Raw genomic sequence first — 72,089 nt, forward strand, 5'->3', positions numbered from 1 at the left:
TGTTTATAACTACATACATTCACTTACAAACCCTAGAGCATACCTATCATCCCATTTACGTTGTCCCATCTACACTGCCAAAATTTGTGCAACTAAATAGCTAGTTCAATGGATAGAGGAAGTGATTTTGATTATGATGAGGAGACAGCAAGTGATAGTTTAGTGGAGAGACATAGGCAGCAGAGAAAGCCTCATAAGGGAAGACCCCAATAATTTAAGAGAATTGCAAGCCTGTCCACTAGTAGTTTCATGTTTTAGGCACCTTGGATGTTATGAATTTTGTGAACTAGTGGAGAGGGTCCAGTTTCATCATGAGCTTGCTAGACTTTTTCTGGCTCACTTGCATAACTATGAAGTGACACTGACTGGAGTAACTTTCATAATATCACCATCTATTATTTCAGAGGGCCAACAGAGATAATCAAATGATGAGGCACATGGCCTATCACTACAGGACACAGAACAAAATTTGCAACATGAGAATGAAGAGGATGAAAACTAGGTTGAGGAGAGCCTTAGAGGGAAAGAAAGAGCAAGATAGACTCAAAATGTTAGCTGAAGCCTCTTTGGCCAACCAAAGAACTTGATGGTGGTGCTCCATGCCAAATCTGGGCAAATTCTGAGAAGTTTTTGTACTTTTGAAATTTTGAAATTCACAACACAAAAAATTTGTCTAGGTGCTGCACTTTTTCCTGGGGCATCCATTGGAGAAAAAGTTGACATTTTTGGATTCAGAATGATGAGGACATGCGCCCTAGAAATTTTCAAAAGTTTTGCAGCAGATCTGGTTCACCAAAAGGTCCAAAAACTACCAAAAATGACCTTTCTGCCTCTTTTACAACACACAGAAGTAGTCTTGGGAGGTTCAAGTTTTGAGGGGGCACATGACCTCCAAATTCAAAAATTCTAGGTGTTCCAGAAACTAGGCTTGAAGACTTTTACAATGAACTATCATGAACTCAATTTTTCGAAGGGGAAGGCCTCCAAAGTCAGGTGGAAAGTGGCGTTGCACTTAGGACCAGTGGCGCTGTGCTTAGGGCCATTTTGCTCAGGGAACTAAAATTCGCCTATTTTGACTGTGAATTTGATTTCTCTCTCCTCATGGATGATTTCATTGATGTAATTTATGAACATGGCATGTAAATGCAATGGTAAAATAGTGTTAAGGGGTAGATTCATTAGTTAGAGGTGGTTTTGAGGCAAATGAATCAGTTTCCCTCCTTTTAGAGGCAAGTTGTTTGACTGCCTATATTCCAGTTCTTTGTTGAGAAATGGTTGAAACAACCCCTCTTCTCATGGATTCGACCCCTAAAGGTCAATATGAGTAGTTTAGATGTCTATATTATGTGTTTTCTTGGTCATTTTGTGGGGTTGGATTCAACTGGATGCCCATGTACTGAACACTTATCATTTTGTAGCAATTATGGCAGGAAACTAATAAAGTTGTAGCCATTTTTTTGGGATACCTATGGTATGGCCTTTAACATGCATTTCTTATTCTGTTAATATGTTCTCATGTTATTTATGTACTCGTATTTCATATAATTACTTCTGATTGGTTGTTTTCAACTCAAATAGGTGGAATACATTAGGTTTTAATGCTCTGCCTTGGGAAAACACCAGTATTTCATGTTTTCTTCTGTTTAGGAAGGATTCTTAACTTTCTCAGGCCCTTATTAGCTCCTCACCAGTCTATGATTTCACCCAATCAAGCTTTAAGGTGCTGAATATCATACCTACCTTGCCCCATAGAATCCCCTACAATTTTGACTTAGTTTCCCAGACCCAAATTTCCCAGCTCCTCATGATCTGGAAAAGACACCAACAAATTCAATCAAAACCCTTAAGCTACTATACCTAGCATAAAATATTGTTCCGAATCTAGTCATCTTGACTGAAATCCATAAGGAGAGAGCCCTCTCCTGACCTAGTAGGGCTAGCTACTAGGTTAAGCGTGGTTTGTGGTTACCTTAGAATTGCCTCCTTTCAGCCTGAGGTCAATCTAGGCAATAACATGGATGTCACTGTATAACCTGCCCAACTCCTTCTTACCCAATTCATCCAGAATCCTTTGTAACCAAATCATTTCTTTACTAGCCTCTGTAGCAGGAACATACTCTACTTCGTTGTTGAGAGTGCAACAACACTTTGCAATTTTGAAACCCAATTGACAGCTATTCCACCTACAGTAAACACATATCCTATGGTGCTCCTCCTGTTATCTCTATCACCCACCATATCTACATCAACATATCCCTGTAGAGGAATGTTTGAGCCACCAAAGAATAATGCTTGATTTTTGGTACCTCTCAAATACTTGAGAATCCACTTGTTCATCATACTTGCTTACAACTCCCATTGCATGTGAAATATTATGCCTTGTGTAGACCATTGCATACATTAAGCTTCCAATTGCTGATGCATATGGAACTTTAGATATATAAGCCATTTCTTCATGAGTCTTGGGACACACCTCCTTACATAGTTTGAAATGGCTAGCCAAAGGTATACTAACTGGTTTTACATTTTTCATATTAAATCTGTTCAACACCTTTTCTATGTACTCACTTTGAGACAAATGTTAATTTTCGTTTCTTCCTGTCTCTAGTTATTCTCATACCAAGGATTTGTTTTGTAGCACCCAAATCCTTCATTGCAATTGAGTTTGACAATTTTCTTTTGAGCACCTTTATTTCCTGCATGTTAGAACCTGCAACAAGTATGTCATCTACATACAATAAAAATATAAGATTGCTACCCCTTTTGAGATAAACATAATGATCAGAGTGACATCTAGTATAACCTTGTTCAGACATAAACCTACCAAATTTTAGATACCATTGTCTTGGAGCTTGTTTTACGCCATACAAGCTCTTCTTCAACATGCAGACTAGTTTCTCCTTCCCTTTTACCTCATATCCTTGTGGTTGCTTCATATATATCTCTTCCTCCAAATCCCCATGGAGAAAGGATGTCTTTACATCTAACTACTCTAGATGCAAATCTTTAGCTTCTACTAGACTTAAAATAGTTCTAATTGAAGTCATTTTAACAACAGGAGAAAATATCTCATTAAAGTCTATACCCTTTTTCTGTTCAAAACCCTTCACCACAAGTCTAGCTTTATACCTTTTTCTACCTCCATCTTCTTCCTTCAACCTGTAAACCCATTTATTCTGCAAAGTTGTTTTACCTGTAGGCAACTTGACTAAGTCCCAAGTCTGGTTATGTGCTAAGGAGTCCATCTCTTCTTTCATGGCTTGCTCCCACTTCTTCCTGGTTTCTACCTGCACTGCTTCTTCATAACATTTTGGTTTACCAGAATCAGTCAAAAATACATAATATAATGAAGGAGAGTATTGTTCAGGGGGTCCACTTATCCTGATAGATATTTTAACACCACTTTCAGGTGTTTGAGGTGCTTGTTGCTATTGTGGTTGTTGTATTTGTTCTGGTTGTTGATCATTATGATTTTCAGGCACCTTCAATTTTTCTGTGATCTCATCAAGCACTGTTTTCTTTTTCCTATTTCTTTTCCTACATCTGATCCTTATACAAAACCTTTTCATTGAATATGAAATCCATGCTCCTAATGATTTTTTTTTCATAATCATAAAAGCAATAACAAAAATCATTAACACCATATCCAATAAATGTACATTTCTTTGATTTTGCTTCAAGCTTTGTTCTGTTTTCTTTATTAATGCGAACAAAGGCTTCACAACCAAAAGTTTTTAAAAATGAGTAGTTTACCTTTTACCTGTCCATGCCTCGTCTGGAATACCACCATCCAAGGAACTTGAAGGCCCTCTTTTTATTAGATAAACAATAGTATATACAACATCTTCCCAAAATTTTAAAGGCAATCTTGCATGCAATCTCATGCACCTTGCACGCTCCATTATTGTCCTATTCATCCTTTCTGACACACCATTTTCTTGTGGTGTTACTGGAACTATCTTCTCTCCGTGAATTCCATTCTCCGAACAATACCTATCAAACTCTTTGTTGCAATATTCACCTCCTTTGTTTGATCTGAGACACTTCAACCTTTTTCCTCTCTCATTTTCAACCAAAGATTTACATTTCTTGAAAGTATCAAATACATCAGATTTATTTTGAATACAATAAATCTACATTTTTATGGTTGGATCATAAATAAAAGTAACATAAAATGAGAGTCACCGAGAGATGATACCTGAGCAGGTCCCCATACATCTCTATGCACAAGCTCTAATTTTTCTCTCTTCTTTTGTTTTCCATAAACACAATTCTCACAGAATTTTAAATCAACATGCTTCAAACCTGGCAACAAATTTCTTGAGTGAAGAATATACATCCCCTTCTGACTAATGTGCTTAAGCCTATGATGCCACAATGTTGTATCTTCTCCTATAGAGGTTAAAGCATTAACGGAATTAGAAATACCATTACATAATTAAAATGTACCAACCTTTTCTCCTTTTGCTATTACCATGGATCCTTTAGTGACCTTCCAGGTTTTATCTATAAAAGTAGTTACACAACCTTCACCTCCGAACTGCCCTATTGAAATCATATTTTTCTTTATATTTGGAACATGCCTTACCTCCTTTAACAACCATTGATTTCCATTCTACTGTTTTATGAAAACTATATCCATTCGAATGATTTTACAGGGTTTATCACCACCCTATCAAACCTGTCCAAAATCTCCTTGAACATAATCATGAAAATTTTTCTTATCGGATGTGGCATTGAATGAGGCCCATCAATCTATTGCACAGGCATCAATAATATTTTCTAATGAAACAATCAAAGAATCTTGCAACACATAACCTGTCACATTCGCTTCATGATTGTTTTCTTGTTGCGCATCTTCTTCTTTTCCCTTCTAAGACTTATAGTCTTTCTTCAGGTGTCATTTCTTCCCGCATTTCCAACACACTATCCCCGATCTGGACTTGGATCTACCTTTCCTTGACTTACTGCGATATCCTGGGATCTTTCCTCTTTCCATTTTTCTTTCCCTAGTCTCTGCAGTCAAAGCATTACCTGATGTCTCACCGGAGCTTTTCCTTCACATTTCCTTGCTAAGGATTGCACCGACAACATCATCAAACTTTAAAGTACTAGATGCAGAGACAAAGTTACTAATGGAGATAACTAAACCAATCCAACTTTCTCGCAATGAGCATTGAAATAATAGAGCCCTAACTTCATCATCAAAGGTTACCCCTACAGAACTTAACTGACTGGTAACTATATTAAATTCATTTAAATGATCAGCAACAGATCCACCTTATGACATATTCATATTAAATAAACGCTTCATATGAAATACCTTATTTGAGTCTGAGGGTTTTTCATATAGTTTGGCCAATGTTAGCAGTAAACCCTCTGTTGTCATTTCCTTTGAAATATTAAAGGCTACCGACGCTGCTAGGAACAACCGTATTGTTCCAAGTGCCTTTTTGTCGAGAATATCCCATTCTGTGTTTGTCATACTCACTAAATTTTGTCTTTCCGCTCAATGGTAGGTACAGATCTCTCTGATACAGATAATATTCAATCTTCATCTTCCATAGTTGGTAGTTTTGGTTGTTAATTTTTTCAACCCTAAACCTACCATCTTCCCCCATTTCTCCCACTCAAACTAGGAACCCTTCTCTCCTATGAGTTTATCAGCAAAATAGACCTTCAGGTCTTCTACCAGTTGTTAGAAAATTATATATTACAGAGAAATGGAACACATAAAATATATTGCAGAAATATAAACACAGAAAACACATAAAACAATAGAGATGCAAATATACGTGGTTCACCCAATTTGGACTACGTCCACCGAGAAACAGCTAGACCTTCCTTTTATATTATCCAACAAACTGAAGAGATACAACATACATCAGATCCACTGTAATTCCCTCTTCGCTCTCACACAATCTCCTCTCTCTTTCTCACTCAGAATGTAGATCTACATAGACACAATACAATTCCCTCATATATAGCGATGGATTGCCTTCTAGCGCAGAAAACCCTAAATTAAACATAAATTCTACCATCAGATCTTCGCCTAATGAATGGCCCAAATTGACTACGAAATTACAACATTTTACAAGGAACTTTTACATCTATTTTTAGCTTCGGGGGCACTGCCCCTGATCCCCCGCTAGGGGGGGCTCCCAAAGATTGCAGCCTCCCCCTCTGGATCTCCTTTGCAGTGTACATTTTACAGGTAGTGTTGCTGCCACATTATGAACTAGGGTTCAATGTGGCGATACCTCTAAATAAAGAAGATAATGAAGCTCCACAACCAACAATCTCGCACTTGGGGATTGATTATAGCAACTCCATCGCTGCTTGATTTGCTAGACAATGGCTCCACTTTGGACTTGGCTATTTCTCATCTTCTTCATCATACTTGAAGACCAATTGAAACTAAGAAGAATATCAGTTTCTCCCTGGTTACAACTTTTGTTAACATATCTGTAGGATTCTCACTAGTGTGTATCTTTTCGAACTTTAGCTATCCATCTTCCAATGCTGACCGTATGAAATGGTACTTGAGGTGTATATGTTTACTTTTGGAATTAAAAGCATAGTTGTTTGCAAGATGTATGGCACTCTGGCTGTCACTGTATAACTTGCCCAAATCCTACTTCTTACCCAATTCATCCAGAAACCTTTGTAACCTAATCATTTATTTACTAGCCTATGTAGTAGCAACATACTCTGCTTTAGTTGTTGAGAGTGCAACAACACTATGCAATTTTGAAACCCAACTAACAGATATTCCACCTATAGTAAACACATATCCTATGGTGCTCCTCCTATTATCTCTATCACCTGCCATATCTGCATCAACCTATCCCTATAGAGGAATGTTTTAACCACCAAAGAATAATGCTTGATTTGTGGAACCTCTCAAATACTTGAGAATCCACTTCACCGCCATCCAATGTTCTTTCCATGGATTGTTAATGTACATGCTTACAACTCCCACTACATGTGCAATATTATGCCTTGTGTAGACCATTTCATACATTAATCTTCCAACTACTAATGCATATGGAACTTTAGACATATAAGCCATTTCTTCATGAGTCTTGGGACAAACCTCCTAACTTAGTTTGAAATGGCTAGCCAAAGGTATACTAACTGGTTTTACATTTTTCATATTAAATATTTTCAGTACCTTTTCTATCTACTCACTCTGAGACAATGTTAATTTTCGCTTCTTTCTGTCTATAGTTATTCTCATACCAAGGATTTGTTTTGTAGCACCCATATCCTTCATTTCAAATGAGTTCACCAATTTTCTTTTGAGCACATTTATTACTTGCATGTTAGAACCTACAACAAGCATGTCATCTACATACAATAACAATATAAGATAGCTGTTATCATTTTTCCTTTTGAGATAAACACAATGATCAGAGTGACATCTGGTATAACCTTGTTCAGGCATAAACCTGTCAAATTTTAGATACCACTACCTTGGAGCCTATTTTAAGCCATACAAGCTCTTCTTCAACATGCACACTAGTTTCTCCTTCCTTTTTACCTTATATCCTTGTGGTTGCTTCATATATATCTCTTCCTCCAAATCCCCATGGAGAAAGGATGTATTTACATCTAACTGCTCAAGATGAAAATATTTAGCTGCTACTAGACTTAAAATAGTTCTGATTGAAGTCATTTTAACAACAAGAGAAAATATCTCATCAAAGTCTATACCATTTTTCTGTGCAAAAACCTTCACCACAAGTCTAGCTTTATACCTTTTTCTACCTCCATCTTCCTCCTTCAATCTGTAAACCCATTTATTCTATAATGTTGTTTTACTTGTAGGCAACTTGAGTAAGTCCCAATTCTAGTTATGTGCTAAGGAGTCCATCTCTTATTTCATGGCTTTCTCCCACTTCTTCCTGGTTTCTACCTGCACTGCCTCTTCATAAAATTTTGGTTCACCAGAATTAGTCAACAATACATAATATAATGAAGGAGAGTATCGTTCAGGGGGTCTACTTATCCTGGTAGATATTATAAGACCATCTTCAGGTGTTTGAGGTGCTCGTTGCTACTGTGGTTGTTGATCATTATGATTTTCAAGCACCTTCAATTTTTTTGTGATCTCATCAAGCACTGTGTATTCTCTGTTTTCTTTTTCTTGTTTCTTTTCCTGCATCTTATCCTTATGAAAAACCTTTTCATTGAATATGAAATCCCTGCTCCTAATTATTTTGTGTTTTTCAAGATCATAAAAGCGATTACCAAAATCATTAACACCATAGCCAATAAATGTACATTTCTTTGATTTTGCTTCAATTTTTGTTTTGTTTCTTTATTAATGTGGACAAAGGCTTCACAACCAAAAGTCCTTAAAAATGATTAGTTTACCTTTTTACCTATCCATGCCTCCTCTAGAATACCACCATCCAAGGAACTTGAAGGCCCTTTGTTTATTAGATAAACAACAGTATCTAGAACATCTACCCAAAATTGTAAAGTCAATCTGGCATGCAATCTCATGCACCTTGCATGCTCCATTATTGTCCTATTCATCCTTTCTGACACACCATTTTCTTGTGGTGTTCCTGGAACTATCTTCTCTCTGCGAATTCCATTCTTTGAATAGTACTTATCAAACTCTTTGATGCAATATTCACCTCCATTGTCCGATTTGAGACACTTCAACCTTTTTCCTGTCCCATTTTCAACCAAATACTTCCATTTCTTGAAAGTATCAAATACATCAAATTTATTTTGAATACAATAATTCCACGTTTTTCTAGTTTCATCATCAATAAAAGTAACATAATAACGAGAGCCACCAAAAGATGATACCTGAGTAGGCCCCCATACATCTGTATGCGCAAGTTCTATTTTTTCTCTCTTCTTTTCTTTCCCAACTCTGAGGAATCTGACTCTTTTGTTTTCTATAAACATAATTCTCACAGAATTTTAAATAAACATGATTCAAACCTGGCAACAAATTTCTTGAGTGAAGAATCAGCATCCCCTTCTCACTCATGTGCTCAAGCCTATGATGCCACAATGCCATATCTTCTCCTGTAGAGGTTAAAGCATTAACAGAATTAGAAATACCATTGCATAAATACAATGTACCAACCTTTTCTCCTTTTGCTATTATGAGGGCTCCTTTAGTGACCTTCCAAGTTTTATCTGTAAAAGTAGTTACACAATCTTCACCTCCCAACTACCCTATTAAAATCGGATTTTTCTTCAGATCTAGAACATGCCTTACCTCCTTCAACAATGATTGATTTCCATTCTATTGTTTTATGAAAACTATACACATTCCAATGATTTTACATGGTTTATCATCACCCAATTGAACTTGTACAAAATCTTCTTGAACATAATCATGAAAATTTTTCCTATCGGGTGTGGCATGGAATGAGGCCCTTGAATCTACCACCCAGCCATCAATAATATTTTCTAATGAAAGAGTCAAAGCATCTTGCAACACATCACCTTTCACATTCGCTTCATGATTTTTTTCTTGTTGCGCGTCTCCTTCTTTTCCCTTCGGAGACTTGCAGTCTTTCTTCAGGTGTCATTTCTTCCCACATTTCTAGCACACTATCCCCGATTTGGACTTCGATTTGCCTTTCCTTGACTTACTGCGATATCCTGGGCTCTTTCCTCTTTCCATTTTTCTTCCCCTAGTCTCTGCAGTCAAAGCATCACCTGATGTCTCACTGAAGCTTTTCCTTTCATTTCCTCGCTAAGGATTGCACCGACAACATCATCAAATTTTAAAGTACTAGATCCAAAGATAGAGTTACTAATGGCCATAACTAAACCATTCCAACTTTTTAGCAATGAGCATAGAAATAACAGAGTCCTAACTTCATCATAAAAATTTACGCCTATAGAACTTAACTGACTGGTAACTGTATTAAATTCATTTAAATGATTAGCAATAGATCCACCTTCTGACATCTTCATATTAAATAAACTCTTCCTAAGAAATACCTTATTTGAGTCTAAGGGTTTTTCATATAGTTTGACCAATGCCAACATTAAACCCTCTTTTGTCATTTCCTTTGAAATATTAAAGGCTACCGATGCCACTAGGCACAACCGTATTGTTCCAAGTGCATTTTTGTCAAGAATATTTCATTCTGTGTCTGTCATACTCCTCGGCTTCTTTGTCTTTCTGCTGAATGGGAGGTACAGATCTCTGTGATACAGATAATCTTCCATCTGCATCTTCCATAGCTGGTAGTTTTGGTCGTTAAATTTTTCGACCCTAAACCTACCATCTTACCCCATTTCTCCCACTAGAACCAGGAACCCTTCTCTCTTGCAAGTTTATCAACCAAATAGACCTTCGACACCAATACCTGTTGTTAGAAATTATATATTAGAGAGAAATGGAACACATAAAAATATATTGCAGCAATATAAACACAGAAAACACATAAAATAAGAGAGACATAGATATATGTGGTTCACCCAATTTGGGCTATGTCCATGGAGAAATAGCCAATCCTTCCTTTTATATTATCCAACAAACTGAAGAGATACAACATACAACAGATTCGTTGTAATTCCATCTTATTTCTCACACAATGTCCTCTCTCTTTCTCACTCAGAATATAGATCTACATAGACACAATACAATTCCCTCATATATAGCGAGGGTTCGCTTTCTAGGGCAGAAAACCATAAATTAAACATAACTTATAGCGTTAGATCTCCGCCTAATGAACGACCCAGATTGACTATGAAATTACAAAATTTTACAAGGAAATTTTACATATATTGTTAGCTTCAGGGGCACTCCAAAAAATCTCAGCCTCCCATCCCTCAACCCCCCTTGCAGCGTACATTTTATGGGTGGCATTGCTGCCACATTGCAAACTAGGGTCCAATGTGGCGATATGTTACACAGAATTTTGTCACTGTCCCTTTACTCCCTATTCCATGATCTTGGAGGACCTCTTTAGTGAACCCTACATGCTTCCCCTTCATGAAGAAACTCCCATTGTGTCCCTCTTCATGAGCAGAACAATTCCCTTTTGCATCATTTCCAAAAAATCTTCTGTTTTTCCCAGTTTACAAGACTAGCGCTAATGACCTTTGTCCTCCTTTCACCGATATGCAGGGATTAACACTGTCCCTAGCACTGCCCAGAGCGACTGAGATTTGTTCCAGTCGCATTGATCCTCATTTGGAAAGTTTTTTAAATAAGGAGATGAAGCTTCCAGCTCTAGAAGCTTCGTAACGGATGTCTGGTAAATGGTTGAGCCGGATGGAGTTGAGGATGTCAGTTTGGGCTCCTTTTCCCTATAAGGATGGAACTACCTCAAGGGATAAGACCTTCTCCCATGGGAAGAGGATCCATCTCCCATCCATTCATGCTATATAAACCTCCCTTTTTCCAAAGCACAAGCTAGTGATAATGTTGGTGTGCTAGTGCTAATTAAGTTTGGAGTAAACAACAAACTATTCATAGTTGTGTGCGAGGGAGAAGTGTGAATTTGGTTTTGTGTGAAGCCTAAAGGGAAGAGCCTTAAAACTATCATGGTTAAGGCCATCATGGAATGCTAACAGAAGTGTGTGGGAACCTGGTTATGTTGGATGATAATAGAAACATCAAGACAATGGTTGTAATCTCTTCTTGATTTAATATATATTCAACTATTGATTGATTTCCTACATAATGTGTCATCTCACAGGTTTATGGCTTAATGTTTCTTGACTTGTTAAGAAGGTTGAATTACAATTTGTTTATTAGCATGGTTGTTGTTTGTTGTTGTTTACTTGTTTCAGGTGTTCGAAGAAGGAAACAGGAGATAGCTGAAGCGAGCAAGCAAGGTCATCACCAAACGAGATAAGCATACTAAGAGGTAGGCCCTCTTAATTGGTTCTAACCTAAGGAAATCTTCCATAGAATGTATCAGTTGTGGCTAGACCCATTATTGAGCTAGAGGAATTGTTTGCGTCTGCACTTATAATTTTACTTCACCACAAATTGGCGACTCCACCGAGGATCCAATCCTTCTATTTGTTTGATTGAGAATTTCATGGATTTGTGTGAACTTTTATAGTTTCACCATTTCCCTTTAGTTCTGTTTGATTTTCCTTGTTTACTACTTTGGGTCTAAAATTTACGGTAGCAAGTCTGGTCCCAACTTTTGAAATTTTTTATTCTTTTCTTTTCATCCTCGCTCAGCGCACTTATTTCGCTAACAGTTGCACTGACCCCCTTCTGGCACTTTTTTTTCAGTTAGGTAGTCACGCTGATGCCTGTAGGTGAAGATTAGGGTCCACCATAGATCTTGACTAGTGTGTCTTGCTCTCTTGATTTTTGCCTCTTAGTTTGCTCTAACTATGTTCCCCCTGACTAGAAAGCTTCATTTAGCTTGCTTTGTGTGCTTGCTTAGTTTAGCCCACCCTTTGATGTGTTAAGTATGGCCTTGTGTGAAGTTCTTTTTTATTTTTTCTTTGAATCCCTCGATTGGTGCTAGTTTTCAGTTAGGCAGTCACGCCGATCAGGCCATCATCGCTAGTTGTAGTACTGCTCAGTCGTACCGATGCTGCCTATTGGTGCTAGTAGTCAGTTAGGCAGTCGATCCAGTCTTTGAGTTAAGAAAAAAATAGAATTTCTTCCATTCCAGTGCTAGTGTGTCTTGACCCCCAGACTCTCTTCTTCCACCAGAAGTGACTACGATTCTTTGTTTGCTTCATTTCCAATTGAATGAGTGAAAGAGTCTCATTTGTTCTCTTATTTCGAGTGGCTCTTTTCTCATTCCGAGCATAGATTACATTGCTTGGTTTGTCGATTGAAGCATTTATGGGTTTGGTTTGTTTCATTCAGGGAAGAAGTTTCTTTTAGTTCCATTCGTCATGCTTTCGATTTGATGGATGCTTGTTTGTTTGGAATTGTGAATCTTGGTCTTGTTCAGATGGGAATCTTGGTCCTTTTCCTTCTTTTGGAAATGCTGGTGCTCCTTACATGGTGACGTTGGCCCTCCCTGGGTTAACCATTAGTCTACCTGTCTGGTTGTTTTCTACCTCGGCAGTCCCGAGCATCCCAACTCCTGTCCAAACGTCTCCTTCATTTGAATCACGTCATGATGATTTTAAAATTGACCCCTCACCTTCCTCCCCCATTTCTTCACCCTCCTCTTATACTTCACCTCATGAAAGTTTCAAATCTAGTAACCAGGAGGCTAAGAAGAAGAAGAAGAAGATGACGAAGAAGAAGTCAGATAAGCAAGAGGCTAACCATGCAACTATTACTCCAAATGCACTCCCTGTCGACAAACCTTTTGATCCTTCACGGAAGGTAAAATTCCCTTGCAGTTTGTGTAAGGGTGACCATCTCCTTTGAGACTATCTTGGCATTCCCAGAGTCTTAGAGGTATGGTCTCAAAACCTAAACTGACCATCCCCGTCGATCTCTAGAGATCATGTCGATGTTACGCATTCAACTAATGATGGTAAGAAGAAGGGAAAGATTAGATTCCCCTGTAGGTTATGTGAAGGAGAGAATCTTCTTCACCTTTGTCCTCTTATGGATAAATCTTCCAAAGTTTTGGAAAACATTGCAGGTCCTCAACCCCAACTTCCTATTGGTTATCAGAGGCTTTCTTCTAACCCTCTACTAGTTGGTAAAGAGATTGACTTGGATTCATCTCTTGTCCATCCTGCTCTTCCTGAGCATGACTCTCTTGTGTCTATTCTCAACTAACCATTGGTTGAAAAGAGTGTCAAATTAGTCCCATCACCAGTTGCTCACTCTATTCCGGGAGAGAGTGGTGATCATACTGCTCATGTTCTTCTTGTCTCCTCATATTCTCATGAATCGAAGAGTGACCCTCCCATCCCAGTTTTTCAAGAGAGTCCTTCTCCTATTCCTTTATAGCATGGGGGAAATCATATGATACCCCCACCAAGTAATTATGTTGTCTCTTTCGATTGGGGTCCATTGACTGCTTTCCGCCTCCCATCTTATGTGCCTTTCCAGATCACAGTACAAGCTTATAATATGGTAGTTCATGGAACTATATTAGATGAAGGCACATCTTTTAGCATCATGCCTTCTATTACTTGGCAAGCTTTGGGTTCCCCACAACTTGTACTTGTCACCCAGAATCTATTGGATTTCAACAGAGGAACTAGTCAACCCTTGGGGGTCCTCCCAAAGTTCCCTATTACTTTGGGAGGAAAGACCATCTATATAGATGTGATGGTAGTCCAAGGTCCCTTAGATTTCAATCTTCTCCTTGGACGTGACTATGTTTATGTCATGGGTGCTCTTGTTTCTTCGCTTTTCCGTGTGGTTTGTTTTCGACACAAAGGGAGAATAGTGACCATTGATCAATTGTCATTCATTGTTCCCCAGGTGCCTGCTTTGCAACCATCATCCCCTATCAGCTCTTTCTTTCAAGTAGTACCTTCCCCGCCACAGGTCAATTATGTGGCTACCTGTTCCATCTCCACATTTGCTGATGATCATGAAGATGGTATAGTACATTATCTACTGGGGGCATTGGAACTCGATCTGTCTATGGTACCAAATGACATGTATTCCTCCAGGAGCATGGTTCTTCCATCTCATGAAGACCTATTGGGAGACATGTTCTCGTATGGTTCATGAATAGATGTATGTGAGGATAGTTCCTGGTCTTGTGTCAACCTCATTAAAAAATGAAACAAGGAGTCATGAGGATGGTTCCTTGTCATGTGACAACCTCATTAAGAAATGAAACAAGGGATGAGAATAATTTTTTGTCTTGTGTCAAGCTCTTTAAAAAATGAAACAATGGTGTGAGCATAGTTCTTTGTCTTGTGTCAAGCTTGTTAAAAAATGAAACAAGGATATCGAGGATAGTTCTTTTACTGTGTCAACCTCATTAAAAAATGAAGCACCTCTGTTTTCAAAATCGAGTCTTTGATTAAGATCTCGTAAAATCATAGTCGAGTATTTCCAAGATCTTGAATGTGAACCTTCATTCCATCCACCTAGTTGACTGAAATGAAGCTTGGGGTGGCATGTATCTTGATTGAGTCATTATTCTGGGGGTATGCAAACTTATCTCAAGCATAGTTTTCGTTTCAAGCTTATGTAAACATGAAACATGAAACTAAATCCATGGTTCAAGCTTGTGTAAAAATGAACCCATGCTTGATTTACATCTCGTGATTTCCATTTTAATCATCTGATTTCTGCTAGATGAGCCTTGGTTGTTTTATTCCATCGCCACCATCTCTTTGGCCGATCATATGCTTTCACTTGGTTGTTTTCTCCTTTCTTGAGGAACCACAACAATGCGTGGTTTTATTAGCCAGCCTCTTGACCATTACATGTTTTGAGTAGTTCCTCCATTTTTGGAACCCGTTTCTACCCTTTATACCACTCATTCCTCTAGGAAAAGTCACCTTTAAGCTCTTTTTTGACTCGTAAAAGATGAAAAGATTGCTGAGTATTTTTCCCTTTTGACTTGTAGAAGAGAATAAAATGGGGGGTTCACTTTCAAGCTCTTTTTCGACTCTTTAAACACGAAAAGATAGTCGATCCCTTGTCATTTTGAACTCATGAACGGATGCCAAACATCGTGCACCTAATATACATTTACCCCTTTTTCAGGCTGGGGTGCACTAGTTACGAAAAAGGTACTCTTTGACTGAAATGGTCAAGAGGTTTTCTCAAGTATCATTTTCTACCTTTCCGGGCCCGAGAAACACAAATGTACAAAAAGGGACCATGTGGAGTTTTATTTTCCGTGTCTTTTTCAAACTCTCTAAACATGAAAAAGATACCGAGTTACACCTTTTTCGGACTCGTTAAAATACTAAATGACATTGGATTCGTCACCATGACGAACATGAGCTTATCCTTCCAAGGGCTCATTAAACTTACTAGGTCAGACTCATCTGAAGGATGAACTTACAGTGCAAGCATATACTATCCCCTTCAAGCTTGTGATTAAAAAATAATTGGGGTATTTGCCAGAAATGGTGGGGGAAAATTTGGAAATCTAATCAGTTGTGTCGGTAACTCACTCTTGGACATGACACTTTCTTCTTCATGTCGGGATGGGATATCCTCCTTTTATCATTGACCTTCCTGGGTTGGGCCGTTCATTTTTGCCTTGCATTTGATCTTTGCCATGTCATCATGACCACCGATCCTATGGATACAAAATCTACCAAACTTCCAGTCGTGTCACCGATATGTTCAAGAGTTGTACTTCTACAGTTACACTTACCCTTGATTCTATGTATCATCTAAAATCATTTTGCATCTGTTTGTCTTGTGTCGATGATGTGGGATACATTATGGCCCTCCTTTGACACATTCACTTCCTGTCGACTTCAGCTCATTATCCGGGAAGTTGACCGAGAGACTCCCTTCTAGGACCTTAGATCTTGCATGCCCTAATGGCAAGTTCTTCGCACTCGATAACAAATTCACATCATTGGCTTTCGATCGGATGATTTCACGGGTGTTCGACCTCGGTTCCTCTTTTCACATTCCATGAAGTGTGATGATAGTTCCTTGAGGACCATTTTCATTATTGGTGGTTTCTCTCTATTATGAATATAATTCATAACAAGTAAATAAATAAAATAAATATAAATATTAAATAATCAAAAATTGATTATGTTAAATAGTCATTAAGTTAAGTGAAAAGGCAGGTCTAAAAGACATTCCTAATCATGAAAGGTCACCTACTGAGGTATAAAAGCAGGGCCTCATTATAACATTCATATCACTTATACATTTTTATATATATTAATAAATTATTATTACAAATACCTCTTGTGTATTTTTATATTAAGTCTACAAGCTACCAGTTTTTATGCTTCAGTGGTATCAGAGCCATGGCACACAATATAGTCATGAGGGTTTCTGAACGTTGTTCACTGCACAATGTGCCATTACGTTCACATCCTGAATGCGTTAAACAATTTAGTAAAATTCAAGAAGAATTTCAGCATTTGGAAAAATCAATTGTAGAAGTTAAAGCATGTTGAGAGGAAAATGTGGAAGAAGAAACAAAAGAAGAATTTGATCAAAATGTTGATCTTAATGGCAATGCAATGGAGGATGAACATGATGATGGTGACATTATCGCTGCTTTGTAGGAAGTTGAGGAAGAAAATGAATTGATAAAAAATGATGATATCCTAGGTGATGCAATTCCTTCAGTTCAACAAACATATATGCAGAAGATGTGTTGTATGGTGCTTGGAGTAGAGTCCCATAGAAATTCTCATTTTTCAGGATCTCAGCCAATTTCATTGGACAAAGCACACCTACAACTCTTGAGGCAACAATATTATTATGCCACATGGAAAGCTGATGGAACTCGATATATGATGCTTATCACACGTGATGGATGTTACTTGATTGATAGGAAGTTCAACATTCGTAGGGTTCAACTCTGTTTACCTAAAAGAGGGGTGACACAGGGTTCTTTTTAATCTCATCACCTTACCTTACTGGATGGCAAAATGATAATTGACACTGTACCTAAAACACACGAGCAAAATAGATGATATTTGGTGTATGATTTGATAATGCTTAATCAACAATCTCAAGAGGTGGAAACTAATAGAGAATGAAATAATTGAACCTCAGACTCATGACATTAAAACGAATGCACTATATTGTTATGACATGGAAGCATTTCGGGCCAAAAGAAAAGATTTTTAGATGCTTTTAGCAGTTGGTAAAGTACTAAAGGATTTCAACCCAAGGGTCTCACATCAAGCAAATTGCCTTATATTTTAGGGTTGGGATGATCCATATGTTCCTCACACACATGATGGGCTTCTTAAATGTAAATATGCTCACATGAATTCAATGGATTTCCTTTTTGAGGTAGGAGATGAGAATCGACAATCAATGTATTTTTTTGACAAGGGAAGGAAATGAAAGCTAGAAGGAGCTTGTGTCAATTTTCTAGATGATGAAGACCCATCAAGATTTTATGGGAATATTATAGAGTGTTCTTGGAATGTAGATGAAGGAACAAGGTAGTATATGCGTGTTAGGCCAGATAAGCCTACTCCAAATGGATGGAATACATATTTAAAGTTGATGAGAAGCATAGAAGACGACATCAATCAAGATATTATATTAGTGGAAATTGTAGATATTATACGTCTACCATTGTATGTTGATTGAATAAAACAAGAAATGGCACGCATAAAGCATGATAAAGCAGTGGAATTGCCGCTCAAACAAACTGATGTTCCTTTAGAACTCATCTTATTGATGAAGGAAAAGGTGGTAAATTTTTCTTCAGTTTTAAGTGGATATGGTTCTAACAATTTTTTGTGTGAAGGTATAAGTAGAAATATTATCCCAAATTTAATAAAAAATTTAGGTAGTTTTGATCGAAAGAAGGCTCCTAATCGCCTTGTTGTTGATGAGGCTATCGAAAATGATAACTCTATTGTCTGTCTACATCTAGACACCATGGAAAAATTACAGTTCTTCCACAGAGATACAACTCTTATCAAGGGAAAGAAGAGAAAGGATACAATTTGTATCATTCTCATTGATGAGACATGAAGAGAGCCCAGGAATAGAATTAACAAAGTTGTACATTCCAATATGAGGGTTCGATTCAAGTGCCTGGATGGAAAGTACAACAAGCATGTGCATATCTTGCCTATTGATGATACCATAGAGGGTGTTACTAGAAATCTGTGCGATGCATCTTTAAAACCCTATTTCATAGAGGTTTATTCCCCATTAAAGCCAAACTAGAAAAACATTCCATGTTTTCCATCCTGGTTCATCCGATGTGACCCATGTGGTGCTCCTAATAGTCCATCTACCATAACCATGCTATTACATTCCACCGATCGAGCGTATGTTGGTGTGGGAGCAGGAGCATACAGACCATCAAGCATCGGGGTTAGCTGTCGAACCATTCAACAAGTTATCAATCTGAAACCCTGTAATGAACTATCATGCCCTCTCACTGTCAGTAGTTGGACCACAGTAATTGTTGGCTTGTTATGGCTGACCCTGGTTTGGAAGAGTTATTTAGCCAAACAAATCCTGCAGCTACCGGCCCTTTCGACAACAACCCGTAGAGCGCGGACTGAGGTCTCACCCGAGGTAGCAGGGGAGGGTGCTGGAACCAGGTTTCTGCACCCTAGGGATGTCTAGATGTGTACTGGAGGGTTCGCGCACTGGTCTATAGCTCCGTGCTTCTTGGCCTTTGCACTGATCCAGGGTGATTATGTTTTTCTATTCATGCGCTATTCTACTTGAAAGAAGCAGTCATGATTCAGAACTATTCAACAGGGTATTTAAGCAAACAATTAACCAACATAATTTATTTGTACGCCAAATGAACCCAAATTCAGATACATTCATCACATTTGCATTAACCAGATATAGAAAGGTAAACCACAAAGACAGATGTGCGATAACATAGAATTACAGAAGCAAACTTATCTTTATTATTATTCTTCACCAGCACATCCAGATCTACCCTGCACACTCAGCTGCAGGGGTCCGCAGACATAGCTGCGGACTTTCCAGGCCTTTGCTCACACAGCTGCAGAGCCTCTACCTACTACCCTTATCCCTTGACTCGGACTTACAGACGCTTTCAATATTTCTACTTCAAGTACCCATTACATTTCATACTATCAAAGTTCTACTCCTTCTATTCATAGAGCCTCGCTCTATTTATACCCTCCCTTGTCCCGCGACACCGTACGCAGGACGACCCTAGTTACATATCTTTGCATTTTTTTTGGGCGAACTATCCTTTGACTCAACCTATTACAATTTGTGCTCTGCACGTTCAAAGAAGTCTTTATCCTATCTTTTACCAAAAATGTCCATCTTCGCGCCCCTTAACCATTGTACGGGGCTTCCGCTACCTAATAGTCCCCCAACACAATCATTGTGACTCATCGTGAGTCACTCAGCTAGCATGGTGATCTTCTCACAGAGGTTGGTTGCTAACTTCTACACAACGCGTGTTTCTTCAACAAATTCTACGGTGATCCATTGTACCTGTTCCACCTAAGTCATAGATGCATCCGTGTCAGTCAGACTCGCTTGCTCGGAATCACAAACTTCCTACATGTGTGCTAACTTGCCCTCAATCATTGTGGAGATGGAAAATGCTTCATCGAGCCATGGCTGCATGCATTCTTTAAGCTCTGCCTCTTGTTGCTATGCAATTTCCATTTGGGATTTGGGAGCTTGGGCCTCCCACATTTTAGCCAGTCGTTGTGTGAGAGCGACCACCTATGCATCACCGCAAGTGGTATCATAGGCCTGTGCGCCTCAGCTTCTATGCATTGGATGGTGGGGTCCTCTTGGAGAGATGTAAGTATACCAATCAACTGATCTAAGAGCCCTGAATATTCATGGACAGTGCACTTCATTGTTTCTATGCCTTCTTGAATTTTCGTGCGACATTGTTCCTGGACTGCTAATGGTTGTTGCGCCTGTAGTCTGTGCTATTTGTTGAGTAAGCTCCCCCTATGCTTTTGTGGCCACTTCTTGGGCCATGCGGGTTCCTATGGCCATGTGTTGAACCTTGGTAATAGCTGGAAGGTCCACGGGGATATCTAACACCAGAACTGTGTTACATGCTTTTGTTATGGATTGTTCAATGTCTCGATAGCGTTCGACCAAGGTAATGTGCTGAAGACTTGCTTGTTCTAACTCGACTTTTTGCTCCCTTAAGGTGTGAAGGGAGCGACTTTCCCTAGCCCAGAGTTCGCTAGTGATTCTGTCTTGCAGTTGGTAGAGTAACCCCCCAGGTAGGGCAGTCAGATTTAACTCCCAACTGTGGTCATCACCAGTGCTTTTGGCTAGGATAGCATTGGCTGGCAACTGTAAAGCATTCGGTGTGGCCACGTACATCATCTACTCAGCTGCACTTGTATTGTCATCGAAGAGGACTTTGCCTAGAGAGTGTGCCTACATTTCCTCCAATTGCAGCTTGATCTCCCCCAATACAATCGTTTCCTCCGTAATTATAGCAAGCAAGGAACTAGTAGTGGTAGGACTTGTTGTGAATTCTTTCTCCAAAGCCTTTGCTATTTTGGACTTTTTCCAGGTAGTTTGTGAGTCCTGTGTCCACGATTGCTTGCCCTGGTCCGCGTGGTCCTATGTATCTATTTCTTGGTCTGGGTCTGACTTCAATACTTGTTCTACCGTGATCTCTTCTACTGGAGGATCCTTAGCCACGTCTTGCTGTAAGGCCATATGTTGTTCCCGAAATGCCTTTTCTGTCAGGTGCATGAGCCGCTGATGTCGGTACTTCTTTTGCTATTGTGCAGCAAGTTGGTCGAGGATGGCCTTATCTGGGGTGTGCCATTTGAGTGGCCATGTTGCTAAAACTACATAGATTTCCTCATCTATTCCATGAACGGAAGTGTGACCTAGGACTATTCTGAATCCTTCCGCGCCCGGATGTACAAGTGATGGATGTCAGTTTGAACTTGGCTGTGCTCTGGAAATTATTATAGATCGCGGGAGACATTTGTGGTCGTCGATCAATCCTTGTCCTTATGCTTCCTTCCATAGAGGTCCAAAAAGCGTGAATTGCGGAAACCCTTGTCGCATCCTCGGTACCGCCCAATGCCATATACCGCACCACCTTCGAGAGGTCATCTGGAATGCTAGGTAACTAGCTATCCTGCGGTAGATTGCCTGTGACCAAGAGAATTAACAAAAGCAACCATGCATAGTGAAATGTCTTACCTTTGTCCTAAGTTCTTGACAGTTGGTCAGGAATTCATTACATAAGAACTGTGCCGAATTGAACTGCACCCCTTCGGCACATTGTCCAGTCACCACAATGACAAAAGTGGGTACTTCATTTGTGCGACATTTCCTCATGAGTTTACAAGTGAGGAGCTGGGTAGCCACTCGGACGGCTCGATCGTTGATGCTAGCTATGACATATCTGCGCTTACCTTTCTCCACCTGATATCATTTTTTTGTTGCTTCAGCGAGCCCTACCTCACTACTAGTTCCTGGGGTGTTAGCGGGTTCATTCCCTTTCAGTGGTAGGTGCATTATTTGGTGGATTAGCTCAGCTATGATTAGGATCGGCTCTTCCAACCATAAGAACCCATCATGTACCAGGCAGAGTAGTTGCCAGGTTACAAATGTGGTAATAGTCATGCGGTGGTAATGGGGTAGCCATCTGAGGTTGAGGATGCCCACCTTCTCCACACCTAGTAGCCAGACCCATGGTAATAACATGTCTTCGGCTAGCTCAGGGAACTTATCACGGTCGTTCAGATCCAAATCTTCAAACTTGAGGCTCAGAATGCGTCCCAATGGCAAGCCTTCGAACCTTATGTCATCTGGAAGAAGCGGGGCCTGAAGCTCAGCCTTCGCAATGTTTAAGTCCTTGGGTAACTTGGTGGACCCTCTCCATGGAGAAAGATATGGAGGTAATGATGGGAGTTGGAATGCATCCACCTCTTCCTCGGCTTGGACGTCTATCTGGTCAAGTAACTCTTGGAGAGCATCATCATCCTCATCAGTCTCGGTGGAAACAACTTTTCCCTTATCGGTTGTGGATTGCTTGCTGAACCGTGGTGAGGCTTGAATTGCTCCTGTCTTTTGCTTAGTCTTCTTCTTTCGCAGTGTACGTGGGGATTTCAGAACCCCTGACACCCGACTCCCACCTTCTGGCTCTTCCGAATTCAGTTGCATTTCTTCCACAAATCGTGCTCAAGTTCGGGCCATAGTACTCATGAGGTGTCTAGGAGTCAACTGCTTACTACTCCGCTTTGATTTATAGTGCCAATATACTTGCACCATGCCTCGATCATAAAATAAAGCCAAAATTTCGAACATGTTTCCTCCCTCCTTTTCTAGTGTAGCGCTAATGTTCTCTTGCCAGATCTTAGCAGATCTATCTTGGAACCTTCACTTTAAAGGTCCATCGCCCACTCCTTCCTGCCATATCGTAACATCCTTGTCATGAATAGTGGTGCTAACGGTCATCTTTGGATTGGTTCGCACAGTAGCGCAGTCCCTCAGATGCTGTTGTGATTGGGGGGAAAGTGCTTTGCCAGACCAGCTTTCTGCAGCCTTGTTTATAGTCCCATGCCTTCTTTCAACTGCTCAAGGTGCTAAGACTGTAGTTTTGACCCTTAGTCAGGTGTTCCCACTGTTGGTGCGCCATTGTAATGTCCCTGCCAACCCAGGCTGTGAGCACCGCTCAGTCACTTGGGTAGCCATTTTTGCACTCCAAGGATGTGTGCGTAGACATGACAATGGGGTCCTAACTCGGTTGTCCCTACACGGTCCGATTTTCCTTGGGTGCAGAGAGGTTACATTATTGTGTGTGTCGTAATGTGACATTTTTCTGAATTCGTTCCCATATATCGCTCTTTGGTCTTTCGACCCTATGCGGGGTCTACAGCTATCCAGCTTCCTCTAAGCATTCTTCCATTGCTAACTCCATACCCATTTAGGCCACGATATTTGCAACTTCCAAGAGGTTTGTGTCATTGGATGACCCCAATGTGGGCTACCCCTTGAGTTCCTGTGGATGCTACCAGTTGCCATTGGTGACTCGCTTCGCTTTAGGCTGCTTCTCTTAGCTTGTCGGGTTGTTTGTTCCTGCACCTGTCCGTGACCTCCATGCTTTTTCCTCTTCTTTAGAATGACTGCCCTTTTTTCTGAAGCCAAGGTCATTTGGGGAGCTACCACAGACAATATCGGTGCACCTGGTTGCAATCTCACTGGGGCAACCAGTTTTTCATCTTCCTCCACAGATGGTTCTACAGCTCCTATCGCAACCATCATGTTGCAATTTAATGTGGTTAATTCATGCAGGTGGTTCTACCATCATTCATTATCTTCATCCGAATCCGACGTGCAAGAGCTATCGCGGTCCCATGAGAGTCGACCGTCTGTTGTTGGATTCACCCTATCCCGATCTCACACCGTGAGCTGATAGATACAGTCTAGTTCCCCATCACTATCGTCGTCGCGCACAGGTTTAGTATAACGTGTTCCTTCAGCTGGGTCCAATGGAATCACTACTCGAAGAGAATTCTTTTCAAAGATCATTTTTCGTTTCTTAAGGTTGATGATTCCATTCATGTTTGTTGCCCAATCTATCCCTAGTAATGCTGGATATGGATTACCGTCATCCACGATTTCAATGACCTCAAAATTTTCTTGTATGGTGGTGCCATCGATGTCCACAGTAACCCTTGCATCGTTCCCATAGGTAGAATCTTTTATTGGTTGGCCATTCATAATTAGATCGGGGACCACTACAGCATAGGCCTGCCCATGCGTTCCCAAGTTTGCTTTGGTAGGACATTTGCGTCGAACTCAAAATCTAACATGACTTGATCCATCTCATAGTCACCAATCTGGATGGTCAGTCGCATCTCCCGACCGGTACGCAAAACCCTTTTGCCCAATTTGTGGATCAAGCACGGTTCGTTTGCCCTAGCACATCTATTTATTAATTCTTGTAACCCCTTCACCGCATTAGCATCCCTTATGAGCTTCATATAGGTTTCTAAGAAGGTAGTCATCAAAGACCATTCCTGGTCTAGTTCCAATTGCCCTTTACTACCCAAAGTCGATACTTCTGCAAAATTTTTCTTAGCTTCCGAAAAGGTTTCCTTTGCTTGCACCAAATCAAATTCTGGTTGTTTTGCGGGAGCCTTCCAAACCTACGTATCCTCTTCCAGCTTCTTCCCCTTATCTTCCTCTGTAGCTGTGTTGTTTCTGAGCATCATGTTTATGTTGGGGTCTTCCATGTGGGGTTCAACTTTCATCATCTAGACATTCTAGGTGGCTGGTTGGGAGCGCTCATTTTTCCCGTAATTGAGCGAGCAGCGTAGAACAATCGACTGCATCGTGATCAAATTGGTAGCATGACGGATAACATGCCTTAGTTGGATTCACACAATTTCGAGCGTAATGTCCCTGTTCACCACAATTATAACAGATCAACTGTCCACGGCCCCATCCAGGCCCCCATCCCCCACGGCCCCATCCATGCATCAGGAATCCCCCATGTGCAAATGGTGCAGTCAGGTCCTATCTGCGCATTTCTATTTGCATCCTATACATAGGAGGTCGATCCATCAACATGTGGCAATCCCTTTCCTCATGACCCATTGTTCTGCAAAAGTTACAAAATAAGTGTTGAGGGGGTTGTCGTAAGTTCATCAATAGGTGGCAGTTGTTCGTGGCATGCTTTCCTCCTACTTAGAAAATTGCACACCATAGTACAGGCAAAGCACTCATCCTAGCTTGTACCTCCATCTTTAATGGCATCGGGCCTCCTTCTATCCGGTAGTTCAAGAAAACTGGACAATGGTCCTTGTCATGCATTTGGCTCTTACATTTGATACAACCTACCTCTGGGTGTACCTCTGGTCGAGACATTATTAAGTGCTTCAGACTCTGCACTTCCAGGCTCATGTTTTGAAGTTGCACATGGATTTTATGAACTCCCAACCATGGGTCCGGTATTGGGGTCACGTGTAACCTCATTGTTGTCTCCAGTGCCTCGACTTGGGTTGAGATCTTATGTTGTGAGAATGCCATCCTCAACTGGGGCGTCAAGGATGCCACCAACCATGCACAATGTTGCCCATCTGTTAAAGTCATGTTAGCTTTGTGAATAGTACTTTTCAATCTCTGGTCCAGATCCCACAGAGTTTCACCAGGAAACATTGCTATCTCCTTGAATCCAATGACTGAATAGGCTTCAGACTTTGGCTGGCCAAAATTTTTATTCAGCGCGTCCTAGATTGCCGCTTTTCCCTCACTTGGATGGTCGATTGAGTATTTTATATACCATGTTATCGTGCGGTCCTACTGTGCACTGACTAGCGTAGCCTTCTTAATGTTTTCATATGTTATACCTTGCGCATCCCATATAGATTTTATCACAAACCAGAACTGACTGGGCTCTTCATTCCCTACACCCTGGAATGTTGGTAACTTGATTGCGGTTGCCATCCCGGTCTTTGGTGGTGGAGGAGGTGGTGAAGGTGTTGGTGTGGATGGACTCAACGTGGGTGAAGTGGGTGATGGCGTAGATAGAGGTGGTATCAGTGGGAAGCGTTATTTAATCAATCAGACCACACTCCCCGATGAGAACCTAGTGAGATCCTCCTCGCTTTCCCACGAGATAGAAACCAACGGGCTATTCTGTACTTCTTCTGTTCTTCGATAACCCTTTCCGCTCCATGTTACTGCAGACATCAATACACGCACAAAATCTGTTTCTCACACAACAACATCTTAATCCAAGTATTCAATTATTTGATGCACCTACCCTACGGTCCTTGGAGAAAGTGCCTTTCTGATTCACTGTAACTTACAGTTGTATCTATCACAAATTCAGTGATAAACCCCCTAATGATCTGATCTAACTAGTGGTCTACTGCGCGCACAAGTCTATCTTCAGTGGCTTCCAAAATTCGCACTAGCTCCAAAGTCCACGCTATGGGCTGGTGCAATCTACACCTCCCCACACTATCAGCTAACTTCGCGATCCACTCATACAATTATATCGGGAATGTTACAGAGAATATCTCATGTATGTCCGTGAATATATAGTGGTCGAACCACTATTCCTCCGATATCCACAAATTTTTGTTTTCCTGAACCACAAATTCGTGAAGCTTAAGATCCCACCAATCTTCAAGTTATTTCTTCATAGGATCCCAATGTTCCCACATTAGACACACCTTAGGCAAATCCCAGTCCCAGCAATGGAACCATTTGTTGGCTTGTTTGGGCCTGACCCAGGTTCGAAAGAGTTATTTAGCCAAACAAATCCCGCAGCTACTGGACCTTTCGGCAATAGCCCACGGAGCGCAGACTGAGGTCTCACCTGAGGTAGCAGGGGAGGCTGCTGGAACTAGGTTTTCACACCCTAGGGATGTTTAGATGTCTACTAGAGGGTTCACGCATTGGTTTATAGCTCCATGCTGCTTGGCCTTTGGACCGATCCACGGTGATTATGTTTCTCTATTCATGCGCTATTCTACTTGAAGGAAGCAGTTATGATTCAGAACTATTCAACAGGGTCTTTAAGCAAACATTTAACCAACATAATTTATTTGTGCACCAAATGAACCCAGATTTTCATACATTCATCACATTTGCATTAACCAGATATAGAAAGGTAAACCATAAAGACAGATGCACGATAACACAAAATTAAAGAAGCAAACTTATCTTTATTATTATTCTTCACCAGTACATCCAGATCTACCCTGCGCACTTAGCTACAGGGGTCCACGCACATAGTTGTGGACTTTCCAAGCCTCTGCTCACTCAGCTGCAGAGCCTCTACCTACTACCCTTATCCCTTGACTTTTCAATCTTTCTACTTCAAGTAACCATTACATTTCATACTATCAAAATTCTACTCCTACTCATAGAACCTCGCTCTATTTATACCCTCCCTTGGCCTGTGACGCCCTACGCAGGTCGACCCTAGTTACATCTCTTTACATTTTTTTCAGGCGAACTACCCTTTGACTCAACCTATTACAATTTGTGCTCCACACGTTCAGAGGAGTCTTTATCCTATCTTTTACCAAAAATGTCCAGCTTCGTGCCCCTTAACCGTTGTGCGGGGCTTCCGCTACCCAACAGTAATTCCTCATTATGTGTCGGTCAAAGTCCAACAGGTTCAACGTTGATTTGATGGGAGCATTGCGTATAGTGATAATCGATATATATATGAACTGCATCATACACCGTGGCCTTTATTATTTCGTGGTCAATATAGGTAATACAACAAAAAATGTAAACAATGTGTACAACGTCGTGGGCTAGGTGGGCTCGATATATATATATATATATATATATATATATATATATATATATATATATATATATATATATATATATATATATATGGATATGTTGGGGTGGGCTATGTATATACAACGAATCAACGCCTATACACCGTTATAAGTTAATTAATTAATTTATAAATTATTTAATATAAATATAAACAAATATATATATATATATATGAAAAATTAAATAAATAAAATATTATTATTTTAAAAAAATAATATTATTTAATTTAAATAACAAAAAAATTATTATTAAAAAAAAAAATCAGTATAAAAAAATTAAAAAATCAACAAAAAAAAATAAAAAATGAGTTAATAAAAAAGAAAAAAAAATTAGAGTTATAAAAAAAAAGAAAAAAAAAATTAACTTGTTAAATAAATTATTATAAAATATATATATATATATATATATATATATCCAAGGAAATATTACTGATGAGCTATAAGATGAGAGGATGGCTAGATGATACACATCGAGATGATAGACACTAAGTGAAGAAAATCCATAGCATTAAAGATTTGAGGACAAAGCTTATGAAGGAAGGGGATATGTTATGAATATAATTCATAACAAGTAAATAAATAAAATAAATGTAAATATTAAATAATAAAAAATTGATTATGTTAAATAGTCATTAAGTGAAAATGCATATCTAAAGACATGCCTAATCATGAAAGGTCACCTACTGAGGTATAAAAGCAAGGCCTCATTGTAACATTCATATCACTTATATATATATATATATATATATATATATTACAAATACCTCTTGTGTATTTTTATATTAAGTCTACAAGCTATCAGTTTTTATGCTTCACTCTCACGCTTCTTAACAATATACATCATCGGTTGGTAATCAAGTGATTTTCTAGCATGTTTGACGTCAACACATCTATTACATGTTAGAATTTGTACTTTGATCGAGTCGTGTTGGAGCGCAAGACCTTGGGCTGAGATTACGAAAGTCCAGGTTGCAAGGCGATGTGACATGATCATGTTGCTATGCATGTCTCTCTCATATGGATGGTTGCGACCATACCATGAGTTATCATATGTGATCCTTCTCATTATTGGATGGCTGCAACCATACCTTGGTTTCGATATGAGCCTCTTTATTAGATGGCTACGCCCATGCCTGGATCCGTTTACATGATCATTCTCTAGATGGTTGTGTCCATGCCATGATTCATGTATCATTTGACAGAGTTTTTAGTTATGTATATGTATTTGTACTTGCTTGCAGGTTTTTTGACGACAGACTCTGGTTCCTTGCACTGATTCATAAAGTATTTCATACCTCGCTCTAGTTCGACCTTCACGCATTAAGGGGAATCTGTTACACTACATTTTGTCACTATCCCTGTACTCCCCATTCCATGATCTTGGAGGACCTCTACAGTGAACCCTACATGCTTCCCCTTCATGAAGAAACTCCCATTGTGTCCCTCTTCATGAGCAGAACAATTCCCTTTTGCATCATTTCCCAAAATTTTTCTATTTTTCCCAATTTACAAGACCGACGCTAATGACCTCTGTCCTCCTCGTGCCGATATGCAAGGATTAAAACTATCCCTAGCACCGACCGGAGCAACTGAGATTTTTTCTAGTCACACCGATCGTCTTTTGGAAAGTTTTTAAATAAGGAGTTGAAGCTTCCAGCTTTAGAAGCTTTGTAATGGAAGTCTGGTAAATGGTTGAGCCGGATGGAGTCGAGGATGTCAGTTTGGGCTCCTTTTCCCTATAAGGATGGAACTACCTCAAGAGATAAGAACTTCTCCCATCAGAAGAGGAACCATCTCCTGTCCATTCATGCTATATAAGCCTCCCTTTTTCCCAAACACAAGCTAGTGTTAATGTTGGTGTGCTAGTGATAATTAAGTTTGGAATAAACAATGAGCTATTCAAAGTTGTAGCTTTCTAGTTCTATGTGAGGGAGAAGTGTGAATTTTGTTTAGTGTGAAGACTAAAGGGAAGAGCCTTAAAACTATCATGGTTAAGGCCATCATGGAATGCTAACGGAAGTGTGTGGGAACCTAGTTTTGTCGGAGGAGAACAACAACATCAAGGCAATCATTGTAATCTCTTCTTGATTTAATATATATGCAAATATCGATTGGTTACCTACACAATGTTCCATATCACATGTTTATGGCTTAATGTTTCTTGACTTTTTAAGTAGGTTGAATTACAATTTTTTTATTATCACGGTTGTTGTTTGCTTGTTTCAGGTGTTTAAAGAAGGAAACGGGAGATAGCTGAAGCGAGCAAGAAAGGTCATCACCAAACGGGATAAGTGTACTAAGAGGTAAGCCCTCTTAATTGGTTCTAACCTAAGGAAATCTTCCATAGAATGTATCGGTTGTGGCTAGACCCATTATCAGGCTAGAGGAATTGTTTGTGTCCACACTTATAATTTTACTTCACCATACGATACCTCTAAATAAATAAGATAATCAGGCTCCACACCCAACAATCTCCCACTTGGATACTGATTATAGCAAGTCCACCGCTGCTTCATTTGTTGGAAAATGACTCCACTTTGGACCTGGCTATTTCTAATCTTCTTCATCATACTTGAAGACCAATTGAAACTGAGCAGAATCTCAGTTTCTCCCCAGTTACAACTTTTGTTAATATCTCTGCACGATTCTGGCTAGTGTGTATCTTTTCCAACTTCAACTGTCCATCTTCCAATGTTGACTATATGAAATGGTACTTGAGCTGTATATGTTTTTTCTTGGAATGAAATTAGAATTTCTTTGCAAGATTTATAGCACTCTGGCTGTCACTGTATAACCTGCCCAACTCCTACTTCTTACCCAGTTCATCCAAAAACCTTTGTAACCAAATCATTTATTCACTAGCCTCTGTAGTAGCAACATACTCTACTTCTGTCATTGAGAGTGCGACAACACTTTGAAATTTTGAAACCCAACTAACAGTTGTTTCTCCTACAATAAACACATACCCTATGGTGCTCCTCCTGTTATCTCTATCACCTGCCATATCTGCATCAACATATCCATGTAGAGAAATGTTTGAACCACCAAAGCATAATGATTTATTTGTGGTACCTCTCAAATACCTAAGAATCCACTTCACCACCATCCAATTTTCTTTCATTGGATTGTTCATGTACCTATTTACAACTCCCACTGCATATGCAATATCAGGCCTTGTGTAGACCATTGCATACGTTGATCTTCCAAATGCTAATGCATATCGAACTTTAGACATATAAGCCATTTCTTCCTAAGTATTGGGACACACCTCCTTACATAGTTTGAAATTTCTAGCCAAAGGTATACTAGTTGTTTTTAGATTCTGCATATTAAATCTTTTTAACACCTTTTCTATGTACTCACTCTAAGACAATGTTAATTTTCGATTCTTCCTATTTCTAGTTATTCTCATACCAAGGATTTTTTTCGCAGCACCCAAATCCTTCGTTGTAAATGAATTCACCAATTTTCTTTTGACAACATTTATTTCCTGCATGTTTGAACCTGCAACAAGCATGTCATCTACATACAATAACAATATAAGATAACTGCCATCATTTTTCCTTTTGAGATAAACATGTTGGGCAGCAGATCCCCCCATAGCGGGTTTTTGGGGCGTGAAGCCTAAATTTTGGTCAAGTGCAATGTAAAGACCCTGCGAAAGGCGAGCACAGAGCATGAGAGTCTAGGGTTGTCCACCCTAAAATAATATAATTTAATGTAAAGTGTGTTGGCTTTCCCATGTTCCGCGGACCATGGGATTGTATAAATAGAGTGAGGCTCTAAGTGTAAAGGGAGTCTTAAGTCTTATGGTGTTCTTGGATGATGAATTAGCTCTGAGTCTATAAGTCCAAGTCTTGGGTTGTAGTAGTAGGAAGAGGCTCTGCAGCTATGTTCGCAGAGGCCTAGTAGAGTTCACAACTATGTGCATGGACCCCTACAACTGAGTGCACAGGGTGGAGTTGGGATTGTACTGGAATAGAGGATTAATAAAATAAAAGTCGATTCTAAAATACTATGTGTTTATGCTTCTGTTATATTTATGCATCTCACTATAGTTTTATGTTTGTGCACACTTGTTATGAATGTTGAATGGTTAATGAGAGTATTGGGTACACACAATTAAGTCAAGATCTATAATAATAGCACAGTAATGATAAAGATCTAGATAGCACCTCCTTGTGCTCTTTACAGAGTTGGGCGGAAATAGTCGCACAAGTTGCGCACGAGTTTGGATCGCAAACTTCCTAGACTTCATCAAGACATCCCTAGGGTGCAGAAACCTAGTTCTAGCACCCTCCCATACTACCTTGGGTGAGACCTCAGTCTGCGTATCGCGGATTGTTGCCGAAAGGGCCGGTAGTTTTGGGATTTTTTTGGCTAAATCACTTCTGAACCTGGGTCATCCCCCAACAAGCCAACAAACGGTTCCGTTGCCGGGACCAGGATCTACCTAAGGGATGTCTAATGTCGTGTCATTGGAACCCAACAAAGAAGGAAATTGAAGAGTGGTTGGACAAGAAGCTTCATGAGTTCGTGACACAGGAAAACAAAAATATGCAGATTTTCGAGAAAAGGTGGCTAGATCACTACGTATATATGGAAATCCACGAGATCATTTTCGCATCCTTTCCTTCTGAACTATATGAGTGGATAGCGAGGTTAGCCGACAGCCTGGGAAGGTATAAGCTCAACCAATTGATAGTGTGGACTCCGGAGTTAGTGTGCAGAATAGAGGCATCAGAAGATAAGATTGCACAAGCTATGGACCATTGGATCGAACGGATAATAGGATGGTTTATCACTGAATTTTCGATAGACACGATCGTGAGCTACAGTGAAGCAGAAAGATGTTTTCTCAAGGGACCGCGAGGTAAGTACATTAAATCTTTGAATACCTGGATTAAGATGTTGTTATGTGAAAAACAGGTGATGCGAATACATTAATGTTTGGAATGATGCAGAGCAGAAAGATCTACAGAGGTAGTAGAGAATTGGAAACAGTCCCTTAATTTCACCTTCATGAGAGAGCGAGGAAGAGCTCGCTCGAGTCTCTCTGAGAAGTGGGGTCAGTTTGATAAGGCAGCGCATTCTGTAGTTACCACCTCTAGTTACGCCACCACCCGCTTCACCTCCTTTACCTCCATCTTCACCCCCCCACCTCCACCAAACCCACAGTTTAACATGGCGAGCGCGATCAAGCTACCAATATTCAGAGGAGTAGGGAATGAGGATCCGGACTAGTTCTGGTTCGTGGTAAGGGCGGTGTGGGAAGCACAATGGGTTACAGAAAATAACATTAAGAAGGAAACATTGGTGAGCACACTGTAGGATCACATGTTGACATGGTATATTAAGCACTCTAATGATCACCCAAATGCAGGAACAACAGAGATCCAGAATGCGTTGAACAGAGAATTCAGCCAGCCGAATTAGAGACATAGTCAATCATCAAATTTAAAGAGATCGCGATGCTTCCAGGCAAGACCCCCTGGGATCTGGATCAGTGGCTAAAGAGTATGATCTGTGAGGCTAATATGACACTAATGGATGCGTAGCACCGTGCATGGTTTGTGGTATATTTGACACCGCACCTAAGGACGGCGCTATCACAGCAGAAGATTTCAACCCAGGCTAAAGCATTGGAAATGGTGATGAGGTTGCATGAGACACAGATACAGGATCCGGGCCTGGGTGTTCAACAAATCCACGTGCAACTACAAAATCTCTGCTTGGAAATGTAGATCTTGAAGCAGGATAGGGCACCGCGACCAAAGGCGCGCGAGGAAGTGTGGTGCATAAAATGAAAATTCCAAGGCCATGACAAAGACCATAGTCTAGTATTTGTGAACTACTTAGCAGGAGGGGGGCCAATGTCATCGAGACCAGAGGCACGGGCAGGGCCAAGTGTGGCACCCACGCTATGGTGCACGATCTCTCAGATAGGAGGCAGACACATGACGAATAACTGTCATTTGTTGCAGAAGTATACACAGACTCCCTAGCAGTTGTTTTGTAATTTTTGTAGATCAGTGGGCCACAACGAGTGTACTTGTCGCATCTACAAGTTAATGATGGATCAGACCTTAGCCTATAGAATGCAGATAGAAATGCGAGGCCTTGACCAGCTGTAGGGATGGTGCACGTTGGATTTCAGGGGCATGGTCAAGAATGAGGAGGAATGGGGCCAGGAAGGGGCCGCAGACAGTTAATTTTCCACAATTGCGGACGACCAAGGCGCTATGCCCACGATTGTACCAACCCGATGAAAGTATCTTGTTCATACTGTGCTCAGTTTGATCATGAAATGGTATATTGTCCTATGTTGATCGCACAGATGCGCAAGAAAGGGGTACTCCAGCCTACTCCAACTCAGAATATCCAAATGATGAGGTCTGAACCATGCGAAGAAGACCCAAATGTGAACATGATGCTCAGAAGCGATGTGACCATAGGGGAAGATAAGGGGAAGCAGCCCGAGGAGGATACATGGGTTCGCAAGGCTCCTACAAATGAACTTGATTTTGACTTAGAACGTGCAAAGGAGACTTTCATGAAAGCTAAGAAGAGCTTCGCGGAAGCCTATACTTCAGGTAGTAAGGATCAACCAGATCTAGGAATGGATCCTTCTATGCTTACTAACTTTTTAGAGATGTGCATGAAACTACTGCATGACAATAAGGCAGTTAAGGGACTATAGGAGTTGATCAATAGGTGTGCGGGGTCAAGAGAACCGCGTGTAGTCTGGAAACTGGGAAAGCATGCAGTGCACACCGGGAGGGAAATGTGATTGACGGCGCAGATTGGCAAGTACGAAATGGATCAGGTAATCCTAGACCTGGCTTCGGACACGAATGTGTTACCAAAGCAAGCATGGAAACGCATGGGTAGGCCTGCATTACAGTGGTCCCCTATTCAATTATGAATGGTGAACCAACAGAAGATTTTTCCCATGGGAAGGTTGCAAGGGGTAATAGTTGATATCGAAGGCGCGAGCACGCAGACAGACCTTGAAGTAATGGAGATTTTTTATGACAGCGATCTATATCCCACGTTGCTAGGAATAGACTGGGCCACTAATATGAATGGAGTCATTAACTTGAAGAAGCGGAATATGATATTTGAGAAAAAGTCCCTACGCATATTAGTTCCGCTAGACCCAGCTGAAGGAGTGTGCTACACTGAACCGGTGTGCCACGATGAAAGCGATGATGAGCTGGATTGTATTTACTAGATAACGTCACAAGACCAGGATCGGGTGAATCCAATTGCATATGGGAGAATTTCATGGGAGCACGAAAGCTCTTGTACTTTGGATTTAGATGAAGAAGTAGAATGTTGGCAGAACTGGTTGCACGAAGTGACAATGCTGAATTGAAATATGATGATTAAATCACTGCATCGCATGATGACAAAATCAAGGGAACTACCAACATATGATGGGGTGACTGCGGTGGATGAATTCCTGGACAAAGTTGAAAGTGCAGTACTAGAACAGAAACGGTACGATGCGATGGAATGGGTGATGTGTGCAACACCTACATGATGGTGGAGTGCACATCAGAAAACCATTGGAAATTGGCACGAATGTAGAAGATGGATGTGCTTACAGTTTGGAAGTCCCCAACGTCGAATGAGAGCTGGGTAGCCAGGACGAAGTAGCTTGCGCACCCACTTGTGTCGATGGGTGCAGAAGTGTGCTGTGCAAGCACATCCCAGACTAAGGATTGAAAATTAGAACTAGATGTAGCAGCAGGAAAAGTGATGTGCACCATAAATATCCCATGTCGAAGCATTCAAAAAGCTATGCGGAATCATGAACAGAATTTACCAGGCGAGACGAACTGACTAGGACCTACGCGTACTAGCAGTTCAATGGGCCTATAGGGCTATAAGTGAAAACCGGAGCATGAAATTGATCCCAGCACTAACAAAAAGAGATGAAACCATGAGAGTAGAGAAGAATCCCCCTAAAACAACTCCCACAGTTGGGACAACACGTAAGGACTAGAACGAAGGGATTATGTAGCCATGCGAGGATGAACATAGGTAAATTCAAGAAGCCCTTCGGCGAGGGAACCTTTAGCTTTGCAAAATCGAAGAAAAGTGGGTACAACTGAAGCAGAAAAGCATGTTAAAGGACGCAGAAATCAGAAAACTCGAAACCGAAATTGCGCAAACATGTCAAGTCAATAGAAGGATAGGACAAGATACGGGCAGCCATACCCTCACATTAGATGATTGTCACTGAGAATTTCTGGCTCTTCTACCATGTCTACGACTGCACCTTATCAGATAAGGTAACCAGGGGAGCACACTGTCTAAGGAAGAACACGGGGTGCTGATTGGTGTGAGGGTAGCTAAGGAAGGCTCACGGACTGAAATGGAAGGTGACTCGAAGCCTCACACTGGTGGTGCAACCACTTGACTATTCATAGGAAGCTCTGTCTCAGTGCTCCAAGCAGTTGAAAGAGATCACGGGACTATAAAAGAGTGTGTATGGGCACTGCACAATAAGGAGGTTGCATGCAGGTTCAGTATGACACATGGGTCACATCCGCGCACAAGGGGTTGTGCTACCGTGTGGGTAGGTTGGGAAGTGACCGTTGAAGTCACTGTTCATGACAAGATGGCCAATTTAAGGTAACGAGGAGTGGGTGACAGGAAATTAAGACACGAAGTTAGAACTAGATTTGAGGCTAACTACTGCTAATCTCACATTAATGAGCTGAATAAGGGGAGAACGGTCGAATTTGAATTCAAAAATGCCTATAAATCATAGGTGGCTCTCCACCGAACAACCCTTGACATTTTGAGAATTCAGTTGTTGAGTTATCAATTGGGGATGAACTTAACAGATTTGAAGGTTGTGAGGGCAAGTCCATGGTTTAAAACATTGCCGAAAGAGACACAGATTCCCTGATCAAAATGATGTCAACATCCAAGGGATCCACACAGAGCTCTACACTGCCGATAGGGGATGTACCAGAAATACCTAAATCGCCCCGGACACTGAGGCCCAAAAAGGATACATAGGTAGTAGGATCGGTCCGTATGTCTCCGAAAAATCCACTGTTCTGCAAACTGACTATGGAAGATAAGGGCAAGACAGTTAATATTGAGATAGATGATGAGGAGGAGGATCCTCAAGCCTTTGTAGAAGAAATTGAACCAAACGAAGAAGTGGAGGAAGACATTCATCCAATGCATGCTGCAGCAAAACTGCCCAAATATGTCCCCCCACTGAAAGGGAAAGCAAAAGTGCCCAAGGACATGGATACTGTTAAGAACGCACTCGAAACCCCACTCCTCCTAGATGGAATTTTATTTGAGGGTTCAGTCTTGGGCCACGTACCCATGATGAAATTTGAAGATTGGGACCTTGCGGACAGTGAAAAGTTCCCACATTTGGAGACTAGCCAACTTATGAAACAATGCAAGGAGGGGGTAGTTACAGTGCTGCAGCCATGGAAATGGTTGTGTGGGGTGGAGGAGGCTAGGCTACTCCACCTACTATGGATTTTGAATTTTCACTGGGCACCAATCACAATATTTGTCATTAGGCCACTGCTTTGCCTAGTGCATGAGGGGTACTTGTGGCTGGAGGAGCCGATTCCCATTACATCAAAGTTGATTCATAGGATTTCAAACCTTCCCTGTATGGGAAGGAACCCCACGGAAATAGTTGGCCAAAGTGGAGACTTGGCGCTCGCCGAAGCCATGAAGAAGAAATACAAGTTGGAGAAGAATCAGAGGGGCTATGTGATTACTAGCATTCAGGACAAAGGGGTGCGCGTCGCCACTCAGCTGCTGGCAGGAAAAGTGATGAGAAAATGTTGTGGCAATGAGGTACCAGCAATGGTCATCGTGCTAGCCAAACAATGTGCCGAGGGGGTACATTTCCTCTACAAGGAGTTCCTGACGAACTGTAAGGAGGCTCAGGAGCAAGGTAAAGCCTTCCACTATTCATGGTTTCTCTTATCCATCTTGTTGGTTGCAGGGGAATTGCCGGAGGACAGTCAGTTTCCTCCCCTTGACCAGGACCTGCCAGAGGCAACGAAATATGCGTCGCTCTGGGCGACAAGGCACGGCACGTGCATCCACGAGATCAAGATCTTCTAGATACTCATGGAGGAAAGCATATGGCTATGGATCCACAAACGATCGCGCCTATCACCCACAGTATATGACAATCTGCAAAGCTTTTCAGACTTTAAGGCAGATATGCACAACGTGTATATCACTGTGTGGAAGGATCCAGAGCAGAACTGGACCAAACTCCCATTCATCGCAATTGATGATGCTATTTTTGTGGTGCTCAACTCATGGCCACCAAAATTGCACGCCCCAGACCTCACAGCACACGATGAGGCAGCAATACAATGACAGAAGGATGCTACCAAGCTGTTGGCACAATAGAAGCAGAAAGAGCAGTTAGTTGAGGTAAGGGCTTCCTGCGAGGTAGCAAATGTCGTTGCAAAACATACCAAGGCTGCTGGAACAACAGTAGCAGCTGGGGCCACCACGACATAGGAGGAAAGAGGACTGAACCTGACCACGGGACATGGGACAGATGATATGGCAGAAGGTGCGGACCCAAGCACCACCTCTACACAATTGAAACGGCTGTGCAAGATGGAGCGAACAGGGCCACGGAAGAAGACCAAGGCTTCCAGATTGGATGGGGAGGCTATTACACTGATCGAGGGTGATCTATGTGATGTTGGTGACACAATTCGTGAGGTCACTAGGGAGGTTCTCCAAGAAGCAATGACGGAGCAGTAGAATGTGTTAGGGGCACTCATGACACAACTGTAGGGACTTCAGGTGCAACTCCCATAAGAAGGAACGATAGCTGTCTATAGTGCCACAGGAGCATCGGCAACAGAGCAGTTGTTATGGGCCAAAATGGCCAACACCGTCATGTTGCTAGAAGGAGCACTAACAGTGGACAACATGGAGGATAGAGCCATGGTAGGACGGATCAAGGGACTTGACCTAAACTTAGCTGCGCTTCCACAGGATACTTTATACCAGCTACAGGATAGAGCGATGATAGAACTCCGCACTAGGGAGGGATGCGCACTACAAATGCTAAGTGAACAATGAATCAACATCGAACAGCTTAGCCTACATTGTGATAAAGTGGTGGCTCAGAACCAGCAGTTGAAGCAGATCATAGAGGAAGCATGTCTCCGTGTCCCAAAACTGGAAATTGCGATAGATCTTCCAGTAGGAATGCAGATCCACAAGTTGGCTAGTGGATTCTACGAGGCAAAGGAGGAAGCTACGAGGATCTAGCTGGACCTCAACCTTCAAATTGTTGAGCTGTGATTGAATGTGCTGCCCTCCACACCCCCAGAAGTCAAAGAACAACACGCTAACAATATCCAAAAAGGGTTGGAAGAAATTGAACAGGCAGTGCAGAGCTGCACCACGTTGTTGGAAGAATCCTTTGGGGTCCTCACAACCTTACAGGAGGACCCCACCATACAATAGGTGGAAACAGAAGTGCAGGAGATTCCAATGCAACATGATAGTGTGCGCAGGATGACATAGATAGTGGTCCTAACACAGCGGCTTGCAAGGTTACAATAAGAAAAGGCATTGAAGGAACAAGTGGATGCAGAGCGCTAAAAAGAGGCAGTACTTAAAGCACACATCCATCCTTAGATTGATGAGGCCTTCCTCATCACAGTCGATATCAAAGGAAAACTCATGCAAATGAAAGTGATGCGTGAACTGAGACAGGGATGTGACCCTGACAATGAGCATTCCGCCGAGTGAGTAGAACGAATCCAGTGGATGGTAGAGCAGTGCGCTACGGACCTTTGCGTAGCACATGCATAGCTAGATGGACTTCACACAAAGATCACTGTGCCCGCAGAGTGACTCGAGGACAAGTCACGACGATTGTGTTGGGTGTCTGTTGGGTAGCGGATTCCCCCATAGCGAGTTTTTCGTGTGTGAAGCCTAAATTTTGGTCAAGTGCAATGTAAAGACCCCACGAAAGGTGGGCATGGAGTGTGAGAGTCTAGGGTTGTCTGCCCTAAAATAATATAATTTAATGTAAAGTATGTCGGCTTACTCATGGTTCGCAGACCATGGAATTGTATAAATAGAGCGAGGCTCTAAGTGAAAAGGGAGTCTTAAGTCTTATGGTGTTCTTGGATGATGAATTAGCTTTGAGTCTGTAAGTTCAAGTCTTGGGTTGTAGTAGTAGGAAGAGGCTCTACAGCTGTGTCCGTAGAGGCCTGGTAGAGTCTGCAGCTGTGTGCGTGGACCCCTGCAGCTATGTGCGCAGACCCTTGCAGCTGGGTGTGCAAGGAGGAGTTGGGATTGTACTAGAACAAAGGATTAATAAAAGATAAGTAGATTTTGAAATACTGTGTTTATGATTCTATTATATTTATGCATCTCGCTACAGTTTTATGTTTGTGCGCACTTGTTATGAATGTTGAATGGTTAATGAGAATATTGGGTACACACAATTAAGTCAAGATCTATAATAATTGCACAGTAAGGATAAACGATCTAGATAGCACCTCTTCACACTCTTTACAGAGCTGCACAGAAGCAGTCACACAAGTTGCGAAGGACAGACGGTTGCTCGGAACAGTGCAAGCGCGCAAGTTCAAATTGCGAACTTCCTAGGCTTCATCAAGACATCCCTAGGGTGCGGAAACCTGGTTCCAGCACCCTCCCATACTACCTCGGGTGAGACCTCAGTCCGCAGTGTGCGAACTGTTGGCGAAAGGGCTGGTAGTTTTGGGATTTGTTTGGCTAAATCACTTCTGAACTTGGGTCAGGCCCCAACAAGCCAACAAAACACAATGATTAGAGTGACATCTAGTATAACCTTGTTCAGACATAAACTTGTCAAATTTTAGATACCACTACCTTGGAGCATGTTTTTTGTCATATAGGCTCTTCTTCAACATGCACACTAGTTTCGCCTTCCCTTTTACCTCATATCCTTGTGGTCACTTCATATATATCTCTTCCTCCAAATCCCCATGGTGAAAGGTTGTCTTTATATCTAATTGCACAAGATTCAAATCTTCAATTGCTACTAGACTTAAAATAGTTCTGATTGAAGTCATTTTAACGACAGGGGGAAATATCTCATCAAATTCTATACCATTTTTCTGCGCAAACCCTTTCACCACAAGTCTATATTTATACCTTTTTGTACCTCCATCTTCTTCCTTCAACCTGTAAACCCATTTATTTTGCAATGCTATTTTATTTGTAGGTAAACTAACTAAGTCCCAAGTCTGGTTATGTGTAAGGAGTCCATCTCTTCTTTTACAGCTTTTTCCCACTTCTTCTTGGTTTCTACCTGCATTTCTTCTTCATAAAATTCTGGTTCACCAAAATCAGCCAACAATACATAATATAATGAAGGAGAGTATTGTTCAGGGGGTCTACTTATCCTGGTAGATCTTCTAACACCACTTTCAGGTGTTTGAGGTGCTTGTTGCTATTGTGGTTGTTGTATTTGTTCTGGTTGTTGATCATTATGATTTTCAGGCACCATCAATTTTTCTGTGATTTCATCACTGTGTATTCTCTATTTTCTTTTTCCTGTTTCTTTTCCTGCATCTGATCCTTATACAAAACCTTTTCATTGAATATGACATATCTGCTCCTAATGATTTTGTTTTTTCCATAATCATAAAAGAGATAGACATAATAATTAACACCATATCCAATAAATGTACATTTCTTTGATTTTTCTTCAAGCTTTGCTATATTTTCTTTATTAATATGGACAAAGGATTCACAACCAAAAGTCTTTAAAAATTACCTTTTTACCTGTCCATGCCTCCTTTGGAATACCACCATCCAAGGAACTTGAAGGCCCTCTATTTATTAGATAAACAATAGTATCTACAACATCTGCGCAAAACGAAGGAAATCCTGCATGCAATCTCATGCACCTTGCATGCTCCATGATTGTCCTATTCATCCTTTCTGACACACCATTTTCTTGTGGTGTTCCTGGAACTATTTTCTCTCTGTGAATTCAATTCTCTAAAAAGTACATATCAAACTCTTTGCTACAATATTCACTTCCATTGTCTGATCTGAGACACTTCAACCTTTTTCCTGTCTCATTTTCAACCAAAGATTTCCATTTCTTGAAAGTATCAAATACATCAGATTTATTTCGAATACAATAAATCCACATTTTTCTAGTTGCATCATCAATAAATGTAACATAATAATGAGAGACACCAAGATATGATACCTGAGAAAGTCCTCATACATCTGTATGCACAAGCTCTAATTTTTCTCTCTTCTTTTCTTTCCCAACTCTGAGGAATCTGAAACTCTTTTGTTTTCCATAAACACAATTCTCATAGAATTTTAAATCAACATGCTTCAAACCTGGCAACAAATTTTTTGAGTGAAGAATCTGCATCCCCTTCTCACTCATGTGCCTGAGCCTATGATGCTACAATGACGTATCTTCTCCTGTAGAGGTTAAAGCATTAACATAATTAGAAATACCATTGAATAAATACAATGTACCAACCTTTTCTACTTTAGTGACCTTCCAGGTTTTATCTGTAAAATTAGTTACACAGCCTTCACCTCCCAACTACCCTATTGAAATCATATTTTTCTTCAGATCTGGAACATGCCTTACCTCCTTCAATGACCATTGATTTCGATTTTTCTATTTTATGAAAACTGTAACCATTCCAATGATTTTCCAGGGTTTATCATCACCCAATCAAACCTGTCCACAATCTCCTTGAACATAATCATGAAAAATTCTCCTATCAGGTGTGGCATGGAATGAGGCCCCTGAAATTACCACCCAGGCATCAATAATATTTTCTAATGAAAGAAACAAATCATCTTGCAACACGTCACCTGTCACATTCACTTCATGATTATTTTATTGTTGCATGTCTCCTTCTTTTCCCTTCCGAGACTTGCAGTCTTTCCTCAGGTGTCCTTCTTCCTGCATTTCCAGCACACTATCCCCGATCTGGACTTGGATCTACCTTTCCTTGACTTACTGTGATATCCTGGGCTCTTTCCTCTTTCCATATTTCTTCCCCTAGTCTCTACAATCAAAGCATTGCCTGATGTCTCACCAAAGCTTTTCCGTCGCATTCCTTGCTAAGGATTGCACCGACAACATCATCAAACTTTAAAGTACTATATCTAGAGACAGAGTTACTAATGGCCATAACTAAACCATTCCAAATTTCTGGCAATGAGCATAGAAATAACAGAGCCCTAACTTCATCATCAAAAGTTACCCCTACATAACTTAACTGACTGGTAACTGTATTAAATTCATTTAAAGGATCAGCAACAGATCCACCTTCTGACATCTTCATATTAAACAAATGGTTCATAATAAATACCTTATTTAAGGCTAAGGGTTTTTCGTATAGTTTGGCCAATGTCGACATTAAACCTTCTATTATCATTTCCTTTGAAATATTAAAGGCTACCAACGCTACTAGGCACAACTGTATTGTTCCAAGTGCCTTTCTGTCAAGAATATTTCATTTTGTGTCTGTCATACTCATCAGCTTCTTTGTCTTTCCACTCAATGGTAGGTACAGATCTCTCTAATATAGATAATATTCCATCTGCATCTTCCATAGCTGGTACTTTTGGCCCTTAAATTTTTCAACCCTAAACCTACCATCTTCCGCCATTTCTACCACTCGAACCAGGAACCCTTCTCTCTTGTGAGTTTATCAGCCAAATAGACCTTTGGCTCTAATGCTGGTTGTTAGAAAATTATATATTATAGAGCAATGGAACACATAAAATATATTCCAGAAATATAAACACAGAAAACACATAAAACAAGAGAGACACAAATATGCGTGGTTCACCCAATTTAGGCTACGTCCACAAAGAAACCTCCAGTCCTTCCTTTTATATTATCCAGAAAACTGAAGAGATACAACCTACAGCAGATCCATTGTAATTTCCTCTTCACTCTCACATAATCTCCTCTCTCTTTCTCACTTAGAATATAAATCTACATAGACGCAATACAATTCCCTCATATATAGCGAGGGGTTTCCGTCTAGGGCAAAAACCCTAAATTAAACATAACTTCTACCATTAGATCTCTACCTAATGAATGGCCTAGATTGACTACGAAATTACAACATTTTACAAGGCAAATTTACATCTATTTTTAGCTTTGGGGTCGTTGCCCTCGATCCCCCACCAAGGGGTCGCTCCCAAAGATCGCAACCTCCCCCCTAGATCCCCCTTGCAGTGTACATTTTACGAGCGACGAACTAGGGTCCAATGTGGTGATACCTCTAAATAAAGAAGATAATCAGGCTCCACACCCAATGACTCTCTCATGAGTTTCCTTTGGCAAAGACTAGGATGTTTCCTTGCTTTAGTGCTCTTTCCCTTTCTATTAGACTCTGTTAGAAATAGCAATATCCTCGAACAGGTCAAAGATGGATGTTTCCTGCTTTTTGATCTGACATATGAGTAAAACGTGGCATATTATTCTATCAACCTACTCCTTTGACCTCTAAAGCCTCACAAAAGTTGACTAATGTTGCCCCTAAGGCAACACAGAGAGTTATTCTAGGGACGAACACCCTTGGTTCATGCATGGGGAGTGTTATAACTCATCTTACTAGTTCCTGGGGAGAGTTACCCTAGAAAATAGGAATTTGAACTTGGTCAAACCTTGAGTTAAATTTTCTTTCTCCTCTGAGCTGATGAGGAGGTCATTTTCTAGTATAACATATCCCCCCTAAAGTGTGAGATCAGAGACGAAGACGATGGACAAAATACTTTAGAATTGTCATGTTGAAAAAAAGAGAGAGAGGATTAGAGCTTCGGGACTACGATAAACCTGATACAACCAAAAATTTCTCTCATGTTATTTTTACTGAAAGGCTTTTCTTAAATCTAAAATCATGTCCTGAGTTGGGAATTCCCATGCTCAATAGCTATGTCAGAGTGATTTCTCAACGAAGAGGTATGAAAATCATGTCCACCAATAAACATAATGTGGAACTATGTCATAACAGGATCATCCCGACGAGTTGTCTCCGAGAAACAATATACATAGCTTAGGATAGGAACAATGATGAGTGATGTAAGCCTCTACCCAAGGTCTTGATCGTCACTTCATCTCAACAACATATTTTGACATATGTGAATAAAGGTGTTGAGGTCGAACATGTGCAAAATCATCTGATTACCAATCAATAATTGAAACTATTAACAAATGCGAGGATGGCCACCAATAATTATGATGGTATCCAACATGTGAAGTACAATCTACCAAGTGTGAATAATGATGTTGTCGTTGAACAACTTAGTCCTTACAATCTTCTAGGCTGAAAAGGAAATTGACAAGGGTAACCTCAAACCACTTTAGCTCAGTAGCTAACCCTAGTGAGCATGAGAGGGATCTCTATAAGTCTCTTATGAGTGATATGACTTTAAAGAAAATGAATTTTAGGCTAGACATATGTATTTGTTTGTTTGTTTGTGAAAATTTGGTTTTTTAAGGATTTGCTTAACTTAGGGTTTGGAGCCACAAGTGGGTCCAGGTTGTGGGAATGCAGGAGCAAACATAAGAAGGAGATAGATGTTAGAATCCATGGTGTAATTTGAGTATTTGTCATTGCAGTATAGAGGATATAGTGTGGAAGAAACTAATGAGCATAAATAAACATGATTTCATTAGTTTAGGAAGACAAAACACAACTATGAAAACCAGATAACAGAGCTTGAAAAACAAGAATTTTGAGTATTTTATCACAAGGCATTAAGAGATATAATGTAGTAAATATTTTTACACCATGATACAACAAAAATAATGAATTACAAACACCATGAACTCACTGGGCTAGAGTTCCTTGAAAATAGCTGCAACCTGTATCTATATTAGCTGAAAGATGATTACAATGCAAGCCTCCTTCACAAAAATTTCAACCTTCTTCTCTTGAGGTGAAATAGTACTTATAGACTCTCCTAGACCAATTTCACACCTTTAGGAGTCGAATTCCTTGGTGGAGGAACTGACTCCAAGATTCTCTCAACCAACAGGTGAGAGTGAGAAGGTGCAACTCAAACACCTCATGAAGAGTTTGTTTAGGAGTTTGCTTCTTTTATGAGGCCTAATAAACATCAAAAAAACCTATGATATACATTTATTCATGCCTACATCACCTAGCCTTGTAGCTTGTGCCATTACATATAGAATCTTGACTTTGACCAAGTCAGACTAGAAACTAGAAATTTTACACAGTGAAATTTTGCAAATAAAAACATAGAAAGTGCAGAAGTGTAGCGCCGATTTTGAGATGATTTTTAGCCGTACCTTCTAGGTGTAAAAATACAAATATAAGAGCATGGTCAACTAGCCCTTCAAGTCTACTTTCCAGAAGAGTTTTAAATTCTTAATTTGGAGCATGGGAAGACCTTCAAAAATCCATTCTCCCAAGGTCCCTCCAGAAGCGCAGCGCCTGTCAAAAAATGGTCCAAAATGCTAGTTTTTTGCCACTTTTTTGCACTTTTCTCCAAAACTAAGCCACCTCTGCAAAACATGGGAAAATGGGTTTTTAGAGGATTTCAAGGCCTTTCCAAAAATGTAGACCTTTCCTCAAATGGAGGCCTGAGGAAAAAACGCGGTGCCAAGGCGTTGCACTTCTAGAAAGGCTAAATTTCTTAATTTAGACCAAAATTTGCCAGAAAACTCAAAATGCTTAGAATTAGCTCAAAATTGGAAGGAAGGTGTAAAAATGGGTTTTTTATAGCTTCATATATGCTTCAACAAGCATATCCAAGTTTCCCTCATCCTTTTGGTCTTTTTGGCCTCCTTGAGCTTGTTTTCAGGTTGCTTTACCTTGACATTGGCGATCATGTTTTGAGCTTGTGTTGTGGGGAAAAGTATCCGACTCGGAATGACCCTATCCCTACTCTAAGGGTGATAGTTCCTTAGCAACAACTGAAAGTAAAGCTTTGATATTTTTCCTTTATGAAAGTACAGAGAAGGAAGAAAAGATCGACCAACCGATGTCTTTCGCTTTTGTCGATCCTGTCTTCTCTCTTTGCCTCTTGTTCCCAGCTCCTTGCTCCCTTTGCCGGCCTAGCTACACAAAGATCCTGCAAAAACAAGAGAGGGAAACTACAAGAAACATGTACTCATAACTGATGCATGGATTAGAATGAATCAAATATACAGATAAAAACAATACATCATTGCAATACAAGTATATAGGAGAACATCAAAGCTTTATTGATAGAAGAAAAAGGTTCTGAGAAGGTTACAACCATAAATGGCTCCAATCCAGCAGCACCTCCCCAGCAGCAAGAAATCTCCTCTTCCCCTCTATAAAAGCAATCACCCAATAGCTCTAACTGTAAACCAACAGCACTTCCTTGCTTTGCACAAAATTCCAGCCTCCATAGACCTCATAGAAGAGCTCTATATATAGGGTAGAAGGAGAAAGGATGAGTCAGCTTGAGACTGACATAAAGCTGCCTTGTGTCCTCTCCCTCTTCAGTTAAACTTCAGTTCTTGAGTCCACTTGGAGATCCTTGCTTCCACATGGAGATCAAGTACCTCTTACTCATCATAGGGCGAATTCCTTGAACCAAGTGTCAGTTTGGAAGCTTCCTGGGCAGTTGACACCTTGCAGAATGACTGTGCCACTTGGCCAATCTCGCCCAGCGCAGGTAGCCTTCATTGGTTTTGACTTTCAGCGCAGGTACAAGGAGGAGCAGTTGACATTCAGCGCAGATGCTCAGTGGAGCAGCTGACATGATCCAAAAATAGCCTGTTTTTGAGTGTTTTCAGGTGGAGAACTGATAGGAAGTGCTGTGGTTTGCTGACCTTGTTCCTCTAGGGGTAAGAACAACATGTTTAGGGACTTTGGAACCCTGTAATTATCGACATTTCATGCTCCATGCTGCGAGGCACAAAAATGTCTATAACAGTTGCCCCCTAAAGTATGAGGCCGTTTATCGGGTGAAATGCTTTATCCAGAGGGTCCGAAGTTCATTCAAGTGCTGAGAGGTGCCCTGTAATACAATACAATACAATACATTATTTTTCATTCTGTTTTCATGATCTAGCTGAGGCGGGCATTCCCATGCTCAGCTTTATAAATACATTTTGGTACATAGAACAGATGATCGTCTGATGGTAGACTGATAATTCTCTGCTGAAATTATCATCCTTTGAGTAGGATGATCATCTGCTGCAATGACGTACATGACAAATGCTTTTATATTTCCTGAATATGTATCGCAGCCCGGATGGATGAAACTAGATCCGGGGTCTTCAAACTCGTTCGATCTTCACTCTAAGTACAAGTCGATCCATGTGAGAATTTCGCTGAAGTCGAACATGGAAAGACATCGCTTGATTACCGGTCAATGATGAAAACCGTTAATAAGCGCGAGAGGAATCACCGATAATGATAATGACCCTCAAGGTACTGCAGTACAATTCACGTGGCGTGAATAAAGGACTTGGCGTCGAACGCCACGCAAAATCTTCTGGTCGAAGGTCATTGATGTATACCTGTCGCCGGAAGTGAGAAACTTGCCATTGAGGCATGCAAGCTTCAAAGTACTGATGGGGTTGTTCCTAGATCAACTTCTTGGATAATGAGCTGAAGTCGACAAGAAGCGATCCGTCAAAGGAGGGCCTTAATGAATCCCACATCAATGACACGGAACGGAGCTAATGATTTTAGTGGAGGTGAAAACAAACTGTGACATATGATTCAGGGTGGCGATCATGAATGGATGAAGGATAATGTATGGCAGTGGATGGGACACGGTTGACACTTTCATAATGACCTCTCTTGAACATATAACAACACTGATGCGATGGATCGGTAGCATTACCCCAAAATGTGGATGGTTTGGCGAAGACCATGGTGATGAGACCGGTGAATGAAACAACCCAACCCGATGTGGTACGGAAGAAAAGTGTCATGTTCAAGAGCGACTTGCTACCATTAAGCTTCGATGTTCTCCCAATTTTTCCCCAGTCATTTCTGACCAGTACCTCTTTATTTTTGTCAAGCTTGAGGAGGATAACATATGCTTGTTCTATAACCTGCCCTTCGGGCAAGCCCATCGCTATGATTTAACGAGTTTAGCGATAGGGAAACTCGTTCTCGTCTAAAGACAAGTTTGTCGCTATTTAATCATTTTAACGAGTCTAACGACAAAGAAAACTCGGTCCTTTTCATTTTTAGAGAGTCTGAAAAGGTACAGAAAGTTAACTCCATAATTCCTTTTTCGTCATCTAATCCCTTAAGTCCGAAAAAGTATAAAATAATACAGAAGGGATGAGTGTTCAGTGCTTTTAACGAGCCGAACAAGACAAGCGCTCGATCTTTTTGTGCAATAATCCCTCAGGTCCAAAAAAGATTAAAATCTAGAGGAGGGATAGCTCTTCCGGTCGTTTAACGAGCTGGAAGGCCAAAACTCGGCAAACTTTTCATATTTTACGAGTTAGATGAAAAGAGCTCAAAGAAGACTCGTCTTTTGAGGAACGAGTGATAAACAGGGATAGCAGCAGATTCCAGGTACAGGTTGGAATTCTCCAATCACGGCAGTGTCACAAGGATGGCTAGGTGAAATCACTCTTCGCAGCTGTTTCTCAAAAGAGGTAAACACACAAATGGAGGTGAATGATCGGCCAAATGAAAAGTGGAGGTGACGGTGCACAAACACGACCAAGGCTTTTATGGCTGATGGATTTACGATCTCAAAAGGTTATTTACCGGGATAGGTTCTTTTTTTAGATAAAAATGAGCTTAAACTCTGGAGGGAACATTGCTCACTGCTTTTATTTATTTTTTAACGAGCATGAAGACCGCGTTAAAACTGCTCGGATCTTGCGTTTATTTTTTAACGAGCATGAACTATGTGCTAAAACTGCTCGATGATAAGTTTGCATGCCCCCAGCATAATAATGAAAATCGAGGTGCATGCCCCCCAAGCTTCATTGCATTCAACTCGGTGGTTGGAATGAAGGTTTACCTTTGAGATTTGGAAAGGGGATTTGTTTCATTTTTTAACGAGGTTGACATGAGATAGGAACTATCCTCGAAGCCCACTGTATTTACAGTATTTCTATTAGGGCGATGATCCATGCTGACAAAATGTTTAGGAATCTTCCGAATCCATTAGATATAGAAGATTTCATATTGTAGGTTTCCACTGTGGCCACCTCCGCCAGATTAGTTGCAGGCGGTAGGGAAAAAGTACCCATTAAGGCAGGGTCTTTTAGGAGACCTACTCCAATATTTTGAAGCGAATGATCGCTTCCATGTGTCATTGGAATGCTTCCCGTAACTTGTGAACTGTCGGGGAGGAAAGTTTGTTGGTCGACGACTGTAATCTCTCCTTGAAAGGGAAATGCAATCTTCCTGAAGTAGGTCGACACGACTGCGGCCATGGCATATATCCAGGGCCTTCCTAGTAGGATGTTGTAATCGAGGTTTCCATCAATTACTTCAACATCGACTTCTACTGTTTTGCCCCCCAGTTCAACTTGCAAGTTACCTAAAATCCCGTAGGGAGTGTATGATCGTCCATCAAATGCTTTTAAGGTCGTTGACGATTTCGACAAGGGTGGTGAGCCTAAATTTTTCCAGCAACTCATCGACATAAGACATGTAGATGCCCCCTCATCAATAATTGTTCGATGAACAGTTTTGTTGAGGGCTTTCACTTGAATAAGGAAAGCTAGTTGAGCTGGTAACTTAGGGTCATATCCTTTATGATCAAAGGCCACAAGATTGGAATCCATTGGGTCAATCCCACCTATTGCTGATAATAAAGTTTGCCCTTGGGAGGGGCAATTTTGCGGTACCTCAAGTGTCGACATAGCGGACGGCGATTTGGCCAGGTCCTCTATTATATTATAATTCTGTGCTATTTTGGCACGAGGATTAAATGTCGATTTGTGTACTACTCCCTTTGGCAACTTTACCATTGGTTCAGGAATGATGGGTGGCACAACTTTGGTCAAAGCTGTCGTCGAACTACTAGGTTGTTCATTAGCCTTGTTATTTGACAGCCATGGATTCCCGTAATCTTTATTCCTTGTCAAAGCATTATTCTGCTGCTTTGAGGTAGACAACATAAGCACTTGGGATCGGGAAGCATTTTGATTAGCAACCAGATTTTGACCAGGATTAGGAAACGGATCAGTCAACACAGCTGAGGTTTTCGGACTCTTAAAGAATCTTTTAAGCTCAGCTTTGCATGGACAATCTGCTGTCCAATGATCCTCATCGCATATATGACACCCCGAAGGGGGTTTCCCTTTTCTCCCTTTCTTTTTCTTCTTGTCTCCTGGTTGCTTCAGTTGTTTGCCCTTGTCGTCCGACACGGCACTTACTTCCGAGGCAAGAAGTTCTTCATTTGCATTTTGATTCGAAGTGTTACGGGTTTTCTTAGACGAATCCCGTGTTGACTTTGCATTTGCAGTGCCAATCACACCATCGCCGGCATGAGAGTCACTATTTGATCCAGGAGGGGGAGGAATTGAAAATTCCGGTCTAGGGGCGTCAGGTATCTTGTCATAGAGCGTGCCAGACTGAGTATATACTAAGTCTAAATACTGGGCACGAGCAATAACTTGCTCCTCTGTTACGACGCCTCCCTTGGCCACATCTTCTGTTATAGCAGGAAGAAGCGACTTTATAAACCACTCAGCTAAAAGCTGATCTGGAACATAAGTCTTTACCATTCTGTGACGACGACGCCACTCATGTATATGATCTGATATATGTGTGGCCGTTGTCTGCTTGAAATTGGTTAAGATCTCGGTTCCAGTTTCGTACCTTATAGGTAACTGAAAGTGTGTTAAGAAAGTCGTGGCTAGGGAACTAAAATTGTCGAAAGAGGCTCTAGGTAATTCAATATACCATTTAGCCGCCGGACCAGTCAATGTCCTCTGGAAAAGGCGAAGCCTTATCGAATCATCATTCAAGGTATTCGACGAACACCACAGATGGAAAGTCATCACATGATTCGACGGGTCTTCGCCAGGATTTCCATTGAATTTAGGAATGTCCGAAGGAAGTTTGTGAGGAATCGCTGGCCACCAATGGGCATAGGCGATTGGATCATTCGTCAATCAATGTAAATCTGGTAATTCTAGAGTCGCCACGAATGGCAATTGCTGATTTAGGTTTGGCGAGGCGTACCCAGGATACGATGGAATCGCCTGAGCAGTAGGCCTTTGCATACCAGCATAATGCAACTGATGTTGATAGGACTGATATGGCTAGTGGGCTTGGCCACTGTAAAGTGGTTGATTTAACCCGTTTTGAATATAGGGTTGCCCACTATTTGCAAAGATCTGTCGCTCAGATCCCTGGTACACCTGTTGAAACTGAGGTTGTTGGTATTGCATCATCCATGGCTGCGAAGCCATGTTTTGCTGTGCGATACTAACCGACGGACCAAGATGCGGGGTTATGGTTCCCGTTTGTATCTGTGTCGTCCCGGCAGTTGGCGATTGTGGTTGTGTTGCAGGGTCAAGGGGCTGTTGCATTACAACTTGGGGTTGACATACAACAGGCATCGATTGAACTTGCGACACGGTTACAATTGTTGGCGTCATCGGGATGCTAGACATAGGTACACATTGTTGCATGGAATATACAACTCTCGGTTGTTGGGGCAACATAGGCACCCAACCACTCGTCGTAACTTCAGTCAAACCTGAATGCGGTTGAAGACTGCCATATGGGTATCCTCCCGGAGGGGGAAGTGAAAGGGCATATTGCCCCCCATACGGTAACAATCCGGAGCTCAAGGGTATAGATTGCCTTTGAGGACTGGATGGTCCAAACTGATTTCCAAAGGGATCAATTTGTCTAGTTTCAACATAAGAATTACCGGGTATTATACCGGAAGAACAAACTGGAACAGACCAAGTTGTCATAATAGTCCCTGGGTGGACTCCTTCTAGCTGTTGAGAGCTAGTCGGGACAGCTGGTATGCCGGCAAACATCGTCGGAGTGACAGCAGGAGCTTCTGCTGTCGCTGTGTCATTTGGCACAGTCCTAGATGTCGACGGTTTCTCAGACATTTTAAGTCTATCCAATAAACTGCATAACGATTCTACAGGAATTTCCACTGGCGATGGACAAACTTCTGATGCATAAGGAAAATGAGTGATGCCTACTCCAAAATGAGTTGGAGTATTTGCTTGCTGGTCCTCTACGATTTCCTCTATTGCAATCAGACCAGGAGGAAGAGGAAGACCGTCAGGTCCGTAAAAGATTTCTGGTGCCGAAGAAGGGGTTGCTTCGACAGCGACAGTTGTTTGAGCAACAAGACTCTGTGGACCGGTTTCAGATGGAACTGGTTCAATTATGCAAGTACTTGTTCTCAGACTAGGATCAGTACAACTGTCCCTCTGTCGCTGTTGAACTTCTTCAATAGAGGCAGGGATTCCAGAAATATTAGGAGTGACCAGAATCTCAGATGTAGTTGGAACTGTTGTTCTAACTTTAATGGGAGATTTTGACCCGGTCAAGCGAGTTTGCTTCGTCCGTACTACTCTCGATTCCGGAGACAAAGACGGTTGACTCGCGAGTCTCCTCGAACGACGGAGTTCTAATTGACTTTCCTCCACGGTTGCGGATTACTCGATCAACTAAAATACAAAAAGGGGAATTATGTTTCCGTATTGAATGAATTTTATTAGACGCTTTTAGACACAACTTTGCTTTTTCATGTTTTAAGAGTCGAGAAAAAGCTAAAGATGACTCTAGTCGCCTTCGATGTATTAACGAGCCCGAAGTGACAAATGCTCAGTTGGACTTTTTCAGTTATAGAGTTTGAAAAAGGCCAAAAGAAACTACTCTGGAGATCTAGGCAGAGGGTGTGCCAAACCTTTCGCGAAACCACAGAATACGTTTTACGGTACGGGTGGTCGATCTTCGTGAATGCTGTGTTCACTGCATCGCGATCAGTAGGGCGGCCGACACGGCTTCCTAAGGATAAAGGATAAATGCCTATAGGGGTCTCCCAATATACGCGACGGTACGCGGGAGCACAAGTCCGTATTAGTGCTATTGTCCCTCAGGAGGAATCACCCACCTTCGTAGAGATCGACAGTCACTACGTTTAACGACACCGAAACACGTCTCTACCTAGACCTCTATTGTGAGCGTTATGTTACAAAGCGTTTTTAGATTCATTCAATATATTTTAAGTTGATCTTGTTTAGCAGTTTGTCTTTCAGGATCACCACGAGATGTATTGGTACAAATTCCTAAATGCAGCTAAAATGATAAGCAAGCTTTACAATCTTTTTAGCTTTGAAAATCCTAACTACTGAGGGGAGAGAAAAACATAATCTTTCCACACAGAGCACAAAGCACAAACTAATGCACTTTCTCCTAGATCAATCACGCAAACTTATCAAAAATGCAAATGCAAGATGCATGTATTTCTTTTCTTTTCCCTTAATGTTGATGTAAGACAAAAAAGGAAACTGTCGTATAATTTTCGAATTCAATTTGAAGCGTAAGTAAACAAGCTTGTCCAAAATCAAAAGACACCTTAAGATCGACTTGTTTCGACACTGGAAATGTATAGATTCAAACCATAAAATGAAAAACAAACAAACTCAAACAGCCATGAACAGTAATAAAACTAGCTCTTAAGATCACAACGACACTTTTACAGTTCAGGATCTAAGAGGCCACAGCTATACTGGTTTGCTTTTCACAATGGGAAACTGTAACTGAAACAAGAAATACTGAAAGAACACTCACAGTTTCATCACACAACTGAGGCGGAATAATGTCAAGGAAAGTTGGTTTACAGCAAGTACAAATGACAAGCAATCAGCAGCAAAATAACAGTGAAAACAGGGCCAAGACTCAGTAGGAAACCTCAGCAAGACACTGGCTAATTGGTCCAGCACAGGCTCTGGTCTGTCAAACTGACTTTCAGCGCAGTTCCCGAAGGGAGTACCTGCGCTGAAATGCAGACTGCCTTTGGAGAGCCTGCACTGAGACACGAGAGTTGCGTTTACAAGGGTTTCCGGGTCATAAAAAGCTCAAAAATTCACTGTTTTTGCTGAAATAAAAAGCTATAGGTCAAGTACAAGCTAAGGGATGATCAAGAGGATGAAAAGCTATCACAAAGAGCACAAGAGTCCTTGTGGATCAGCTCTTCAAATCATAAACTTGCTCAGAAACTGAGCCAGAGCAGCTGCCCTCTACTTTGCAATTGAAGGACTCAATTGCAGTTCGATTTGGTGCTCTCCTTATTTATGAGATGAATAGCAAGAAACACAATAAACCAACAAGATACTAGTTTCCCCAGCGGAGTCGCCAGTTTGTTGTGGGGAAAAGTATCCGACTCGGAATGACCCTATCCCTACTCTAAGGGTGATAGTTCCTTAGCAACAACTGAAAGTAAAGCTTTGATATTTTTCCTTTATGAAAGTACAGAGAAGGAAGAAAAGATCGACCAACCGATGTCTTTCGCTTTTGTCGATCCTGTCTTCTCTCTTTGCCTCTTGTTCCCAGCTCCTTGCTCCCTTTGCCGGCCCAGCTACACAAAGATCCTGCAAAAACAAGAGAGGGAAACTACAAGAAACATGTACTCATAACTGATGCATGGATTAGAATGAATCAAATATACAGATAAAAACAATACATCATTGCAATACAAGTATATAGGAGAACATCAAAGCTTTATTGATAGAAGAAAAAGGTTCTGAGAAGGTTACAACCATAAATGGCTCCAATCCAGCAGCACCTCCCCAGCAGCAAGAAATCTCCTCTTCCCCTCTATAAAAGCAATCACCCAATAGCTCTAACTGTAAACCAACAGCACTTCCTTGCTTTGCACAAAATTCCAGCCTCCATAGACCTCATAGAAGAGCTCTATATATAGGGTAGAAGGAGAAAGGATGAGTCAGCTTGAGACTGACATAAAGCTGCCTTGTGTCCTCTCCCTCTTCAGTTAAACTTCAGTTCTTGAGTCCACTTGGAGATCCTTGCTTCCACATGGAGATCAAGTACCTCTTACTCATCATAGGGCGAATTCCTTGAACCAAGTGTCAGTTTGGAAGCTTCCTGGGCAGTTGACACCTTGCAGAATGACTGTGCCACTTGGCCAATCTCGCCCAGCGCAGGTAGCCTTCATTGGTTTTGACTTTCAGCGCAGGTACAAGGAGGAGCAGTTGACATTCAGCGCAGATGCTCAGTGGAGCAGCTGACATGATCCAAAAATAGCCTGTTTTTGAGTGTTTTCAAGTGGAGAACTGATAGGAAGTGCTGTGGTTTGCTGACCTTGTTCCTCTAGGGGTAAGAACAACATGTTTAGGGACTTTGGATCCCTGTAATTATCGACATTTCATGCTCCATGCTGCGAGGCACAAAAATGTCTATAACAGCTTGGTAGTGGCGCACCATGTGTCTGAGCAACTGATTACCCCTGTTTTCCTTTTCTAGGAGCTTCTCCAAGTGTTTATTTACTCTATTTAGCCAATATTTCTTATCTTGATGAACCTCAAGGGCAATCCTATCCTCTAGGTCAAGGTCTTTATTCAACAGAATGTGCTCTTGCTCTTCTTGCAATGCCTTCTTTAGGCCCATTGTTCTTGGCATTTTCCTCTTTCCTGTACCTTTTGATCCTTCAGGCTCACTTGATTCTATGATCTCCTTGCCTTTTCCAACATGCTGCAACAACTTGGCTTGTTCTTTTTTCATGATTAGTTGTTTAGTCTTAAGTTGACTATTTTCTTGCTCAAAGAAGCAAATGATGAAATGAGGGAGTTACGGAAGGGAGATGATGATAGGGATTTTGGGAGATGGATACGGGTTGTAGAAAAATTTGTTGGCATTATGACACATATGTGGCACTATGGCATAAGTGTTTTCCTTGATGGCAACTCACTCAAGTGGAAAATCACTGTTCAGGCTATCAAAATGATAGAAAATGAGATACCTGCAAGTGCGCGTAAAGGATCTTAGGGTTGCCATCAAGTCCAAAGGGGGATATTTTTGGCATTATGACACAGATGTGGCACTATGGCATAAGTGGTCCTTGATGGCAACTCACTCAAGTGGCAAATCACTGTTCAGGCTCTCAAAATGATAGAAAATGAGATACCCGCAAGTGCACCTACCAAAAGTTGCGGACCCGCAGGTGCCCCAAACACGAAATGTGGACATACCCACAGGTCCTCCGAACAAAAGGTGCGAACGTCAAATTCACTCACTTTCATGTAGAGAAGCGCGCGCACGTGGGAATTTTTATGATTTATCCATGGTATTTAGTTCGACGTTTTTGATCCTTTGGTTTTGGTCCGTGGTATTGCATCTAAAATTTTGAACCCCAGTTTTGGGTCCCTTATATTGGCTTTCTATGGTTTTGATCCATGGTTTGAGTAAGGGCTTACCTATAAAAAGGAAAGGAGATCAATTGGCTAGACACTCATGTGTTGAATATCTTAAGACGAACAAGATCTGAAATATTTGTAATCAGTTGGTGAGGTATAGTTGAACCTGAGCATGAGAAGACAGATCAATTGAGGGGCCGTGATCTCTTTGGTGCATGATCAGATCTGTGGATCTGATAGTCTGTGGCATATTGGAGGACTGATAATTTGGCTCTATTCGGAGGTCTGCAGGCGATCCACAACGCAGGTGCGGAGGTACACAGTTCAGATACGGGTGCAGGTGCAAAGGACCACAGTTCAGACTCGAGTACAGTTGCGGAGGTGCGCAGTTTAGCAACAACTGCAGGTGCGGGGGTACGTAGTTTAGCAACAACTGCAGGTGTGGAGGTGCGCAGTTTAGCGATAGGTGCAAGTGCGGAGGTCCACAGGATCGACACAGACAAAGTGTGGATATCCGCAAGTTGCTGTTGGTGAAGTGCGGACTTTTCTCTTGATATATGTTTTAGCTATTTCCGTCTATCACTGTTGTGTCCAGGGTTTTGAATTGGTGTCTAATTACTGGTACTATGTCCTAAGAAGTTCTTAATTCAATATTTTCACAAGGAAGTTGGTTGATTGCAGATCTAATTGATTTTTGATTGAGATTCTTGGATCCAGTTTGAAAATTTATGAAACGTGGTCCCTGAAAGAAGAGAGAAGGTTGAAGCCTTCAGTAAGTGAGAACCTACGTACTAGTAGCTTAGCTAGTACAAGAGCTAAGGGGGTTGTAGCTCCATTTCAGGAGAGTCTGGAAAATGAGAGAGGGTTGTAGCTCTCTGTAGGTTGCAGCCTGTGTACTGGTAAAGTACTGCACCAGTACAGAATCATTGTAAAAAGAAGTTTCTAATTGAAAGAAGATAGAGACATATAGCAGCGGGTGGTTTTCACCCACATTGGGTTTCCACCTTATATCTGGTGTTCTTTGGTGTGACTATATGTTTTTCTTGTTCTTGTTCATTATTATATGGTACTAACATACAAATTAATGGTCAACATCTGAAGAATAAATTAAATTATAAATCTGGAAGGTATATTGAAAAGAATTTGATAATACTGATTCACCCCCCCCTCTCAGTATTATTTCCAACAATTGGTATCAGAGCAGGTCCTTCAGAAGAAGCTTGATCACTTGAAGGAAGATCTATCATCATGAGAAACTATGAGAGAGAAGCATCGATCAGGCCACCAATTTTTGATGGGACAAACTTCGTATATTGGAAGGTAAGAGTCACTACGTATCTTCAATCTCTTGGTACAGAAGTCTGGGATATCATAGATACAGGATACACTTTTCCGTCAACAACACCTACAGATCTGGCTGGTAAGAAGCAATATGAAACAAATGCAAAGGCTATCAATACTCTATTAGGATGTCTATCTCAATCAGAGTTCGTCAAGGTTATGCAGTACAAATCCGCAAAAGAAATATGGGATAAGATCATTTTGAGCTATGAAGGAGATGAACAGGTAAAACGAGCAAAACTTCAAACCCTCGGAATTCAGTATGAAAATCTCAAAATGTACAATGATGGAAGGGTGGCTAACTATTTTCTACATATAGATGAGATTGTTAATTGTATGAAAAACTTGGGTGAAGAAATAAAAGAGGTTGTTGTGGTTGAAAAGGTACTAAGATCTTTCTCCTCTAAGTTTGAATCAAAAGTTTTTGCAATAGAAGAAAAACGGAATCTACAGCAACTTACCATGTCACAACTGCACGGGATTCTAACTGCTTACGAAATGAGGAAAGGAGGACCATCAGACAGGAGAGAAGCTACATTCAAGGCTGCAGGCAAAGGAGATTACTATGAGTCAGGACATATGTTAGAAGAAGAGGAAGAATCAAATTTTGTTAAGAACCTTCAATGGGGTGCTGGAATATTCATAGGTAAGTTACTTTTCAAATGCTTTGCTTGTGGAAGAGTTGGTCACTATGCTACCAAGTGTCCTCATAAGGATAAGCTTGACAAAGGTAAGGAACGTGTTAGATGGAACAAGAAACAGAATGTAAATAAGAAAAGCTATTACACTCATGAAGACAGTGATGGACTTTAAAATAGTGATGAAGATGAACAAGGTTATAATTATAGACTTTTAATGGCCTTTGAAGATGATGATTTCATGGATGCCATAGATGAAGAAGGTCTGTATGAAGAAATTTCTAAACTCAAAATTTGTTTAGAAGAGAAAAATATGATTATTGATACTTTGCAATTCCAACTGGCTGAAAGGGAAAAACATCATGAAAAGTTGGAATGTGAAATTGTGGGTCTTAGAAAAGAGATTGAGAAAACAAAAGCACTTAATCTTAGATTTGTTAAAGGATCTGAAACTCTAGATGAGATTATCAATGTACAGCGTTCTCCTCTAATCAAGACAAGTCTGGGATATAATGAAGAAGCATCTCAAGCACAGAAACCATCCACCTCCAAAACTTATCTTGATGCAGCAAGGAGGAGTGAACAAATTGACAATCGACAACAAAGGCACTATCAGGGACAATTTACCTCAAGAATGAACAAAGACTACCAGGTAAATCGGGGGCAATCTACTTTAAGGATGAACAGAAGCTACAACCAGCCACAAGTAAAACATTCTCAATTTGCCTCAAGAATGGATGTCGATAGAAACTACAATCATTCGGTTGGTAGATTTGATAATCGCAGGAGTTTTTTCAATGGCCAATGTTTCTCTTATCATAAATTTGGTCACAAAGCAGCTCAATGTGTTGCCTATAAGACAATCATGACTAGAGAAGCTCAAAAACAAATAAGTATGACTGGGATCACGAAAAGAACCTACAATAACTTTTCTGCCCTTGAGAATGAAATTGAATGTTCTATTTGTAACAACTTCGGTCATGAAGATTCTGAATGCAGGAGCAGGTTTCGGAAAACAGAGGAATAAGCCTCAAATACCAAAACATGGAGAATGTAAGAACCGCAACCAGAAAGATGTGGTATAGCCTTATATGCGGAAGGGCAAGAAAATCAATGGTACATCGACAGTGGATGTTCGAAACATATGATGGGTGATAAAGGAAAACTTCAGTCATATAGTGCCTTAGAAAAGGAGAAGAAGGTCTCATTTGGAAATGAAACCCCTGTGCTCATAAAAGGTAAAGGCTTTGTTCAGTTGAAAGAAAAGGTCAAAGCTGGAAATGTTATGTATGTTGATGGCTTAAAGAATAATCTATTGAGTGTCAGTCAGATGTGCGATCAAGGAACAGAGGTAATATTTCGACCAAATGGATGTAGTTTTCGTGATCTTGATACAGAAAAAACAGTGATCAAAGGCGTAAGGACTCCAAATAATTTATACATATTCAAAGAAGGACAACATCAATGCTATCTAAGCAAGAACGATGAACACTGGTTATGGCACAGAAGATTGGGGCATCTTAACTTCTCACAGATAAGGAAAGCATGCAAATACCAGGCAGTTCATGGTCTTCCACACATCAGAATTCCAGACAATACAATATGCAAATCATGTTAGTTTGATAAGCAAACTAGAGCTAACTTCCCTGAGAAGGAAGTATCAGCTATCAGGCCACTTGAACTTGTCCATACTGATGTATGTGGTCCATCTAGGAAAAGGTCACCTCGAGGAGAAGAATATTTTATATTATTCATTAACGACTTTTCCAGGATGTGTTGGATAGGACTTATGAAGCACAAAGCCCAAGCCTTTGAAAAGTTCAAATCATTCAAAGCCTTGGTGGAGAATGAATCAGATCACAAAATCAAATGCCTCAGGTTTGATAAAGGTGGGGAGTTTACCTCGAATGAATTTTTCGATTTCTGTGAAGAACATGGAATAGGAAGGGAATTCTCTATAGCTAGGACTCCTCAGTAAAATGGAGTAGTGGAAAGGATGAACAGAACAGTTCAACAAATGGCTCGTGCTATGCTTGATGAGTCTGGAACTCCCGCAACCTTCTGGGGTGAAGCCGCATTTGCTGCAGTTGTTATTCTCAACAAGACAAATATCCGAGTGAACAGCACTCAAACTCGTCATGAGCTCTGGTATGGTGAGACTCCTTCGATAAAACATTTCAAAATTTTTGGAAGCAAATGTTATATTAAAAATAATGATGAAAATCTTGGCAAGTTTGAACCTAGAGCAGATGAAGGCATTCTTCTTGGTTATTCTCCTCACAGCAAAGCATACAAATATTACAATAAAAGGCTTGGCAGAATTATCGACAGCATTGATGTAGTGTGGATGAAGAAGAAATCACTCCTAAACAGGTAAGATCTGAAGACTTCGAAGATGATGAAGACTATCCATCAACATCGAATCAGATTCATAATGAAGAAGAAACCCATGAGGCACCAGAGGAACAGATAAGGATAGAAGAAAAGACTCCATCCAGGTATGTTCAAAAGAATCATCCAGAATCTCAAATTTTGGGGAAAAAGGAGGCAGGTATACAAACAAGAAGAACAATTGCAGAAGCTTCAAGCTATTTGGCATTAATCTCCTCCGCTGAACCAAAAAATCTAAAAGAGGCATGCCAAGATGAATGCTGGGTCAAGGCAATGGATGAAGAACTTGAGCAGATCGAAAAGAATAACACTTGGGAGTTGGTTCCTAGACCAAAAGATAAGAATGTCATAGGGACAAAATGGATCTTCAAAAACAATTTGAATGAAAATGGGGAAGTAATTAGAAACAAGGCCAGACTTGTTTGTAAAGGGTATTCTCAGCAAGAAGGAATAGACTTTGAAGAAACTTTTGCCCCATTACTAGACTTAAGGCCATCAGAATGTTCCTTGCTCTCTCTAGCTTTCAGAAGTTCAAAGTATTTCAAATGGATTTGAAATCGGCCTTTCTGAATGGAGACTTAGAAGAAGAAGTGTACATTGAGCAACCAGATGGTTTCATCCTTGGGAATGATCCAAATCGTGTATGCAGACTAAAAAAGGCTCTTTATGGTCTTAAACAGGCTCCAAGGGCTTTGTACTATCGCTTGGACAAATACCTTCATCAACAAGGTTTTTCAAAATGATCAGCAGATAGCAATATTTATATAAAAATTGAAAATGACAAATTGCTAATACTTGTTGTGTATGTAGATGATATTATCTTTGGCAGCAATGAAGAAGCTATGAGTCAAAACTTTGCCTTGGTAATGTAGAAAGAATTCGAAATGTCATTGCTTGGAGAGCTAACATATTTTCTTAGTCTACAAATCCAACAAAATGAAGGTGGTATCTTTTTATCTCAAACCAAGTACCTCAAGCAGATCTTGAAGAAATATGGCATGGAAAATTCGAAACCAGTATGTACCCCTATGGTTACAGGATGTAGCCTCAGTGCAAATGATGAATCAGCAGCAGTGCATCAACCAACCTATAGATCCATGATTGGAAGTCTGCTTTATTTGACAGGTATCCGACCAGACATCATGCACGCAGTGGCAAAAGTTGGAAGATTTCAAGCACTCCAAAGGAAACTCATCTTCAGACAGTTAAGAGATTCTTCAAGTATCTTCAAGGAACTCAAAACTATGGCTTATGGTATCCTAGAGATACAGATCTCACACTTCATGCTTATACAGATGCAGATTGGGCCGGAAGCGTGGATGACAAAAAAAGCGCTAGTGGCGGTACATTCTTCATGGTTTCCAGATTAGTATCTAGGTTCAGCAAGAAACAGAGTTCAATAGCATTATCTACAGCTGAAGCACAGTATGTGGCTGCTGCATCTTGTTGCACACAACTTCTTTGGATGATACAAACTTTGTAGGATTTTCAAATCACTTGTACTCCACCTATCTCCATCCTATGTGATAATACAAGTGCTATCAGCATTTCAAAGAACCCAGTCATGCATTCAAAGACCAAGCATATACCTATCAAATATCATTTTCTTCGGGAACAAGTGCTTGAACAAAAGGTCAAGTTGAGTATGTTCCCTCTAAGGAACAAGTTGCTGATATACTCACTAAACCACTACCCAGGGAGACCTTTGAATACCTCAGACAAAAGTTGGGGGTAGTTGATGTATCATCTTGCTGTTGAATCTTGCCTGTTTCAGAGATTGTTGGTTGTACGCGAGTTTCATATAGGGTATACGTGTACATTTTCTGGTTTATGGATTGGTCATAGACCATCTGGCATAGGTTCAGGGGGAGCATATATTCTTCTAATAATGCATTGTTGGCATTATTATAGAAGATCTTGGAAGAGCATGTACAGAAGGAGAACATGGATGCTGATCTGAATAATGCTGCTAATGTTTTGTCTCTATTTCTTTTGTCAAGGTCATGTAACGACCTATTTTGGTTTCCCCTCTATGCCTGGGATGAATGATATAATGTACTTGGTTTTCATATGTAAATTTCTACTTGGTTGGGTGATGTATGTATGTATAGAGTCTTTTAGTGATAGGAAAGGTCATTATGGTTCTTCTTGAAGAAAATTTCTTTTGCAGATCTGGCCTACAGTCAGGGGGAGCACGATCAGCACAGCATATTAGAGTTTTCAGCATGTTCTTAGGGGGAGCATAACCCTTTTCCCTTGATGACAAAGGGGGAGAATGACTTTGAGGATCTTGGGGTTGCCATCAAGTCCAAAGGGGGAGATTGTTGGCATTATGACACAGATGTGGTGCTATGGCATAAGTGTTGTCCTTGATGGAAACTCACTCAAGTGGCAAATCACTGTTCAGGCTCTCAAAATGATAGAAAATGAGATACCCGCAAGTGCGCCTAAAGGATCTTGGGGTTGCCATCAAGTCCAAAGGGGGAGATTGTTGGCATTATGACACAGATGTGGCATTATGGCATAAGTGTTGTCCTTGATGGCAAATCACTCAAGTGGCAAATCACTATTCAGGCTCTCAAAATGATAGAAAATGAGATACCCGCAAGTGCGCCTAACAAAAGCTGCGGACCTGCAGGTGCCCCGAACATGAAGTGCAGACATATCCGCAGGTCCTCTGAACAAAAGGTGCGGATGTCAAATTCACTCACTTTCATGCAGAGAAGTGTGCGCACGTGGGAATTTTTATGATTGATCCATGGTATTTAGTCCGATGTTTTTGATCCTATGGTTTTGGTCCGTGGTATTGCATCTAAAATATTGAACCCGGTTTTGGGTACCTTATATTGGCTTTCTATGGTTTTGATCCATGGTTTGAGTAAGGGCTTGCCTATAAAAAGGAAAGGAGATCAATTGGCTAGACACTCATGTGTTGCATATCTTAAGACGAACAAGATCTGAAATATTTGCAATCGGTTGGTGAGGTATAGTTGAACCTGAGCATGAGAAGATAGATCAATTGAGGGGTCGTGATCTCTTTGGTGCATGATCAGATCTGTGGATCTGATAGTCTGTGGCATATTGGAGGACTGATAATTTGGCTCTATTTGGAGGTCTGCAGGTGATCCACACCACAGGTGTGGAGGTACACAATTCAGATATGGGTGTAGGTGTGGAGGACCGCAATTCAAACTCGGGTGCAGTTGCGGAGGTGTGTAGTTTAGCGACAACTGCAGGTGCGGGGGTACGCATTTTAGCAACAACTGCAGGTGCGGAGGTGGGCAGTTAAATGACAGGTGCAGGTGCAGAGGTCCGCAGGATCGACATAGACAAAGTGTGGATATTCGCAAGTTGTTATTGGTGAAGTTGCGGACTTTTCTCTTGATATATGTTTTAGCTGCTTCTGTCTATCACTGCTATGTTCAGGGTTCTGAATTGGTGTCTGATTACTGGTACTGTGTTCTGAGAAGTTCTTAATTCAATATTTGCACAAGGAAGTTGGTTGATTGCAAATCTAATTGATGTTTGATTGAGATTGATCCAGTTTGAAAATTTATGAAACGTGGTCCCTAAAAGAAGAGAGAAGGTTGAAGCCTTCAGTAGGTGAGAACCTACATACTAGTAGCTCCGCTAGTACAAGAGCTAAGGGGGTTATAGCTCCCTTCCAGGAGAGTCTGGAAAATGAGAGAGGGTTGTAGCTCTTTGCAGGTTGCAGCCTGCGTACTGGTAAAGGACTGCACCAGTACAGAATCATTGTAAAAAGAAGTTTCTAATTGAAAGAAGATAGAGACATATTGTAGTAGGTGGTTTTCACCCACATTTGGTTTCCACCTTATATCTGGTGTTCTTTGGTGTGACTATATGTTTTTCTTGTTCTTGTTCATTATTATATGGTACTGACATACAAATTAATGGTCAACATCTGAAGAATAAATTAAATTATAAATCTGTAAGGTATATTGAAAAGAATTTGATAACACTGATTCACCCCCACCTCTCAGTATTATTTCCAACAAACTTAGGAAGCTTAAATGGAGTGAAATGAGGGAAATAAATGATTAGGAGAAATTGAAAAATAGAGCTGCTAGGAAATCTACTCAAAATGCTAGGTATGAGCTAGGGTTTAGGTAAGGGTGAGGCAATTTGATGATTGATAAGTTATTTAGTGAATAAAAAGGAATTTTAAACATGTATAGAGGTGTGAGGTGGAATATTTACATGTTTCTAATATCAAAACTAACCAAACTATCAGTTACACTAGTGCTTGTAGCATGAAAATTTCACCTAAACCCTAGATGAAGAGAACTTACATTTGCATTCATCTTGCCAAAGGAAAAAGGTGAGAAAAAGACTTATAACCAATTTTTAGCAAGCTTAGAATAGCAATAAATAGGTTTTAAAGCTTCAAAATCAAAATTTTGATGAGTTTTGGGCTGCTCTAGCACAAGCGCAATGCAGTTCACAGAAGCACAGTGCAGTTCACAAAAGCGCAACGCCATCTCCCAAACCACTTTTTGGGCTCTTAAGCTGCTCCAAATTGAGAGCTTGATAGATTTTTGGAAATATCTTGAAGTCTGCTATAATATGGACACATTAAGAATGTAATTTGGACACTCCATGAGGGATACAAATTGATTTTCCCAAGGTCACTCCAAAAACTCAGGGTTTCTCTGACAAAAGGGAAGCGCCAACTTGCAGAGAACTTTTGGATGTCTTTCACTAATCCAAATCATGATATTAAGGTACCATTGGAAATTTAAGGATGTCTGCTACACAATAGAGTCCTTAAGAACTGCTAACACCTGCTCCAAACCCCTAACAAACTGTCTTGAAGTCAAGTTGTCCAGAAGTGCAGCAACTCCCTCGTAGAAAGTTTATTTTGGGAATTTCTTTCAATTCATAATAGTTGTGCATAAAATGAAGGAGGGTTTTGTTTCTTGGACTATAATGGACACAAACCTCTTTCACTTTTGTAAAATTCTTCTCCATTTGGTTGGAAACATATTTTGAATAAAACATGTCCCCACGAGGAATGATGATGCGAGGTAGTGTATTGCAAAATTGTCTTATTTGAAATAAAACATTACCTTTACCTTTATTTTTCTTTCCCTAAGCTGTTAACTCCCCTTATCCATTGAATCACATGATGGACATGTTTTTTTTCTTACATATGGTATCATGACGACACATGGAGTGAAACCCTAGACCATGACCTAAAATGAGGAATTTAACCATTTCATGACCCAAGACACTTAAATGAAGATATGATACCTCGAAGAAGACAATGACCATGATGAGTGATGAAGACCATGAGTAAGTGAAGGGAGCAGCAGTGACCTAGACACAACAACCAATGACCAAATTTTTATTTGAAGACTCACTGAAATGACAAAAATTTGACTTGACACCCTAACAACACCTTGTAAGAGCATATTTGATCACTAGTGACAGGCTAAACTGATTTACATTAACAAAACACTTGTAGAATCATTCAACTGGGAGCCAATAATGAAAAACCTCGATCAAACACAAGGTAACGTGCCACTGATGACTGCAAGTTCCAAGGCACTGATATGTCTCTGGATCTCCTTCCTAGATAGAGTGTTGAAGTTGATAGGAAGAGACCTGTCGAAAGGTAGGAAATAATGTGTCCTACAGCAATCGACAAGAAATGGGACAAGAATGATTATTTTTGAAGATAAATTTTGAGAAATGGGTCAAATCAATGGAGGGCATGTGTTGGGTAGTGGAGGTTCCGCATAACAGGTTTGGGGCTTAAAGCCCACAATTTTGGGAAAAGGTATGGCAAAAGCTCCATGAAGTGTGCGGAGTGCAAATTGTAATGAGTCAAGTCAAAGAGTTGTCTGCCTGAAAATAATGTAAGAAAATATAAAGTGAGTCAACCTGCCCATGGTCCGCCAGACCATCAGAATGTATAAATAGAGTGAGGCTCTAAGGGTAGAAGGCAGATTTGGTTCAGATCTTGAATGTTATGGGTTTATGAATGCAATATTCACTCTGAGTCTGTAAGTCCGAGTCGGGGTTGATAGTAGTTAGAGTAGGCTCTGCAGCTGTGTGCACAGAGGCCTGGTAGAGTCTGCAGCTGTGTGCGCGGACCCCTGTAGCTAAGTGCGCAGGGTGGAAGTGGATTTTACTGAAATGAAGATTAATGTAAGATAAGTGCTTTTGAAGTATTGTGCATTCGGTCGCAGATCTATCCGTTCTTCTTATATTCTGAGTTTATACATAACTATGGTTATGCGCACTATTTATTACTGTTGAATGCCTGATTAAGACCTTAAGAATTAGATCAGATCTATAATAACCTCTATAATACTAAGAATTTAAGAAGTACCTCATCACTGAGATTTGCAAAGGCCAAATTGTTGTGCAAAGTAGGCGAGTGCGCAGACTGGTTCACAACCCTTCCAGTCCTCATCAAGACATCCCTAGGGTGTGGAAACTTGGTTCCAACACCCTCCCATACTACCTCGGGTGAGACTTCAGTACGCGCTCCACAGATTGTTGCCGAAAGGGTCGGTAGTGCGGGATTTGTTTGGCTAAAACACTTCTGAACCTGGGTCAAGCCCCATCAAGCCAACAAATGGTTCCGTTGTTGGGACCGGGATCTACCTAAGGGATGTCTGATGTTGGAACGCTTGAACCCTACGAAGAAAGAGATTGAAGATTGGTTGGGTCATAAGCTTCACAAGTTCATGGTGTAGGAAAACAAAACCCCGCAGATATCTGAGGAAAGGTGGTTGGATCGCTACGTATACACAGAAATCCACGAGATCTTCTTCATGTCTTTTTCGTCAGAACTGTATGAGTGGATCGTGAGGTTAGCAGATAGCCACGGAAGGTTCAAGCTTGATCAACCAATAGTGTGGACTCCAGAGTTGGTACGCAGGCTAGAAGCATCTGAAGATAAGATCACGCGGGTAGTAGATCATTGGCTAGATCGGGTAATAGGAGGGTTGATCACTGAGTTCGTGATAGATAGAACCATGAGCTACAACGAAGCGGAAAGGCATTTTCTCAAGGGAACATAGGGTAAGTATATCAAATCATTGAATACCTGGATTAAAATGTTGTTATGTGAAAAACGGGTTATGAGAATCCATTGATGTCTGGGGTAACGTGGAGTGGAAGAGGCTACCAAGGGATCGAAGGGTTAGAGAACAGTCCCCTAATTTCATTTTCACGAGAAAGTGAGGAGGAGCTCGCAGGGTTCTCTCCGAGAAGCATGGTCCGGTTGATAAAGCAGCGCATTCCATTGTTACCACCACCATCCACGCCATCACCCACTTTGCCTACATCAACCCCATCTTTACCTACCCCACCTTCACCACCATCGAGGGTTGGAATGGTGAGTGCGATCAAGTTGCCCATATTTAGAGGTGTAGGAAATGAGGAACCAGATTAATTCTGGTTCATGGTAAAGGCAGTATGGGAATCCCAAGGCATTATGAATGATAACATTAAAAAGGCTACTTTGGTGAGCATGCTATAGGATCGTGCGTTGACATGGTATATTAAGCACTCTAGCGATCATCCCAATGCCAGAATAGCGAAGATCCAGGACGTATTGAACAAAGAGTTTAGCCGACCGAAATCAGAAACTCAGTCAATCATCAGGTTTAACGAAATTGTGATGCTTCCAGGTGAGACTCCATGGGATCTGGATCAGCGCTTAAAAAGCACGATCCGCGAAGCTAACATGACACTGATGGATGCATAGCACCATGCCTGGTTTGTGGCATCTTTGACACCGCACCTAAGGATAGCGTTGTCACAACAGAAGATCTCAACCCAGATCGAAGCATTAGAGATAGCGATGAGGTTGCATGAAACTCCAATACAAGATCCTGGGTTGGGAGTTCAAAAAATCCATGTGCAACTACAAAACCTATGCTTGGAGATGCAAACCCTGAAGCAAGATAGGGCACCCCGACAAGAGGCGCGTGAAGAAGTGTGGTGTATCAAATGCAAGGGCCAAGGCCACGATAAGGATCATTGTCTCGTACTTTTGAACTATTTGGTAGGGGTGGGACCAATGCCATTGAGACCAGAGGCACAGGTGGGGCCAAGCGCGGTGCCCGCACTCTGGTGCGTGATCTGTCAGGTGGGAGGAAAGAAAACAATGGACAACTATCAACTATTGAAAAAGTTTACACAACCCCCCAATAGCTATTTTGCAATTTTTGTAGATCGGTGGACCATGACGATGAAATTACCGAAGTTATGAGTTGCTAATGGATTGGACACCTACTTACCAGATGCAGAATGAGGTGAGAGGTCAGGAGCCAACCATGGCAATAGCACGTGGTGGATTCCCGGGATGCAGACGGGGACGAGGAGGAATGGGACCCGGACGAGGGCGTGGACAGTTAATCTGCTACAATTGTGGAGGACCTGGGCACTATGCACGTGGCTATACAAACCTCACCAGAACATGTTTCCCGTATTGTTACTAGTTTGATCATGAAGTGGTAGACTGCCCCACACTAATCACACAAATGCATGAAAAATGGGTGCTTCAGTCTACTCCCACACTGAACGTCCAAATGATGAAAGCTGAACCACGCAAAGAGGACCCTAACGTGAACATGGTGCTCAGAAGCGATGCAACCATAGGAGAGGATAAGAGGAAGAAACCTGAGGAGGTTACATAGGTTCGCAAGGCCCCTACAAAGCAACCTGAGTTTGATTTGGAACACACGAAGGAGACATTTCTGGACGCTAAGAAGAGCTTTGCAAAGGCCTCTACTTTAGGTAGTAAGGATCAAACTGAGCCAGAAATGGATCCCTCTATGCTGACTACCTTTCTAGAGACATGCATGAAGCTACTATGGGACAATAAAGAAGTTAAGGGATTGCAAGAGTTGAGAAATCAGTGCGCGGGGCCGGGTGAACCATGGATGGTCTGGAAACTAGGCAAGCATGCGTTGCACACCAGGCGGGAAATGCAATTGACTGCATAGATTGGTGATTATGAGATGGATAAGGCTGTTCTGGACTTGGGGTCGGATGCGAATGTGCTACCTAAATAGACCTGGGAACGCATGGGCAGGCCTACACTACAATGGTCTCCTATTCAATTACGGATGGCGAACCAACAGAAGATCTTGCCCATGGGGAGATTGCAAGGAGTCATAGTGGACATGGAAGTCATGAACACACAAATATATTTTGAGGTAATAGAAATTGTGGATGACAGTAACCCTTACCCTGCCTTGTTAGGAATAGACTGGGCCACGGACATGAATGGAGTCATCAACCTAAAGAAATGAAAAATGATATTCGAGAAAAAGTCCCTCCAGGTAATAGTCCCACTAGATCCGGCCGAAGGAGTGCGCTACACCGAACTTGTGTGTGATGAGGATAGTGACGATGAATTGGACTGCATCTACCAAATAACAACGCAAGATTAGGATCGAGTGAATATGACAGCAAATAGGAGAATCTCATGGGAACGCAACAGCTCCTGCACGTCGGATTCAGAACCAATTGCATGAAGTAACAACGATGAATTGTAATATGATGGTTAGATCACTGCAATGCATGACAACCAAAGCAAGGGAACTGCCAACCGATGAGGGCGCAACAAATGTTGAGGAATTCGTAGACCACTGTGAAAAGATGATATTGGAATGGAAGCAACACGGTGTGCAAGTAGGGGCGTTGCGCACGACAACTGCGCTAGTGTGGAATACACATCATAAGGCTAGGGGGGACCTGGCATGAATGTAAAAGGCAACAACAGGAAAAGCAACGTGTTCCAACAACTGATCGCGATAGAGCAATCAGAAAAATAGGTAGAAACATGCACAGAGTTTGCCAGAAAAAACAAACCAATAAGAATCTGCATGTACCCAGGGTTCGATGGGTATATAGGACCATAAGAAAAAGGAGGAGGGGGAAGGTGATCCCACCATTGATAAGACAAGATGAAATCACGAGTATAGCAGAATCTCCCCAGACCACATCCCCCACAGTTTGGACAGGACGCAAGGACCGGGGTAAAGCAATTCAACAGTTATAGGAAGCCATTCGGCGTGAGAGATTGAATCTTCGCAAACTAGATGAAGAATGGGCATGGCTGATGAGAAAATGCGTGATATTGGACGAAGAAATCAGCAAATTGAACACCGGAGGTGGACAAATGGACCGCATGGAACTAAGGAAACCAGGCCTTGCTAGCCCGACTATTGTTATGACCTTGCTATCATGGTTGTAACCACACCTTACTGAGCAAAGGAGCGTAGAATGCAATGTGCTACCAAATACAAAGGTACTCAAAGGATTCTTGCAGCCTGGGCTAGCAGGGAAGCGAAATTCTTGCACGTGGGGTGCGACCACCTGACTGTCTATGGAAAGAAAAGTCTCAGTGCTACAAGAAGTTGAAAGGAGGCACGGGACTATAAACAAGTCTGCAGGAGAACTATGTGGAAAGAAGGTTTCGTGCAGGCCCAGGCGGTCAGCAAGATCGCAGTCACACAGAAGGGGCTACA

General features: G+C 41.1%; 1 pseudogene; it reads left to right on the plus strand.

The window, feature by feature from the left end:
- Positions 1 to 13,207: 13,207 nt before the first annotated feature.
- LOC149142348 (mRNA-capping enzyme subunit alpha-like) lies at positions 13,208 to 18,544 on the plus strand (annotated as a pseudogene).
- The last annotated feature ends 53,545 nt before the right edge of the window (positions 18,545 to 72,089 follow it).

This window comes from Pinus tabuliformis, chromosome X (genome assembly GCF_031772625.1).
Source record: "Pinus tabuliformis cultivar Carrire ecotype Pingquan chromosome X, CPIR1, whole genome shotgun sequence".
NCBI classification, from domain to species: Eukaryota; Viridiplantae; Streptophyta; class Pinopsida; order Pinales; family Pinaceae; genus Pinus; species Pinus tabuliformis.